At 48.0% G+C, this 70,181-nt stretch overlaps 2 protein-coding genes and 1 long non-coding RNA gene across 5 annotated transcripts; 2 read left to right on the top strand and 1 right to left on the bottom strand.

The window, feature by feature from the left end:
* Positions 1-24,047: 24,047 nt before the first annotated feature.
* Positions 24,048-32,751, top strand: MUL1 (mitochondrial E3 ubiquitin protein ligase 1). The gene is made up of 4 exons (XM_004458641.4): positions 24,048-24,289; positions 29,507-29,594; positions 29,973-30,093; positions 30,734-32,751. The coding sequence occupies exons 1-4, from the start codon at positions 24,170-24,172 to the stop codon at positions 31,461-31,463; spliced, it is 1,059 nt and encodes a 352-aa protein (XP_004458698.1). The 5' UTR covers positions 24,048-24,169; the 3' UTR covers positions 31,464-32,751.
* A 1-nt stretch (position 32,752) lies between these two features.
* LOC131279826 (uncharacterized) lies at positions 32,753-36,059 on the bottom strand. The gene is made up of 3 exons (XR_009187296.1): positions 35,867-36,059; positions 34,392-34,484; positions 32,753-33,079 (listed from the first exon to the last, which is right to left on the bottom strand). It is a non-coding gene; the product is annotated as an uncharacterized lncRNA (long non-coding RNA).
* Positions 36,060-44,360: 8,301 nt separating this feature from the next.
* CAMK2N1 (calcium/calmodulin dependent protein kinase II inhibitor 1) lies at positions 44,361-48,222 on the top strand. Of its 3 annotated transcripts, XR_011649737.1 has the most exons (4): positions 44,644-45,421; positions 46,185-46,271; positions 46,468-46,597; positions 46,889-48,222. XR_011649737.1 is itself a non-coding variant. In XM_023588823.3 (3 exons), the coding sequence occupies exons 1-2, from the start codon at positions 45,256-45,258 to the stop codon at positions 46,244-46,246; spliced, it is 228 nt and encodes a 75-aa protein (XP_023444591.1). In that variant the 5' UTR covers positions 44,644-45,255; the 3' UTR covers positions 46,247-46,271; positions 46,889-48,222. The 3 variants fall into 3 exon arrangements, 2 of the variants coding, with proteins under 2 accessions (XP_004458697.1, XP_023444591.1); XM_023588823.3 differs by lacking the exon at positions 46,468-46,597; XM_004458640.5 differs by lacking the exons at positions 46,185-46,271; positions 46,468-46,597 and having other exon boundaries at positions 44,361-45,421.
* The last annotated feature ends 21,959 nt before the right edge of the window (positions 48,223-70,181 follow it).

The raw sequence follows: 70,181 nt of genomic DNA on the forward strand, positions 1-70,181 counted from the left end.
TTCCTTAACCGTAGAGCCTATCATGATGTTTATCTCCTCTGAACTTCTGTATTATTTATTTGCCTTTCAGCCACTTCCCACTTGAGTAGCTGAGGCTGAGGTAAAGGTGGTAACAGGTGACAATGAGAGGCCTGCTGGCAGATAGCAAGCCTGAGGCTTAACTGGGCCTCAGCGCTCCCTCCCCCCACCTTAAATCTCCAGATCTTCATCCTTCCTTCATCTCTCTTTCCCAGCCCTGGTCCCTATTCCCTTCCATTGTTTGCCTTCTGCTCCATGTGCTTCTGGCGCCCCCGTGTGTCAGAAATTATCAACTGCAGCAAAGGATGCCTTCGACTTGTTCCTGGGAAAATTCCAGATGACAGCAAATGCAGATTGCAGGACTCTTAGAGAGATTATATTGCAAATAATTTCCAGTCTTTCACAGTGGGGAGACCGACCTGAGCTCTGACTAGAACCCAGGAATCCTGGCTTCTGGACCAGTTCTCCAAATAGGCTATCACTGATGAAATCTTTGAATGTGATTCACGACGTGGTTTAGGGTAGGAAATGACCCCAAGCAAACACTATTTTTTAAAACGGTTTTATTGAGATATATTCACATACCATAAAATCTATCCAAAGTGTATAATCGATGGCTTTTAGCATAATCACAATGTGGTACATTGATTACCACAAAACATTTTTTTTTTTTTAAAGATTTATTTATTTATTTAATTTCCCCCCCTCCCCTGGTTGTCTGTTCTTGGTGTCTATTTGCTGCGTCTTGTTTCTTTGTCCGCTTCTGTTGTCGTCAGCGGCACGGGAAGTGTGGGCGGCGCCATTCCTGGGCAGGCTGCTCTTTCTTTTCACGCACCACAAAACATTTTAGAGTAATTTCATTACCCCAAAAAGAAAACTTCCATATCCCTTAGCACTCACCTCTCAGTCCCTCTATCCTTCTCCAGCCCTACATAGCCATCTAATTTCATCATTATAAATTGATCTATATTTACATTTTATATAAATGAAATCATACAATATGTAGTACTTTGTATTTGGTTCCTTTCATTTAGCATAATGTATTTTTTACCTGCTGTTAACATTTTGTAACATTGATGTACATTTGTTCAGTTTCAAAGAAAAACAGTCATATATTCAATATTACTCATATTCATATTTCACTTGACGTTTTATGATGTTATACAGCCCCATGTTACATTTTTTAGCTTTCCTTCTAGTATTAATAATATACATGGACTTAGACTTTCCTTTTCAACCACTGTCATATCATATAATGGCACTGCTATTTACAAACATTATGTTTTGCTTTCACCATTTCTATTCATTTCCAGAGATTAACAAACAACCTTTTTATCAGTTCTGCACAGGTGAACCCTCAGCTCTCCCTTCTCCACTCTCATTCAATTTTCTGGTGACCCATATTCTAGTTACTAACTCCATGAGTTTACACAATATTTTTGTTCTTAATTGCACAATCATACAGTTTTGTCCTTTTGTCTCTGCCTTGCTTCACTCAACATAACGTCCTCCAGGTTCATCCATGTTCTTATATGCTTCACCACTTCATTTCTTCTTATAGCTGCATAATAGTCCATCATGTGCATACACCACAATTTCTTAATCCATTCATCAGTTGATGGATACCTGGGTTATTTCCATCTTTTGGCAGTCATGAATAATGCTGCTATGAACATTGGTTGCAGAATCTATTCACGTCACTGGTCTCAGTTCTTCTGGGTATATACCAAATAGTAGTATTGCAGGGTCACGTGGCAAGTCTATAGTCAATTTCTTTAAGAACTTCCAAACAGTCCTCCACGTGGCTGTACCATTCTGCATTCCTACCAAGAATGAATAAGTGTTCCTATCTCTCCACATCCTCTCCAACATTTGTAGTTCTCTTTTTTTTTAAGTTAGTTAAGTACTTTCCTTTTTATTTTATTATTTTTTAAAGAATTATTTCCTCCTCCCCCCTCCCCTCCCCTCCCTCTCCCCTCCCCTCCCCTCCCCCTCCCCCTCTCCTCCTCTCCCCCTCTCCCCCTCCCCCTCTCCTGCCCTGCTGTTTTTGCTGCCTGTGTCCATTTGCTGTGTGATCTTCTGCTTCTCTTTTTGTCTTCTCATCTCATTTTCTCTCCTCTAGGATTCACCAGGATTTGATCCTGGGGTGCTCTGATGTGGAGAGAGGTTCCCTGTCAGCTGCGCCACCTCAGTTTCTGGTTTCTGCTCTGCTTCACCTTGACTCTCCCCTTAGTCTCTCTTTTGTTGTGTCATCACCTTGCTGCGTGACTCACTTGCGCGGGCACTGCCTCACCACACGGGCACCCGGCTCACCGCGTGGCACTCGTGTGGGCACTTGGCTCACCGCACGTGTACTGGCTCACCTTGCAGGCATGTTTTTCTTTTCTTCTTTTTCACCAGGAGCCCCCAGGGATTGAACCCAGATCCTCCCATATGGTAGGCGGAAGCCCTATCACTTGAGCCACATCCTCTTCCTATCTCTTTTTAATAGCGGCCATTCTGATAGGTGAGAAATGATTATCTTATTGTAGTTTTGATTTGAACTTCCCTAATCATTAGTGATGTTGAACATTTTTTTCATGTTTTTTTTTTTTCCATTTGTATTTCTTTTTTGGACAAATGTCTGTTCAAGTCTTTTGCCCATTTTAAAAATTGGGTCTTTGTCTTTTTATTGCTGAGTTGTAACATCTCTATATATTGTGGATATTAAACCCTTATCGAACATGTGATTTCCAATTTTTTCTCCCATTGAGTCAGCTGTCTTTTCATCCTTTGGACAAAGTTCTGTGATGTGCAAAAGTGTTTAATTTTGAGGAGGTCCCATTTATCGATTTTTTTCTTTTGTTGCGCATGTTTTGCATATAAGGTCCAGGAAACCACCACCTATCACAAGGTCTTGAAGATGTTTCTCTAGATTTTCTCCTAGTAGTTTTATGGCCCTGGCTTTTATATTTAGGTCTTTGATCCATTTTGAGTTGATTCTTATATAGGGAGTGAGATAGGAGTCCTCTTTCATTCTTTGGTTATAGATAACCAGTTCTCCCAGCACCATTTGTTGAAGAGACTGTTTTGTCCCATTAAGATGGACTTGGTAGGTTAGTCAAAAGTGGTTGACTGTAGAGGCGAGGGTTTCTGGATTCTCAATTCTATTCCACTAATCAATGTGTCTATCTTTATGCAGTACCATGCTATTTTGACCACTGTAGCTTTGTACTATGTTTCAAGGCCAGGCAGTAAAATTCCTCCCATGTCGCTCTTCTTTTTTAGAATGCATTTGGCTATTTGGGTGCATTTCCCTTCCAAATGATTTTGGTAATTGCCTTTTCTATTTCTGTAAAGTAGGCTTCTGGAATTTTGATTGGTATTGCATTAAATCTATAAATCAGTTTGGGTAGGGTCGATATTTTCATGATATTTAGTCTTCCAATCCACAAACACGGAATGTCTTTCCATTTGTTTAGGTCTTTTTTTTTCTTTTAGCATTGTTTTGTAGTTTTCTGAATATAGGTCCTGTACTTCTGTGGTTCAACTATTTCTTAGGTATCTGAATCTTTTTGTTGTTATTGTAAATGGAGTTATCCCCCTGATTTCCTCCTCAGATTGTTCAGTACTGGTGTACAAAAACATTACTGATTTCTGCATGTGGATCTTGTATCCTGCCACTTTTCTGAACTCATTTATTAGCTCAAATAGTTTTGTCACGGTTACTTCAGGATTTTCTAAGTACAGGATCATGTTATCCACAAACAGTGAAAGTTTTACTTCCTCTTTCCCTATTTGGATGCCTTTGATTTTTTTCTTCTAATTGCTCTAGCTAAAACGTCTAGCACAATGTTGAACAACAGTGATGGCAGTGGGCATCCTTGTCTTGTTCCTGATCTTAGAGGGAAAGCTTTCAACCTTTCCCCATTGAGAACGATGTTGGCTGTGGGTTTTTCATATATGCCTTTTATCTTATTGAGGAATTTTTCTTCTATTCCTACCTTTCAAAGTGTTTTTATCAAGAAAGGATGCTAGATTTTATCAAATGCCTTTTCTGCATCCATCGAGATGACCATGCATTTTTCCCTTTAATTTATTAATATTGTATATTATGTTAATTTATTTTCTTGTGTTGAACCGCTCTTACATACCAGGAATAAATTCTACTTGGTCACGGTCTGTAATTCTTTTATTTATTTATTTATTTACTTATAAAGATTTATTTTTATTTATTTCTCTCCCCTTCCCCTACCCACCCCGGCCCAGTTGTCTGTTCTCTGTGTTCATTCGCTGCGTGTTCTTTTATCCGCTTCTGTTGTTGTCAGTGGCACCGGGAATCTGTGTCTCTTTTTGTTGTGTCATCTTGCTGTGTTAGCTCTCCGTGTGTGTGGTGCCATTCTTTGGCAGGCTGAACTTTTTTTCACGCTGGGCGGCTCTCCTTACGGGCGCACTCCTTGCGCGTGGGGCTCCCCTACGCGGGGGACACCCCTGCGTGGCACGGCATTTCCTGCGCGCATCAGCACTGTGTGTGGGCCAGCTGCACACAGGTCAAGGAGGCCCGGGGTTTGAACTGCAGACCTCCTATGTGGTAGGTGGACGCCCTATCCATTGGGCCAAGTCCGCTTCCCTGTAATTCTTTTAATATACTGTTGGATTTTATTTACAAGTATTTTGTTGAGAATTTTTGCATCTGTGTTCATTAGAAAGATTGGTCTGTAATTTTCTTTTCTTGTAGTGTCTTTATCTGGCTTTGATATTAGGGTGATGTTGGCTTCTTAAAACGTGTTCTAAGAACACGTTTCTTAGAACGTGTTCATTTTTTTCAAGGAGTTTAAACAGGATTGGTGTTAATTCTTCTTAAAATGCTTGGTAGAATTCACCTGTGAAGCCATCTAGTTCTGGACTTTTCTTTGTTGGGAGATTTTTGATAACTGATTCAACCTCTTTAAATGTGATTGGTTTGTTAAGTCCTTGTATTTCTTGTAGAGTCATTGTAAGTTGTTTTTGTGTCCATTTCGTCTAGGTTGTCTAGTTTGTTGGCATACAGGTTCTTATAATATCCTCTTATGATATGTTTTATTTATGTAGGGTCAGTCGTAACTTGCCCCTTTCATTTCTGATTTTATTTATTTGCATCTTCTCTCTTTTTTTGTTAGTTGTAGCAGTCTGATATTATTGATGAATTCCCAAAAGAAATATTGATTATGTTTGTAAACTGGTCTGTACCTGGGTGTGATTAAATTATGGTTAGGGCTTTGATTGCACCACACCTGCAGGATGTTGAGTCCCCGCCCCCTTTGTGGGTGGGGACTCACAGATAATACTACATGGCAGAGCGGAGGAGTTAGTTGGAGTTTTGACATTGGAGTTTTGATGCTGGTGTCTTGATCTGGTGCCCCAGGAAGTTAGCACACAGAGGAGTTGGGTTGTGAGGAAAGAGAAGCAAGACCCAGCAAGACAGGAACCCTGAGCCCAGAGAGGAGCAAGCCCCAGGAAGAGAGGAACACTGAACCTGGAGAAAAGCAAGTCCCGGGAAGAGAGGAACGCAGGAAGCCTGAACCCTGGCAGATGTTGGCAGGCATTTTACTCCAACACATGGCAAAATTCTTTGGCGAAGGAAGTAACTTATGCTTTCTGGCCTGGTAACTGTAGACTTCTACCCCAAATAAATATCCTTTGTAAAAGCAAACGGATTTCTGGTATTTTGCACCAGCACCCCTTTGGCTAACTAATACATTAGTCTAGCTAAGTGTTCGTCAATTTTATTGATCTTTTTCAAAGAACCAGCTTTTGGTTTTGTTAATATTCTTTATTGTTTTTTTTGTTGCTGTTGTTTTCAATTTCATTTATTTCTGCTCTGATCTTTATTACTTCTTTCTGTCTGCTTACTTTGGGAATGGTTTACTGTTTTTTTCCCTAGTTTCTTCAGTTGTTCAGTTAGATCTTTGATTTTAGCCCATCCTTTTTTAATTTTATTTTTATTTTATTTATTTCTCTCCCCTTACCCCCCACCCCAGTTGTCTGTTCTCTGTGTCTATTTGCTGCGTGTTCTTTGTCTGCTTCTGTTGTTGTCAGCAGCACAGGAATCTGTGTTTCTTTTTGTTGCATCATCTTGTTGTGTCAGCTCTCCGTGTGTGCGGTGCCATTTCTGGGCAGACTGAACTTTTCTTTCGCACTGGGCAGCTCTCCTTACGGGGCACACTCCTTGCATGTGGGGCTCCCTTATGCAGGGGACACCCCTGTATGGCAGGGCACGCATCAGCACTGCACATGGGCCAGCTCCACACGGGTCAAGGAGGCCCGGGGTTTGAACTGTGGACCTCCCATGTGGTAGATGGATGCCCTAACCACTGGGCCAAGTCTGCTTGCCCATTCTTCTTTTTTAATATAGGTGTTTAGGGCTATACATTTCCCTCTCAGCATTTCATTCACTGTGTCCCATAACTTTGATGCATTGTGTTCTTATTTTCATTTGTCTCAATATATATACTAATTTCAATTAAATTTCTTCTTTGACCCACTGATTATTTAGGAGTGTGTTGTGTAGCCTCTACACATTTGCAGACTTCCCCCTTTCCCATCTATTATTCATTTCCTGAGTTTCATTCCATTATGATCTGAGAAGGTGCTTTGTATAGTTTCAGTCTTTTTATATTTATTGAGTCCTGCCTTGTGACCCAACATGTGATCTATCCTGGTGAAAGATCCATGAGCACTTGAGAAGAATGTAGAAACCATGATTTGGGATGCAGTGTTCTGTATATGTCTGTTAGGTGTAGCTTATTTATCATACTGTTTAAGTTCTCTGTTTCCTTGTTGATCTTCTTTCTAGTTCTAGCTAATGATGTGGGTGGTGTGTTGAAGTCTCTAACTATTATTTTGGAGGTGTCTATTTCTCCCTTCTGTTTTGCCAGAGTTTGCCTTATGTATTTGGAGCACCCTTGTTAGGTGCATAAATATTTATGACTATTTCTTTCTGGTGGATTGTCCTTTTTATTAAGGCCATTATAGGCCTTCTGTATCTTTTATACATTTTTTTGCCTTTAATGTCTATTTTTCCCACTATAAGTATAGCTACCACTGCTCTTTTTTTATTACTGTTTGCATGGAATATCTTTATCCATCCTTTCACTTTTAGCTGGTTTGTATCCCTGGGTCTAAGGTGAGTCTTTTGCAGGTAGGATATAGATGGCTCATTTTAAAAAAATCCATTCAGCCAGACTATATCTTTTGATTGGGGAGTTTAATCCATTCATGTTCAATGATATTACCGTAAATGTATTATTTACTTCCACCATTTTATTCCTTGGTTTTCATATGTCATATCTTATTTTTGTTGGTCTTTTTACTCTTTTGATTATCCTTTCTACTAATCTTGCCTTCTACATTCCCCTTCAAGCCTCACTCTCCTGTCTTTTCTTTCAGGCTATAAGGCTCCCTTTAATACCTCCTGCAAAGGTGGAGTCTTTTGTACAAACTTAGTTTCTTTTCATTAGTGACTATTTTAAACTCACCTTCATATTTGAAGGACAATTTTGCCAGATAAAGAATTCTCGGCTGGCAATTTTTCTCTTTCCATATCCTAATTGTATCATACCACTGTATTCTTGCCTCCATATTTCTGATGAGAAATCTGTAGTAAATCTTATTGAACTTTTCTGGAATGTGATAGGTTACTTCTCCCTTGCTGCTTACAGAATTTTATCTTTATCTTTGATGCTTGACATTCTGTGTAGTATGTTTCTTGGAGCACTTCTATTTGGATTTATTCTGACTGGGTATGCTGAGCTTCTTGGACATGCAAATTCATTGCTTTCATTAGAGTTGGAAAATTTTTCAGCCATTATCTCCTCAAATAACCTTTCTGCCCCTTTAACCTTCTCGTCTTCTTCTGGAACTCCTATAACATGTGTCGATATGCCTCATGTTATCATTCAACTTCCTGAATTTTTCCCATACTTTTTTCTCTCTGTTCTTCTATTAATTTCAGCTGTTGTGTCTTTTTTTTTTTAAAAAAAAAGCTTTATTATTTATGTATTTCTCTCCCCTTCCCTCCCCACCCTGTTGTCTGCTCTCTGTGTCCACTCGCTGTGTGTTCTGTGTTTGCTTGCATTATCCAGAGGCACTAGGAAATTGTGTCTCTTTTGTTGCATTATCTTGTTGCATCAGCTCTCCGTGTGTGCAGCACCACTCTTGGGTGGGCTGTGCTTTTATCATGTGGGGTGGTTCTTCTTGTGGGGTTCACTCCTTGTGCATGGGGCTCCCCTACATGGGGGCTCCCCTGCATGGCATGGCACTCCTTGCGCACGGCAGTGCTGTGTGTGGGCCAGATTACCATACAGATCAGGAGGCCTTGGGTATTGAACCCTGGGCTCTCCATATGGTAGGCGGAAGCTCTATCAGTTGAGCATGTTCACTTCCCTATTGTGTCCTCTGTATCACCTATTCTTTCTTCTATCATTCCCAGTATGTATGCCTTTAAGTGTTTTTGATCTCACCTATCATGTCTTTCATTCTCATGAGCTCTGTTATTTTTCTATTCAGGTTTTCAAATTCTTCTTCATGCTCACTCAGTGTTGTATTTATTTACTTTTTAAAAGATTTATTTATTTATCTCCCTTTCCTCCCATTGTTTGCTCTCTGTGTCAATTCACAGCGTGTTCTGCATCTTCTTGCATTATCCAGTGGCTCTGGGAAACTGCGTCTCTTTTTTGTTGTGTCATCTTGCTGTGTCAGCTCTCTGTGTGCGGTGCCACTCCTGGGTGGACTGCGTTTTTTTTTTTTTTCACGTGGGGTGGCTCTCCTTATGGGGTGCACTCCTTGCACATGGGACACCCCTACGCGGGGGCTCCCAGTGTGGCACAGCACTTTTTGCATGCAGCAGCACCGCACATGGGCCAGCTCACCACACAGGTCAGGAGGTCTTGGGTTTGAACCCTGGATCCTCCATGTGGTAGACAGATGCTCTACTAGTTGAGCCACATCCACTTCCCTCAGTGTCTTGTTGATGTCCTTTATTTCTTTAGCCATATTGTCTTTAAACCCATTATTTTGATTTTGGAAATTTGTGTGACTGTCATTGATTAGTTGTCTCAAATCCTGTGTCTCATCTGGGGCTCTGATATATTCCTTTGCTTGGGCCATTTCTTCCATCTTCTTAGTATGGCTTCTACTTTGTGGTGATGTCTAGGCATCTGATTATGATGGTGAGTTTACTCTGATACTCTCTTTCTCTCTCTTTCATAGGATTTAGTGGCAGGAGGCTGTGTATTACCACATACATGGCTGTGTGTGTGATTCTTTGATTCTTGGTTCAGCCTGTTCTAGTTCTTTAGGATTGTCCCTGTTAGTTGCTCAAATCTGGGACATGGACCCAGTGATGGGTTGCAGACCTGCTTCCAAGGGCCTAGGAGAAGGGAGGCTCTAAAGGTGAAAAAGCCTCTTTCACTTATTTACTTTTTAAAAAATATATTTTTATCGAAGTATATCATTCATACATGAACATACACAAACAATAAGTGTATAGTACAATTGTAAACTTACAAAATAAACATGCATATCATACAGGGGTCCCATATAGCACGTCTCCACCAACACCTTGCATTGTTGTGAAACATTTGTTACAAACTATGCAAGAGCATCATCAAAATATTACTATTAAATATAGTTTATATCCTACATTTGGTATATTTTCCCCCAACCCCACCCTATTATTTTTTTAATATATTTTATTACAGAGGTTGTGAACTTGCAAAACAATCATACAAATGTAGAATTCCCATACAACAACCTTTCACCACCATACCACACCATGGTGAAATATTTGTTACAGATTATGAGATAATATCTTCAGACTATTACCACCAACCATTGTCCATAGGGCACATTTGGCACACTTTTTCCATACCCCTTCTTATCAACACAGTATACCTTCGGCCTTGAAGCAAGAATGTTACAGTATTGCTGTTAACCACAATCCATAGGTCACACCAATTGTCTTTTTCCCATACTTCTCCACATTCCCACCCCCCTGCAATAGTGACATACATCTGCTCTAGCTCACAGGACACTCTTCCATTTGTACCATCAACCACAATTCTAATCCACCTCTGGGTTCCCTGTGTTATTCAGTCCCTAGATTATTCTCTAGCTTTCTTTTAATTGACATTTACATCCCTAGACTATCCTTTTCAGCCACAATTCCATTTATAAACAGCTGCTGCTCACTATAATGTGTTACCATCAAGTCTGTTCATTTCCACACTTTTACAATCAAGTTAATTAAAATGGCTACATGCATTGAACATCAGTAGTTCTTTTCAACCCTCTTATCTCCTAATACCTACACTCTAGGTTTTAACTCCATGCATTTATTCTTTGTATTTAGTTTATACTAATGAGACCATGCAATATTTGTCCTTTTGTGTCTGGCTTATTCACTTAGCATAGTGTCTCCAAGATTTGTCCATGTTATCATATGTGTCCCAATTTAATTTCTTCTTATTGCAGCATAGTATTCCATCATATGTATATACCACATTTTGTTTATCCACTCATTGGTTGATGGACACTTGGGTTTTTTCCATCTTTTGGCAATTGTGAATAATGTTGCTATGGACATCAGTGTGCAGCTATCTATTTGTGTTGCAGTTTTTAGTCTTTTGGATATAGTCCTAGTAGAGGAGTTGCTAGATCATATGGCAGTTCTATGTATAGCTTCCTAAGGAACTGCCAAACTGTCTTCCACAGAGGCTGCATCATTTTACAATCCCACCAACAGTGAAGGAGTGTTCCTATTTCTCTACATCCTTGCCAGCACTTATTTTTTAAAAATGGCCATTCTGTGCAGTGTGAGATGATATCTCATTGTTGTTTTGATTTGCATTTCCCTAATACCTAGTAGTATGGAATGTTTTTTCATGTACTTTTTGGCATTTGTATTTCCTCTTTGAGAAATGTCTATTTAAATCTTTTGCCCATTTTTAAATTGGATTGCTTGCTCTTTTATTGTTGAGTTGTATGATCTCTTTATAGAGAATGAAAATCAAACCCTTATCAGATGTATGGTTTCCAAATATTTTCTCCCATTGAGTAGGCTGCCTTTTCACCTTGACAAAGTCCTTTGAATCACAAAAGTTTAAGTAGGTCCCATTTATCCATGTTTTCTTTAGTTGCTTGTTATTAACTTTTAATTTCCTCACATTCACTTCCTTGGTCTGCCAGAAGATGGCGCTCTTTGACAGCCCTCTTAATTCAAAGCCCAATCAGAGCTGCAACACAGACCTGCAACAGTGTGACAAAGGATCCCCTGGAGGCTAAGAGCCTCCCAATTCAAACTTTCTCAGAGGCTGTTCTCCAACCCTTGCTCCCAGTCCCCTCCCTTTTCCTGGGCAGGAAGTAATTCCACTCTCCTCTGCATCCTTAGCAACCAGTCTTGGTCAGTAGGGAGGGTGACTGAGAGGGTTGGATCTCTTTAGTCCCATGCCGGCTCCCCAGGCAAATGATGAACGTGGCTCCTTCTGGCCTGGAAAGTTTCATGGGACACGGCAGACCAAATTGTTGGCCAAAAGCTGAATCAGCCTTAGCCTGCATCCCTCTGTTTCCCATTTCCTGTTTAGGTGGCTCCCTGCTGTCTGTAGCAGAAGGCCCAAGGCTGGAGATTTCCAAATTGTCTGCTTGTAGAGTGGGGGAAGGGCACTGGTGGCCGCAGCTGCTGCTTCTACTCATGGTCTTTCCATCAGGATTATTTTCCTGTGCTCCTCTCTGTTTGAGTTGGTGTCCAACCTTTTCCTGGTGTCCTAAACCCTAGAACATTTTTTTTCCAGGCCATTTCTGCCTGTCCTCTAGCTATTTTTCTTTTATTGAAGAGAATCCTCGGTCTCTCTAATCCACCATCTTCTCAGAAGTCAAACACTAAGTTGTTTTTAAGGTTAACATTATAAAGTAAATAGAATTCCATAACTTAGAGCTTTAGCATACAGCTCTTGAGAAAGAAGGCCTTGGTTATATCCTGCAAGGTCACCTTGCTGAGGTCAACCAAACAGCATGGAACTATTTTGCAGGGACAGTGCAAGGTTGGCATGAGATGGTACCAGTAAAGCACAGTGCCTTGCACACCATATACAAAATTTAACTCAAAATGTATCATAGACCTGAATGTGAAACTTAAAATTATAAAATTTTGGAAGAAAATAGTGGCAATTTTTGTGCTATTAGCTTAGGCAAAGATTTTTTTTTACACATCCTCAAAAGCATGATTCATAAAAGAAAAAGTAAAAGACAGTTCAGAGAATGAGAAGTCAAGTCACAGATTGAAGAAAAATATTTACAAATCTTGTATCTAACCAGTGACTCATATCTAGAATCCATGAAGAACTCTAAATCATCATAAAATGAAATAACCCAATAAAAACATGGGCAAAGATTTGAACAGGCACTTCACCAGTGAAGACATACGGATGGAAAATAAGCACATAAAAAGATACTCAGCATCGTTAGCCATTAGAGAAATCTAATTTAAAACCACAGTGAGGGAAGTGGAGTTGGCCCAATGGATAGGGTGTCTGCCTACCACATGGGAGGTCCAAGGTTCAAACCCAGGGCCTCCTGACCCGTGTGGAGCCGGCCCATGCGCAGTGCTGATGCACGCAAGGAGTGCCGTGCCACACGCAAGTTGCGCCCCGTAAGGAAAGCTGCCCAGCGTGAAAAAAGTGCAGCCTACCTGTGAGTGGTGCTGCACACATAGAGAACTGATGCAGCAAGATGATGCAACAAAATGTGACACAGATTCTGGGTGCCACTGGCAAGAGTACAAGCGTACACAGAAGAACACACAGTGAATGGACACAGAGAGCAGACAACTGGGGTAGAGAGGGCAGGGAAGGGGAGAGAAATAAATAAAAAATAAATCTTTAAAAAAAAAACAAACCCCAAAACACCCCACAATGAGATACTGTTACCCACCTGTTATAATGTTTAAAATCAAAAGATCACACCAAGTAGGGATGAAGATGAGGGAGGGGCAGCAGGGGCAGGAGGGGGGTTTACAAAGAAGAAAACTTTCGGGGATCATGGGTATATTTGCTCTTGTGATGTTAGTTTCATGGGTGCATACATATGTCAAAACATATCAAATTGGACACTTTAGAACTGTACATCTAAAAAAAAAGTTTTATTTATTTATTTCTCCCCCATCCCTCCATTGTCTGCTCTCTGTGTCCATTCACTGTGTTCTTCTGTGTCTGCTTGTATTCTCATTGGGAAGCTCTGGGAACCAATCCTGGGATCTTCTGGAGTGGGAGAGAGGTGATCATTCTCTTGTGCCACCTCCAGCTCACTGGTCTGCTGCGTCTCTTATTATCTCTCTTCTATGTCTCTTTTTGTTGCATCATCTTGCTGCGCCAGCTCACTGCATGGGCCAGCACTCCGCATGGGCCAGCTCCCCACACAGGCCAGCGTGCCTTCACCAGGAGGCCCTGGGCATTGAACCCTGGACCTCCTGTATGGTAGATGGGAGCCCAATTGCTTGAGCCACATCCACTTCCCAGATATGTACATTTTAATTTTCATCAGTAAAACTGTTTAAAAAAAAAAGTAAAAGCACACTACCTGGCCCATAACAACAGTACCCTGGTTGTGAGAGGCCAGTTCACTGTTTTTATATCCTCAGTGTGCGCTAGCCTGCGCAACCTTCTGGAGGAGATTTGAAGTGAGGGAGTAAGTGGTCAGTCCCCGCAGAGGCTGGACCTTTCGTGGTTTGCAGTGCTGGGGAGGCCAGGACCCAGCACTCCCTCCTCACTGGCCATTTTGCTTTCCATGAGCCCTCCCATCTTTACCTGCTGCTGGAGCCTTTCACCAGTCAATGGTAAGTAGGTCCCTGGTCTAACGGAGACTGAGAGAGAAAATGACCCTACTGGATACCACCCCCACTGGGCGCAACCCCTTCTGGGAAATTCTTTGAGCCCACGTCCTTCTGTGAGCTTCTGGCAGCAGCATCCTCAGAGATGAACAGTGGACCAGTTTGCTGACCTGTGGACAACTTGAGCCTCCCTTGTCTTCAGACGTTTTCACAGACTACTTTGAAATGCATTCTTTTGGGTGCTTGCCCTATCTTCTCTACTAGATTGTATCCCAACACATTTCCTTTTTGCCATGGCTGTTGGGAAGCTCACAGTGAATGTTGGTGTCTAATTGCAACGTTTAATTCATTCTAGGAGTCTCGTACCAGGTAGTTCCCTGCTCTGTTTAGCTAATTTTTTGTTCATATTTCTGTTTTATGGCATGTTACATTTTATGAAGTCATCTCAGATTCTTTCGTTACAAATAGGTGGTCTGCAAATTCTTAAGAAATGATGTCTCCCCTGTACAAGCAGTGAGGTCAGGGAGCATGTCCTGCACATGCTCCTTGTGCCCCATGGAGCATCCAGGAGAGTTCATCGCATGGGCTCTCTCCCGTTAGAAATATGTTGAATACATTAAATATTTTAAAATAATTATTATGTTAGAGCCTGTATTAGCCTGCCAAAGGGGTACTGATGCACAGTACCATAAATCTGTTGGCTTTTATAAAGGGTATTATTTGGGGTAAAAGCTCACAGTTACAAGGCCCTAAAGAGTCCAACTCAAAGTTGATTTCTCTCCAAAGCCAATTGCCACCTGTTGAAGCAAGATGGGCGCTGATCTCTGCCTGGTCTCTCCTTCTCTTCCAGGCTTCCAGTCCCCCCTCTCTCTCCTGGCTAGTGCTCGTCTCTTAGATCTTCCTCTGTCAATCTTGGCTGTCAGCTGTAGTCTTTCAGGCAAATGGCCCATCTCTCCCCGGGGCCCCAGGATCAAGCCTAACAGAGCTCTCGCTTCCTGTGTGTCTTCTTGAGTGAGTTTCCACTTACATCATCCCACTGAGGGGGCAGGAACTCAACCTGAGTCATGCCTTATGACATGGCTGAATCAAAACCCAAATTGATTTTATCAAGTCAACTTAAGTCCTTTGAATTTAATACAATCAAAGGGTATCACACCCAGGGGAACAGATTAGTTTACAAACATAATCTTTCTCTTTTTAGGATTCATAAATAATCTCAAACCGCCACAGGGCCTATCCCAAGGGAAAGTTCCCTAAGGAAACTGAGTGGCAACCTGATGCCATCATTAACATCTTTTTTCTTTCCTGTGTCCTGTGGCACCTGTCTGGCAATGTCAGTACAGTGAGTGCTAAGATGCCCACTCTCTTATCTACCTGGTGCCTGGACCCTGCCAAGTGTCCTGCAGGCTGAACAGAGCCCAGTGCTTCCAGTGGTGGTGTTATTCTTGATAATTCCATGTCGCCCAGGTTTGCGCCCCCACTTGCTAAAAATCTCTGCCTTGTGCCTTAGGAACTTACCTCACTTTCGCAAGTCAGAGGCTCACCTATAACTTATGACTCAGTGAGGACAGCCTTTCTGAGCTGGGAATGTTTCCCTAGGGACATCTGACTGCAGCTGAAATTGCCCATCTCTCATTGCTCCTAACCAGGTCCACATGATGTAAATTTCAAACTGTTCCAATAGGACCGTGCTCAGCATGGCTAATGAAGGATTTCAGCTTTGAGCAAAATATGGCAGGGCTATTTAAAACCAAACTGTCTCATTTAAGAGTGATGGTCTTTTAATGGGTTCTGAAAGAACTCATAAAAGGGCAGAGAATGAAACCAGAGGGCCCCAAATAGATCCCATAAACAAGAACCCCTAATCTACTTACAATGGAGACACCCCACCTGTTTTCAATTATTTGGTCCCTTTTTTTATTCTTTCTCCCTCAGATCCAGGGATACAAGACTTTTGATTATTTTTTAAAAAACAGACAAACAGCTTAGATCATGGCCAGATGGTCCTCAAAAAGCTTTATTGGATCGCATTCCCCAACTAATGAAGTTTAAAATTATGGATTGACATTAACGGCCCTACAGGATCTGGCTCCAACCCATCTTTTCAGTTACTCACTCTCTGCTCTTTGTCATATCTTGGGCTTCAGCTATACGAGCCAACTACTGGTAGCTCTGCACTTTTGCTCTAATTGTTCCCTCAGCTGGAAAAGTCTTTCTCATCCCTTTGCTGGCCTGCCACTCCCCCCTCCATTGTCTGTTTTCAGAATTTTCTCTAGTAAGAATAAAGAGTGCCTTCTACACACGATCATGGCACTTTGGTCTAATTCTGTTCCAACTGGGATAATAGGAATTCTACCATGTCTGCTTCCCCAGAGCCTGGCTGTATGTCCTTATGGCTTCTAGAACCCAGCCCAGAGCCTTGGATGCAGAAGGACCTCTATAATCATTGGTTGTGGAGTGACTGGTATTCTTTCACTCTCTTTCTCTCATTCCTTCTTTCTATTCAAGTTTCATTAATTCAAAATAAACCCTATATCCATACTCAAAAGGTATTAGCTTGGTGCAAAAGCAATCGTGGTTTTGCAGTGTTGAAATGTGCCGTTTGTTATTGGCATACATTTTTTTTGGTAAGATTTATTTTTATTTATTCCCCCCCCCCCACCATTGTCTGCTCTCGTGTCCATTCACTTTGTGTTCTTCAGTGTCCGTTTGCATTCTTGGCAGCACCAGGATTCTGTCTCTTTTTTTGTTGTTGTGTCATCTTGCTGTGTCAGTTCTCTGTGTGCGGCGCCATTCCTGGGCGGGCTGTGCTTTTTTCGCATGGATGGCTCTCCATGCTTGCGCACTCCTTGTGTGTGAGGCTCCCCTATGCGGGGGACACCCTCGTGTGGCATGGCACTCCTTGCATGTAGCAGCGCTGTACACGGGCCAGCTCAGCACACAGGCCAGGAGGTCCTGGGTTTGAAGCCTAGAACTCCTATATGGGAGGCAGACGCTCTATCAGTTGAGCCACATCCACTTCCCTACATTCTTAAATAAATGTGATTATGTTATACATCATTTTAATGTGCATTTCTCATTTTTGTTTTTTGGCTAATGACTTATTACTGCTCTTTATTTTATATTTATTTTAGACTATGGAAATGATGTTATTTGAGTTCAAAATGGGTTGTAAAGCAGTGGAGAGGGCAAGGAACTGCTACCAAACATACAGTGCAGTAGTGGTTCAAGAAGTTTTACAAAGGAGACAGACTTGAAGAGGAAGAACGTTGTGGCCGGCCATCAGAAGTTGACAACAGGCAACGGACTTGGCCCAGTGGTTAGGGCGTCCGTCTACCACATGGGAGGTCTGTGGTTCAAACCCTGGGCCTCCTTGACCCGTGTGGAGCTGGCCCATGTGCAGTGCTGATGTGTGCAAGGAGTGCCATGCCATGCAGGGGTGTCCCCCGTGTAGGGGAGCCCCACGCGCAAGGAGTGCGCCCTGTAAGGAGAGCCGCCCAGCACGAAAGAAAGTGCAGCCTGCCCAGGAATGGTGCCGTACACACGGAGAGCTGACACAACAAGATGACGCAACAAAAAGAAATACAGATTCCCGTGCTGCTGACAACAACAGAAGCGGACAAAGAAGACGACGCAGCAAAATAGACACAAAGAACAGACAACTGGGGGTGGGCGGGGGGAGAGGAGGAGAGAAATAAATAAATAAATAAATAAATAAATAAATAAATAAATAAATCTTTTTTTAAAAAAAGTCAACAACAACCAATTGAGAGCAATCATCAAAGCTGATCCTCAAGACTATACGAGTTCCCGAAGAACACACCGTCGATCATTCTATGGTCATTTGGCATTTGAAGCAAATTGGAAAGGTGAAAAACCTCGATAAGTGAGCTGACTGAAAATTTTAAAAATCATTGTTTTGAAGTGCCATCTTCTCTTATTCTACGCAACAATGAACATTTTTTTTTTATTGGATTGTGATATGTGACGAAAAGTGGATTTTATACAACAACCGGCAACAACCAGCTCAGTGGTTGGACTGAGAAGAAGCTCCAAAGCACTTCCCAAAGCCAAGCTTGCACCAAAAAAAGGTCATGGTCACGACTGGGTGACCTGCTGCCGGTCTGATCCACTACAGCTTTCTGAATCCTGGCGAAACCATTACATCTGAGAAGTATGCTCAGAAAATTGATGAGATGCACCAAAAACTGCAAGGCCTGCAGTGGGCATTGGTCAATGGAAAGGGCCCAATTCTTCTCCACAACAATGCCAGATTGCACGTCGCACAACCAACAATTCAAAAGTTGAACGAATTGGGCTGTGAAATTTTGCCTCATCCACCATACTCACCTGACCTCTCACCAACCATCGACCACTTCTACAAGCATCTTGACAACTTTTTGCACGGAAAATGCTTCTACAACCAGCAGGATGCAGAAAATGCTTTCTAAGAGTTCATAGAATCCCAAAGCATGGATTTTTATGCTACAGGAATACATAAACTTGTTTCTCATAGGCAAAAATGTATTGATTGTTTTGGTTCCTATTTTGATTAATAAAGATGTGTTTGAGCCTAGTAATAATGATTTAAAATTCACCGTCTGAAACTGCAATTCCTTTTGCATCAACCTAATACAAAAAAGTTAGTCACCCTCCTGTTCTCTAGCCACCCAGTTCTCTTCCATGGAAACAACAAATACTGTCAGTTTTTCGTGAATCCTTCCAGAGGTATGAAAACAAATATATATTCTTTCCTCTCCTTTTTAAAAATTACTTTTTAAAATAAATGGTATCATATTTGAACAGTTTTGCAGTTTGGTTTTTCATTTTCCTAGACATACATACACATATTTTAAAATTTAGTTAACCAATTGACTACTGATAACATTTAGGTTGTTTTTATTCTTTTGTTATTTAAAACAACATCACAATTAATAACCTTGTACATTTGCTATTTTTTACTTGTGAGTATTTACATAGGAAGAATTTCTAGAAATTGGATGCTTTGGGCATTTTTAATCTTGCTCAATGTTGCCCAATTGTTCTCCATAAATAATGTCCAATTTCATACCCATGTACTTCCTGGGGTTCCACAGCATCAAACCCAACATCAAAACTCCAACATTAAAAACCTACAACTCTGTCCTTTGCCATGTCTTTTATCTGTGAGTCCCCACCCACCAAGGGGCAGGGACTCAACGCCCTACTGGTACAAGAGGTTTATTGATTACTTAATCGAGTAAACCTCTGAATCCAATATAATCTAATATGCCCAGAGGAAAAGACCAGTTTACAAACATAATCTAATATTTCTTTTGGAATTCATCAATAATGTCAAACTGCTATATTCCACCCTATGAATTCCAATAAGATATTACAATATTTAAAAAAAATTAAATCAGTACAATGCAAGTACTAAATCATATCACAATCGATTTAAAGAAATACAGTTTGTCTTGGGGCAAAGTCCCCTCTGCTATAGACCTCTGAAACTTACAAAACAATTAATCTGCTTCTGATACACAAATGGACAAATAAAAGATAAATATTTTCATTATAGTAAGGAGAAATTGGGAGGGAAACATGAGTCACAGTTTCTCTATAGTTCTGTAAACCTGCAGGGCATCCTCTATTCAATTTCAAAGTCTGAGAGTCATTCTTAAGATGATGGTTTCTTCTCCTTGGGGCCTTAGGGGAACCCACCCTTTCCACAGGTTTGCCCAATGGTCATTTTTTTGGTTCCATCCTCATCAAGCATCTGGGTGTTGACCAAGCTCCAGACCTCTCCCTCCAAGACTGTTGGGGTGATTGCCACAGGTTACCCAGTCTTTGGGTTAGAGTCTTAATCCCCCGAGTACAGCGATGTGAAGACAACATTCTCCCTAACCTTTGACATATAGGCACAACCCTCCCAGAGCAACGAGTTGACCACCTGGCCTTCCCTAACCCATGGGAGACAGGTCCACCCCTCCCAAACCTGTGGAGTGCTGACCTTAACCGCCCTAATCCTTGGGGAATGTGCTCCACCCTCTCTGTACTCTGGGGCAAAACTCTCCCAGAACATCAGGCAAGAACATCCACCCTCTTCAACTGCTGGGTCAAACTCACCTTCTCTGTACACATGGGTGGGATTCCTCTCTTGACCCAAAGTGATCTTAATTTCAGATCTCAGCCTCCATGGTTTTCTTCTTGAAGTTGTTTCCCCTTCAGTTTCTCCTTTCCATGTCCCTTTTATTCCAGGCTGACAGTGGTTTTGTTCATATACCTCTCTCAAGAAGTCTGTTGGTTTAGAATGCAGGAAGCAGGGATCCAAGCCATCAGACAGTAAGACTTTCCACAAGTCTTTCTGACATAACTGCATCTTCAGTCCTGCTTTACAAGTTCTAAGTTTAGTTAAGTTCTCCAGTTGGGCACTTTCATCTGGGATCTTGCCCAACAGTTCAGTCCTCAGCATCTCTCTCTCATCTGGCATTTTACTGTAAGCTGCAAGCAGAAGTCAAGCTGCATTCTCTGTGTTTACTCTGGAAATTTCTTCAGCTAAATGCCCAGGCTTGCCATTTTCAAATTCTGCCTTCCGTCAAACACCAGGAGCTAATCTTGCTAAGTTATCTGCAACGTTAAAACACAGATTGCCTTTTCTCCAGTTTCCAAAAATAGTTTCATCATTTACTTTTAAGGCATCATAAAAAGCCTCTTTAGCATTCATATTATTATCAACAGTCCCTTCAAAGTGATCTAGGCCTTTTCCATCAAGCATTTCACAATTCCTCCAAAAAATACCTCTTACCCATTTATAAAACTGCTACTGGATTTTGTCTAGGTTTTTGACTATGCCGTCGAAATGAATTTCAAGAGCACATTGGATGAGTTAGGCCAGTAATATATTCAGGTAGGGAGGGGTGAGAAATGGGAGAAAATAACAGATCAGGGGTCCCAGGTAGAGAGGAAAGGGCTGAAAAGTGATAAAGAGTTTTGATTTACAAACTACAGTTCCCTATTACAGGTTATAAATGCCCAGGTTTTACTTGCATGGCCACATGGCAGAGGAAAAACAGTGAGAGCAGTGCGCAGAGGGCAGAACAGGGGTCTACAGACAAAAGAGTGCAGGAGAGAGAGAGCGCTCGGGCCTCCCATCTGCTTTTTTTAACTGTTAACTACACCACCCCTTTGCTAATGGCAGGGGAGGAGTTCCAGCAGTTTACCACTTTGATTTTCTCTCCCACCATCTCCCATGAGGGCCCAATGATAAAATCCTTGGGGAATATCTGGGGCTTCTCCTGGCTTCCGGAGGAAGTCTTTTTCTGAGTGGCAGAATGTTGGGGAGGGTCTTCCAGCAGCCATCTTGGGGGTTACTGATGTCCACTTGGACTCTCTGCCAAGTTCCAGATCCATCTGTTGATTCCCTATCTTACTAGCTGGCTTCAAAACCATTCCAGCATTTTGGTAATTGCAAAAGCACTTCCCCACTCCTCAGTACCAAATTCTGTGTTAGTCAGCCAAAGGGGTGCTGATGCAAAATACCAGAAATCAGTCAGTTTTTATAAAGGGTATTTATTTGGGGTAGAAGCTTACAGATACCAGGCCATAAAACATAAGTTACTTCCCCTACCAAAGTCTATTTCCATTTTGTCGGAGCAAGATGGCTGTTGACGTCTGCCAGGGTTCAGGCTTCCTGGGTTCCTCTCTTCCCAGGGCTTGCTTCTCTTTCCTCTGTGTGCTTACTTCCTGGAGCTCCATCTTAAAGAGTTCAGCATCAAACTCCAACATTAAAAACCCACAACTCTGTCCTTTGCCATGTCTTTTATCTTAACCAAGTAAACTTTTGAATCCAATGTAATCTAATATGCCCAGAGGAAAAGAACAGTTTACAAACATAATCCAATGTTTCTTTTTGGAATTCATCAATAATATCAAACTGCTACAACCCACAAGCAATATAGGGGTGTTGCTGTTTCCCCATACTTTTGCCAACACATTGTGTTGTCAAACTTTATAAATTCCATTGAGAAATTAAAGGTAGACCTCATTTTAAGTTTGTGTGCATTTTAAAAAATTCATTATTTTCTTTTGGGTAGAAAATCATCAAAGATATCCTAAGGTGTTGACAATCTAGGGATTTTAACTTCATGTTCATAGAAAATAGCCCTTGTTTCACCCCAAGTATATTTAAGGAATGGAATAAAAAAATGACATGGATATCTAGCTGCTTTAATAAAGAGATTTCACTTTGGTGGAGCAGTCTACAGTTTTTAGACTTTACATAAACTGATTTTGGTCAGTGGGTACATTCTTGTACTTTCAATAATTTAAAGCATAACCTCTAAGAAGACATCTCAATGAATTGTCTTTGTGGATTTGACGTTTTGGATAGTGTTAGAGGTTTGCAATAATTAACAAGCTATACCTCAGCTTCCCCTGATATGCATTGGAAAAAAGGTAAACCCCCTTCTCCGCGTCTGAGGGCAAGCACTTTCCCACAGGTTGAACAAAGGAACCCTGTAGAGACAGGAGCACAGAAAGATAAAGATCTTCACCATCTGCATATCAGAGAGAGATGGAGATCTTTACTACCTCTACCTGCATATCAGAGGGAGATGAGACAGAAACCTTCACTATTTACAAACCTTTTAGAACCCACACAGATCAAAAGACACATTTGCTCCTGCAGCATCCCAAGAAGCCAGAAACTCCCTCAACCTCCTCCCACTACCTCACTCAGACCCTCAACTGCTCTCCCACTATCATTTTCCTGCCTAGGAAAGTTCTGTATAAATTCAAGTCTCCCCCTTCCAGGAGTGGGTTGAAGTCTTCTTCAGACCTCCTCCGTGGGGAGAGCTTCTCAATAAATTCTTTGCTTATGGCCAATCAGTCTCCGTGTCCCAGTAAGAACCATATTTTCTCCAACAGATAGGGTTTTGGGTATTTCATTATTTTGGGAAGGAGATAACACTAGAGAGGTCAGGAAAACAGTCTCTGAAGAGAGACACCTGGGTTTAAAGTCCATCCCTATCACTCTTAGCTGTGTGACCATGGGCAAGTTACTGAACCTGAGTCTCAGTTTCCTCATCTGTAATCTGTTTTACAGCAGTGTTCCTTGTGAGGATTAAATGGGATGATGACGTTAAACTTTTTGGTACAAAACCTGACACATAGGCAGCGGACTTGGCCCAGTGGTTAGGGCATCTGTCTACCACATGGGAGGCCCGCGGTTCAAACCCCAGGTCTCCTTGACTCATGTGGAGCTGGCCCATGTGCAGTGCTGATTCGTGCAAGGAGTGCCCTGCCACACAGGGGTGTCCCCCGCGTAGGGGAGCCTCACATGCAAGGAGTGCGCCCCGTAAGGAGAGCCGCCCAGCGCGAAAAGAAAGTGCAGCCTGCCCAGGAATGGCGCCACACACATGGAGAGCTGACAGCAAGCTGGCGCAACAAAAAGAAACACAGATTCCTGTGCTGCTGACAACAACAGAAGCGGACAAATAAGACAACACAGCAAACAGAGAACAGACAACCGGGGTGGGGGGGTGGGGGAGGAGAGGGGAGAGAAATAAATAATCTTTAAAAAAACCCCAAAACCTGACACATAATAGGCACTCAATAAATGCAGCTGAAATTATAATTTAATAATACATAGTTACATGTGCTGATAGCTGATTAAAGGAATAGTTTGATGATATAAATCTGCCCTCTTGGAGTAGAGATAAGGGTAGTTAAGTCTGATAAATTCTTTTAACACTCATTAGCTGTATGATCTGGAGCAAGTCACATAACCTCTCTGGCCTCGTTTTATCTGTAAAGTGGGTAGACTAAAATCCAACTTTTACGGTTTGCCCTGAGACTTAAATAAATAATACCTACCACCCCTAAGTGCTTAATACACATTAACTTTTCCGTTCCTCCCAATCTAATGGCAGCAACAGGTAAATCATCAAACAACCCAATAATCCCTGGAAACCAGAGGGACTAAGTCTAGGGTGACGCGGGTGAGTCAATTATGGCCAGTGCCCCGCAGGTCAAAGAGAAACGGCCACGGAGCAGTAGGCGATCGTTCAACTTTTCAAAACCGTCCCTTGAGATCCGGCTGGAAAGATCCGGCTCCTACCGAGGCCTCAAAACCGCAGCGGTCACGCAGGCATTCTCGCCTTCCGGTCTGTTATACCCTGCTTCCGGTTCCGGCGTTGTGCGTCATCGCCGGGCGACCGGCCGCGGGCTTCCGGGAACGGCTGGCGAGTGGGGGTGCGGCCTTGGTAGACAGAGTTGGGAGACCTGCATCGCGGGCCCGCTTCGGTGTCGCACAGCGGCCTCAGCACAGCCATGGAAGGCGGAGGGCGGCCCTCGCTGGGCCAGTTCTTCTTCCTGGGCACCAGCTCTGTGGTTACCGCCGTCCTGTTCTCTGTATACCGGCAGAAGGCCCAGGTCTCCCGCGAGCTCAAGGTCAGTGCTCCGCCGCCTGGCCTCAGCTGGGTCATCTCTCTCCCGGTTATGGTGAGCTCGCGGTTTACCTTGGACCGCTTCATAGCCAGAAACTCTCCGAAAGAGGAAACCGATTCTGAAATGAGTGTCGCCCAGCCAGTAAATAAGGAGATAGGATCAGAATTCGGGTCTAGTGATAACGAGTTCTCCGAAGTTCCTCTCATTACTCAGAATGAATTTTGACCACTAATTTATTCAACAAATATTTATTGAGCATCTACTATGCGCCAGACAGTAAGGATATAGCAATACACGGAACAGACAAAAGACCCTGCCCTCATGGATGTTCCTTTCTGGTACAAGAAGACAGTCTATAAATAAGTAAATCATATGGTAGAACAATGGGTGATAAATGCTATAGAGTAATACAGGGAAGAAGGGAAAAGCAATGCTAGAGAAAGGGGTTACTATTTTAAATAAAGTGATTTTTAAGCAGAGTCTAGAAGAGATGAGGGAGTGGGTCTTGCAGATAGCTAGGGGAAGAGCAGTTCAGACAGAGAAAACTGCAAGTGCAGACGCCCTGCTCTTCACCCACTTAACCCTCCAATTGCTTGTTTCAACGTCTTTTTTTATATGATAGTTATTTGGAAACTAATGCTCTTTTTGAACAGTACTTGCAGTTTACAGAACATTTCCATCTTGATTTTATTTTTCTTCGCAATAATTCTTTGAGGTAGATAAAATGACAGTTACCTCCAGATTGCAAATCGGGAAATTGAGACTCAGAGGAAGGTCTTACAGATAATTCAGCCTGGAACTTAGACTTCCTTTTTTTGATTCCGAGTGTAGAATTTTTTTTCTGACTGAGCACATTGTTTTATACTGAATGTCTGACTAGACTGTGAGAGATGAACTTCTTTTGGTCAGGGAAAGATTCTTATTTATCCTCTTTCTTTCTAGGTTCCAACTCAGTGCTTGACAAGTGGTCAGTAAATGTTTGTGGGTTTGTTCAGGCTGAAACTTCCAATATGACAGTTAAGGGTTTAATTTATATATGAAAGATGGATTCCTAAACCTGACTGGTTTCATTATCTTCAGATTGTTTTCAGAAAGGGTTTAGAAACAAATATATGAAATCCTTGCTGTGAGAGGAGTTTTGGAATCTACTTGGAATGACCCAAGTTACCAGGCAATTGGATTTGTGGTACAAATGACATCCTACTAAGAGTCCAGTGGCCCTATCATTTGCCTAATTAAATAACCAAATTATTTCTGAAGTGGCCATGAGTGTAACTTCATTTTCTGGCTCCGAAATCAATGTGGCATCAAGTTATCTGGATGTGGGATTCTCTTAAGTAGTGAACTCTCCAGGACCCATCTTTGGGCGACCTTTAAAATTGTCAGTTAATTCCTAACTGAGGACAGACTAGCCCCTGCCTGGAAGAAGAGTTGGGACTCCTAATACTTTAAATTCTATTTTCTTCACAGATTATAAAATTCCAGAGTAGGGTCTTATCCTGTGTATCTCTCTTAGTGATAGGGTGCATATTTATTGCATGTGTACTATGTGTCAGTCTCTTGGCTGAATTTTTCATACTTTAAAGCTCATTTAATCTGTATAAAATTCAGTGAGATTGTTTCCCCCTTCCTTTACAGTTTTGAGCAGTCTGAATGGATGCATTGAAGGTTGGTTCAACCCCAGGTCTTTCTGACAATATCATCATCTGCATTAAAAAAAAATTCTAATCAACCATCCTGTGATGGATACTTTACTTGCTGTGTGACTTTGGGCAAATCACTTCACCTCTCTGAGCCCCAGTTTCCTTATCTGTAATTAAAGATAATAGTGATGCCTACTATATAGAGATGTTATGAGTGTAAGTAGATTTGTACATTTAAAGTACCTAGCATAGTACTATGTATATAGTATACTAAGTGCTTAGTTCATTTGTTTATTCATCAAATAGGTATTGAGAAACTGCAATTTGCAGGTACTGTTATTGGCACTGTGGGTCCAGCAGTTAACAAGACAAGCACAGTCCTAGCCCTCCTAGAGTTTAATAGTACAGTGGAGGGAGGCGGATTTGGCTCAACTGATAGAGCATCTACCTACCACATGGGAGGTCCAGGGTTCAAATCCAGGGCCTCCTGGCCTGTGTGGTGAGCTGGCCCACGTGCAGTACTAATGCACGCAAGGAGTGCTGTGCCATGCAGAGGTGTCCCCTGCATAGGGGAGCCCCACACACAAGGAATGTGTTCCGTAAGGAGAGCTGCCTGGTACGAAAAAAAAAGTGCAGCCTGCCTAGGAGTGATGCTGCACACACAGAGAGCTCACGCAGCAAGATGATGCAACAAAAAAGAGACACAGATTCTCCATGCCGCTGACAAGAATACAAGCGGACACAGAAGAACACACAGTGAATGGACACCGAGAGCAGACAACGGGGGTGGATGGGAGAGAAATAAATAAATAAATCTTTTTTTTAAAAAAGCAAAACCTATAAAAAAAATAGTACAGTGGAGGGAGACAGATAATATAAATGAGCAAGTGAATTGTGTTAGTAGTAGTTGCTGTTGTTATTTTTATTATCTTCACAGTGTAGTTATTTTCATTTCCTTGGCTGTACAAGCAAATACCGTGCAATGCGTTGACCTAAACAATGGGAATTTATCTGAGGTTAGGAAAGAGTCCAAATCAAAGCACAAGGCATCATCAAGGCAATACTTTCTTCCTGAAGACTGTTGTTCTGGGGCAGGCTGCCGGTGATCCTTGGTTTTAGGCTCCTCTGTCACATACATGGTGATACACCTGGTGGCCTCTCCTGGCCTCTCCTTTCTCTTCTGGGTTCTCTTAATGTTCTGCTTCTTGCTTCCCATGACTTACTTTCTTCTGTCTGAATTTCATTCTGCTGATAAAGGGCTCCAGTAATAGGATTAAGACCTATCCTGATGGGGCTGGGCTCTACCTTAACTGAAGTAACTTCATCAAAAGGTCCTACTTACAATGGATTCACACCATAGCAATGGAGTAGATTTAAGAACATGTTTTTCTGAGGTACATTGCACCTCAATGTACAACTCAGTGGTTGTGCTTGTTTGAGTTTTTTGTGGATCCCTGAAAATTAAGTACTTAAGCTAACCCATTCCTGTACATGTAAACCTATATATGAGACCTTTTGGTTAGATTCAGTGAAGAGACCTTATGATTAGATCACTTTTGATTGGATTGAATTCAGTTGGGGTCTCTGATTGGAGTATTCAGTAAGGTGTGACCTGGAATGGGCCTAGGTCTTATGCAGAGACACACAGAAAAAGAGAGCTGCCATTTTACCCAGCCATGTGCCATGTGAGAGAGGACTCCAGGATTGCCTGCAGGTGCAGAAAGACAGGAGGCTGGAATTAGCAGAGCAGCCAAAATAGAAGCAACAAGGGAGAGATGAGCCATATGCCTGATCACCCATGGCTGAGCTCAGGGAGAAAGTGAGCCTGGAGGGGAAGGCAGAGTCTGGTTGCCATTTTGCCTTGCCACATGGCAGGGGTCCAGGACTGCCAACAGCTGACTTTTGGTGAGACAGGATCTCTTGATGATGCCTTGATTTTCACAGACTTGGGACTGTAAGATTTTCCCCTAGTAAATTCCCATTATAAAAGCCAACCCATTTTGATATTTTGTAATGGCAGCTCTTAGCAAACTAAAACAGTGGTTAATAATGTTTTTATTGGGAAGCAGAAGTGACTCAACTGATAGAGCATCCACCTACCATGTGGAGGTCCAGGGTTCGGTACCCAGGGCCTCCTGACCAGTGTGGTGAGCTGGCCCACGTGCAGTGCTGCTGTGCGCAAGGAGTGCCGTGCCACATGGGGTATCCCCCGCATAGGGAAGCCCCACGCACTAGGAGTGCGTCCCACAAGAAGAGCTGCCCCGCGTGAAAAAAGTGCAAACCACCCAGGAGTGGCAACGCACACTGAATGCTGACGTAGCAAGATGAACCAACAACAACAAAAAAGAGACACAGATTCCCGGTGCCGCTAACAAGAATGCAGGTGGACACAGAACACACAGTGAATGGACACAGAGAGCAGACAACTGGGGGTGGGGGTGGGGGGTGGAGGGTAGGGAGAGAAATAAATAAAAATAAATCTTTAAAAAAAACATGTTTTTATTGCTTTTGCTCCTGTCATTTGTATAGAATAGCTTAAACTTAGACTAACTTTAGTTATGTGTTCAGTGCTCTTTAGATCATGGGCTCTTAGCAAGGGGTCCATGATCCTGAATTAAAATTAAAAAAACCATTGGTGCGGGTGTGATATATTTATTAAATAATACACAGTATAGTGTGGACTTAGTAAGGGGTCTGTGGTTTTCACTTGACTGGCAAAGGGGTCTGTGGAACAAAAAAGGTTAAGAACCCCTGCTTTCGATGTTACTTATTTGGCATCCTTAAGAATTGTTGATGGGAATACCCCGAAAGCAGGGACTGTCTTTATTCACCTCTGAATCCTTAGGTCCCAGCAAAGTGCCTGGTGCATAGATGCTCAGGAATGTTTGTTGATTTTATTGATTACTGACTTGGGCAGTCTGTTTTCCCAAGCACAGCAGGTTGGAAACTGTGAATTAGAAGAGGTGGGAGAGCTAGGGATTATAAGAGAAAGATGGCAGCAGGAGTAACTGCTTATTTGATTATGAGGGGGAAGAAAGACAAACTAAAAAGTAGAAGAGTAGTGTCTGGCACCAGTTAACAGACTTGCCCTCATAAAGCAAAGGTGTCCTTTTTTTTTTTACAGTGCAGAGCATTAATTAATTGAGATGGTGATAATATCTACATTTCTTGAACCCCTACCATGTGCTCGGTGCTACTGTAGGTGCTTTGTACATAAATCTTTGGAATCATGGCTCTGCATTATCAATAAGATTAAATTATATTCATTCAGTGATACGAATACAGCAAATTGATTATATCTTTTATATTTTCAATAAATGGAGAAAGAATGTATATGGCACCCTTATTCTTCAGTGATGGCAGAGAGCTGAGGCACTGTGCCGTGCCTGTTTTATGCATTAAAACTTTTAGGACATAGCTTTGGAAACCGATTCTCGGTAGTTTTCCTCCTGCTCAGTTTCCCCATTCTCTCAATATGAAAAAAGTGAACAGTCTTTTTCTTTTTTGTACTCTCTGTTTCAGCATGCCAGTATTCAGCAGTCAGTTTAATTTTTTAATTTTAATTTTTTACATTCAGGGAGCTAAAAAAATCAACTTGGGTGAAGATTTAAAGAGCATTCTTTCAGAAGCTCCAGGAAAATGTGTGCCTTATGCTGTTATTGAAGGTATGTTTGTTTATTGGTAAAATGGAAACAACTCCCTTCTTCCAAAAGTTTGATAAGATCTTGACTGACATTAGGGCATTTTATGGTATTGGGGCCACTGTCCAGAAAGATCTGAGTTATTGCTGTCTTGTTCTGTGTGACCAAACATTTCTGAACCTCTGTTGCTCCATCTCTAAAATGATATCTGCCTTATGGGGTTGTTGTAAGACTTGAATGATGTAATCCACGTGAAGTGCTTAGCAGAGTGCCCCCCAGATATAAACTGGGGTAACAAAAATGCCATCATTTTGATTATTTAACTCAAATTCAAATTTTAAATTACCTTAAAGGAGAGATCAGAGCAATTCTTCAGAAGTAAAATAATTTGTTTCTACTTAGGAGCGGTGAGATCTGTTAAAGAAACACTTAATAGCCAGTTTATAGAAAATTGCAAGGGGGTGATTCAGCGGCTGACGCTTCAGGAGCACAAGATGGTGTGGAATCGAACAACCCACCTTTGGTACGTATTCTTTTTCCACTGGCCCAAAACCTTACCATTCAAATGCTGTTTTCTCCTAAGACAGGTTGTAGACCAGTCTCTTAATGCTGATAATAGTTTGTGGTCTGTGGACCTGACTTCACAATCACCTTGGCATCTTGTTAAAATGCAGAGTCCTAGGCTCCATACCAGTCCTACTGAATCAGACTTTCTAGAATAGGAGACCCAGAGTCTCTTTTTTTTTCTCTATTTTTAAAAAAATGTTACATTGAAAAAACATGAGGTCCACATATACTAGAATCTTGATTCTTATACACCACTGATTTATGGCATGGATTAATGATTTCAGTATTTGTTAAAATAATTTCGTGCCATTACATTAAGTACCGTTTTTCCAAATGATCCTAGTGAGTTATTGTAGATATTTATTTTACTGGGCAAAGGGAGATAAATGGTTCAGGTGATCTGTGATGGTGTTTGTTGTCCCACTGATGCTGCCTCAGGATCTCAAAAATGGAGATTTTTCTATTCTGAGGCAGTTGGATAGTCATTATTTCTGTTGTATTCTTCCACTTATTCCTGACTTTATCCTGTCCTCCTGGGGTTTGGGTGGTTCCATTTCTCCTTGGGTATTTGGTGTTTGATTCTCTTTTTCTTTCAGGAATGACTATTCGAAGATCATTCACCAGAGGACCAACACGGTGCCCTTTGATCTGGTTCCCCATGAGGATGGTGCGGGCATGGCAGTCCGAGTGCTGAAGCCCCTGGACTCGGTGGAGCTGGGCCTCGAGACTGTGTATGAGAAGTTCCACCCCTCAGTCCAGTCCTTCACGGATGTCATCGGCCACTATATCAGCGGTGAGCGGCCCAAAGGCATCCAGGAGACAGAGGAGATGCTGAAGGTGGGGGCCACCCTCACAGGCATAGGTGAACTGGTCCTAGACAACAACTCCGTCCGCCTCCAGCCCCCCAAACAAGGCATGCAGTACTACCTCAGCAGCCAGGACTTCGACAGCCTGCTGCATAGGCAGGAGTCTAGCGTCAGACTCTGGAAGTTCCTGACACTGGTTTTTGGCTTTGCCACATGTGCTGCCCTCCTCTTCATCCTCCGAAAGCAGTATCTGCAGCGGCAAGAGCGGCTGCGCCTCAAGCAGATGCAGGAGGAATTCCAGGAGCACGAGGCCCAGCTGCTGAGCCGAGCCAAGCCAGAGGACAGGGAGAGTCTGAAGAGCGCCTGTGTTGTGTGTATGAGCAGCTTCAAGTCTTGCGTCTTTCTGGAGTGTGGGCATGTCTGTTCATGCACTGAGTGCTACCGCGCCTTGCCAGAGCCCAAGAGATGCCCCATCTGCAGGCAGGAGATCACCCGGGTGGTTCCCTTGTACAATAGCTAACTGTCTTCAAGCTGCTCAGGTAGACATGAAAGACCCACACCCAGCCCCCCTTTCGGGGAGTTTTATCTTGAGGCCTTTAGAAGAGCAGTGGTGGGGGTGGCTGCTAATCTCTACTGAGGGAGGCTGTGTTGATCCCACACATTGAACGGCAGGATGCTGCCCTTCCAGCCTGAGGGAAGAACCTTTCCAGCACAGAGCCTGAAATCCAAAGACCCACTCTTGAGTGGGCGTAGTGGCCTGTGGCCCCTTCCCAAGAGCCAGATACATGTCGGCGTGACTGAAAACCTCTGGTCTCTTAAGGGCTGAAGCCACAGAGCCTCAGACCTTCAGTTCCTGTGTGTCTGGTCCTGCTGAGCCTTTGCTTCCTGTGGACTTGTAGTTGGACTCAGACTAGACTCAGGCTGGAGTGACTCAGGCCTTCGGGGAAAAAAAATGGGTTCCAAGGGCTGTGCGTGCCTTGCAGAGCTGCCTCTGAAGAGACTCTGTCTTAGTTTTCTTCCTTTTGCTTATATCCTATAAGAAAAGGCCTTTCCTCAGGATGGTCAGTCTAGACCTATTAACTGCACTCCTTTTCCCTCACCTGCTTGTTTCCTAAGTGCGTGCACATGTATGCAGAGGACAAAAGAAAGTGAGCTTCAGCACATCCGCCTTCTCCCTGAACGGATGTAACACCTGTCAGCGGAAGGAAGAGCGGTCACTTGAAGGGGCGGTTGGAGTCGTGGTCAGTTTACAACAGTCCCTGGCAGCGTGACGCTAGAGGTCGTCTTGGCTGCAGCCCCCTGCAGTCTCCACTGACTTTGAGGTCAGTGAGCAGCTTGAGTGGGCCCAGGGTGGCTGCTGGTTTGCCTGGCTCTGGATGAGCTGCAAAGGCCTTGCCACCCATGGGAGGCGCTGCGGACGCGCTGCTCTGGCCTCCCCGCTCCTGCAGCTTCTTCCCTAGGCTCTCACCGGGGAGAAGTACCCAGCCAGCTTCCTGAGCACAGAGCCTTTTCTTGGCTCCTCCCCTGCCCCTGCCCTGTGAGAGGTAACATCCCTGGATGTAATCACATCGGCCCTGCCCATGTCACCCTTCACCTCACCTGCCCTTGAACTTGTGAGGGGGAACCTCTTGTGTCACCAAAGTGGTCAAAGGTCATACAGCTCTTTTTTTATTTCCCTTCCCTGTCCTTGCATATTCAGTCCCCTGATCCTCCTTTGTGTGGGGGAGGAGGGGGCACTTTCAGGGGGCTGGCACGAGTACTATGCAGTGTTCAGTGTGGACAGCAGAAATTAAACACATTGAAACGAAGTGTTTCCTGTTGCTTTATTAATAAGAGTCACGTGTCTAGGCCCGAGATTTCCCTGGGATGGAATTGAATCCCTGCTGCGACAGAGTTGAAACTATGGACTTGGAGAACTCTTGTGTCCTCTTCCTTGGCCATGAGGTACTTCAGTCTCCCCCAGAGGGTGTGCAGACTTGGCAGTGCTGAGGCCAGATGCTCAGCCTTGGGGGAGCCTCCGGCCAGCCTGAGAAAGGGCTGTCCTTGAGAGCCAGGCCGTGGTCAGACCAGGCCTTTCTACCGCAGCCATCTTGGAAGAGGTCTGTCCTGACAGCTTGAACAGCAGTGAGATTTCACCTAAGAGTGGGATGGGAGGGGATGTGGGGGGGGGAGGGGCAGCAGAGGGGAAACACATTCAGCAAGTACTCAGACTCGGTGAGTTACTCCTCCAGGAACTTCCGGGGTTATGCAATCTCCATTTACAGGGGACGGGGTAAGTCCAGGGAGGTGCTCACTGGGTTGGGATCGCATAGCACGTAAGTGGTGGGCTCAGAATTTAAACCCCAAGCCTTTTAAAGCTCGTCACCTGTCTCCCCACCCAACAGGACCCTCATTTCCCAAGGGAGTGGGAGGAACAAGCAAAACAGGAGCCCCTCGCCAGGATCCAGTGCTATCCTGCGAGGTGTTCTGACCCTGGTTTTACATGTAGCTGCCTGGAGGTGGGTGGGGTGAGAGGGTGGCGCTCTCTCTGAGCACCTTGAAAACATCTGCCCTTTTTCCCCAATCCCATTAGCAGTTATTTTATAAGAGGGCCAAGCCTTTTGATGAGGGAAGAACATCAGAGTTCAGCCCTTGGCATAGATTTAATAAGTAAATCTGACCAAAGGGATTGAAAAGGTGGGAGGGTGGCCTGAGCCTGCTGTACTGCAGCCCCACTCAGTTCTGGGCACATTGGGCTTCTTCCTGCCTGAGAGCTTCCTCTGAGCTGAGCTGAGTCAGCTGCCGCGGGCCACAGGAACAGCTGCAGTCCCTGCCTCAGGAAGCGACACGGACACTCCTGCTTTGACTGGGTTTGAGGCCTACGCATGGTCCTCCTTGCTCATCTGGGGCCAAGGCTGCCTTGTGCTTGTACCTGTGGCAGCAGCCCCACTGCCCAGGGTAGGATAGGAGCCGCATGTCCAGGGTTGAAGGGACTAGACTGCTATGTGGGATGGCGGCTGAAAGTGGGTGGGCAGGGGGACAGGAGGTGTCAGGGAGAGGGGGTAGGAGTCTAGTTCTGAACTGACTGTGGGATTGCTGTGGATTGTGATTCTTTATCAGGTCAGTCTTTGGGCTAATTCTCACTCAACCCTAGGCAGGGATCATTTTGAAGACTTGCTACTGGTTTTTTGTGTGCTATGCACTTCATGTGGCCCTGCAAAGTGACAAAAGTGAGGCTCAGGGGGGTTACACTTTGCCTCTGGTTGCATGTCAGCATGAGCCAGGGAGTTTGGGCCTTACCCCCTTACAGGTTAGGCTATTTGCCCAAGGCTACCAGGGCCTAAGGGAAGCCTGCACCCTCTACCTTTTACCACACGCAGCTTGAGTGGTTAGAAAGGGAAAGTGTCCAAGAGGCAAGTGAAATACTAAAGGCAGCATTTTCCAAGCCAGTCAGGACCTTGAAAGTTACCTTCACAGGCCCTGGCTTCATTGCATGGCGAGGCTTTGAGGGTCCCCAGCTCATCCTGATGGAGTAGGGGCTAGAAGGCAGGTCTCCAGAAACCTAATTCATCGAGGACACCATATAGAACAATTAAAAGGCAAACAGCACAGCAAATCAGGCTACTCTGACCCTTCACAGTCTCGGTCCCCGCCTGTGAAAACCCCAGTTGAGGGTCTTTGGGGTGTGCAAAGCAAGAGATGGCAGGTTTGGTTTCATCGATGGGCAGTCACTTAACAAACAAAGCTGCATGTGTGTTTCCTTCCTGCAGATGCAAAAATGAATAAGATACAGTCCCTGCCCTCAAAGAGCTCAGTTATGTTTTAATGTATCCTAAGTGTCTGAAAAGGAGTAAAAGGAGTATTTGATGGATGTGGCCACTCCCAGTTATTGGAAATATTTCTGGTTTACAGAATATTGTGGCTGGAAGGGGTCTTTGAGCTTGACCTAGTTAGAGCAGATTTCCTGGCCATTCAAAATAAATCAATTAAGGACAATATATCATTGCTGAAGGGGAGCCACCTGGAAAAAACATATCCCACAGAGCCTAGAATGATCTATTAAAAACGCCAACCTGACCGATGTCTCTCCTTTGCTTAAAGCCCTTTCTTGGCAGTATCAAGCTCTGGCTCCTCTGCGGCATATGCTGTCTGCACAGCCCATACCTGGCCACCTCTCCAAGCTCACTGAATCCCTTTCTCTGTCTCCCTCACTTGTGGCTCCAGCAACACCACGCCAGGCTGTTCCCTGCCCATCAGCCTTTGCACATGCTGATTCCTGCCCCTGGGATGCTGGCCTTTCTCTCTCCCTCTTGCAAATGGCTATTCACCCTCTCCCAGGAAACCTCCTGACCTTCCCCACCTAGGCCAGGTCAGGTGCTCCTCCTCTGAGCTTCCATAGACATTACACATTTCTCTATTCTTGCTCTTATCCATATTGTCTATATTTTGGGCAGGAGCTGTATCTTTTTTCTTGTCCAGGAAATTTTTAGGTAGTCAATTTACGCCTAATTTCAGGCTTACTTTTTACTAGGTACCGTTCTAAGTGCTTTACATGATTGATCTTATAATCCTCATTATGAATTGGGTGCTTACTTTAAAGAAAAGGCAACTGAGGCTCAGAGAGATTGAATGTCATGCTCCAGGTCATGAGCTACCACATGAAAGGGACAGAATTTAAGCCCATGCAGCCTGACTCCAGAGCCCAGTCCTTTAGCCACTGAGTGTATATGGAGGAATGAGTAAGTGAGTGAATGAAATAGATGTGGGGGAAACAATCCTGGAAGGCTGCCTGGGGGAGTTAGCTTTCGGGCCAGAGACGTAGGCCGTTACTTCATTGTGAAGGGTCGAGGAAAGGGCCTCTCTTAATGCCTGGGAACCAAGATGGATGAACTGTGCAGGAGGAACATCCCATCCAGTGGCCTGGCCAGAGCTTGGAGGACTCACCCAGGGAGGTCCAGGCAGTGTCATCGCGTGGTGGTAAACGGTTTGGACTGGGAGCCCACAGGCTGGCACTCTCTGGTCCTGGCTTGGCTGCTGGGTGATCTTGACTGAGCACTTTTAGCCTCTCTGTGCCACGGATCTTCCTGTGAAAGGAGCGGGTTGTATTAGAAGCTCTCCAAGGCTCTCTCCAGTTTTGGCAACTTGATGCCTTGGAGCTAGAGAGCAGAAACGACCGGGAGGACAGTTTTGAGGCTAGCCGCCTGCCACAGGCTTAGGATTACATTTTCAGAAAGCTGGGAGAGCTCAGCACATTTTCTCTCTAATTAGATAGCGGTAGCTTATCAATTTTGAATGAGATACGTTTCCATGTATGATGTCCCGAATTGCTCCCCGAAGTGCTCATTAGTCACTTCCCCTGCAGCTGCCTCATTGTTTTCTAGAGGCCAGCGCAGGGAACTGGCATTTCCTTTTCCTGAGGCTGAGGTCGGGGCACATGAGGCTGAGCTGGGCAGCAGCTGGTATGGGTGAGAGGGGGCTGACCAGGCCTGGGTTCGGGCCTGTTGGGTCTTAACACAGCCCCTTCCTCTCTTGCCTTTTTTTTTTTTCTTTTTAATTCTCTCCCTCCCCCAAATGGTTCTCTCACTTCTCTGCTCATTGTTTGCTCACCCTTTCCAGGAGGCACTGGGAAACGAACCCAGGACGTGGGAGGCGAGTGCCCAACAGCCTGAGCTACACCCGCTCCCCAAGGGCTGTGGCAGCTGCTGGCTTGTGGCATCTGCTGTTTTAGGTGTCTAGCTCGTCTTTAGGGGGCCCTGGGACCTCCCGTGTGGTGGATGGGCACCCAACGAGTGGAGCCACATCTGCTTCTCCCTCTCTTGCCTTTTACCCTCAGTTCCTGCAGGAGCCATCTGCATCCCATTTGGCCCTCAAACTCAGCATCTCTGGAGTTTGGGACATTGCCCTAGAGGGGACAACTGAGCTCAACATATATGAAGCACTTACTGTGTCAGGTACTTGGGTCTGTAAATGAACGTGCCCTACGCCTGGGAGGCACAAATGAGGTCATGCTAATATTAATGTCCAAATTTTCATAACTGCAGGCCCCTGCCCTGAAGAGTCCCCCCTAGTTACTCGAGGAGCTCCACAGGGTGGGACTTCATGCACAGCCGCGTTAGGTTGGCTCACGTTCTTCACATCTTCCCACCCTTCTCCAGCCTCAGGACTCCCACGCAGCCCCTGCGATGGGAGCGCTCTTAGCTATGCAATCTTCGCTGTGACCTCAAGGTGGTACTGTGTCCCTACGGTTGAGATGCACTGAGGCCTTGGAGGAGAAACTGAGGTGCTTTTAAAGAGCACAGAGTTTTCTCTTTTCTGAGGGAGGGGAAGCGACTGAGGAGGACTCCAGGCTGCGGATCCCAGGACCAGCTGGGCACAGTCCAGAAAGGGGGAGAAGCAGGAATTCTCTCTCCCGTTCTCATTTTTTTCTGTCCAAATCTCCAGGAAGCTGGCTGCAGAAGTGAAACTTGTGAGAAACCCAGAAGAACTGAAAGGGAAACAAATCCTACATTTCTCTCCCGCCATAATTTCCTAGGCATTCATATCTCTAAGTATACTAACCCTGATATCTGCAAACAAAACAAGATACGCATCATGCATCGCATGTTCTTAAAATACCCAAATGACTTCACGCTGGCAAAGGATGCTTGAAAAAAAACTGTATGGTGTAGATTTTGTTCTCTCCCTGCAAGGTTTGCCTCAGTGGAGGATTTTGCTTCTTGGAGCTGGCCTGCTTCCCGTGCTCATCTCTTTTAGGCTTGCCTTTGCCTTCTCCTCTTTCTTTCGAGCTTCACGCCTCCTCGTTCCTCGGACTCCTCACTTCCTCTTGGGCCCTGTCTCCTACATTTACTTGTCACTTCTGGCCCTTGGCTGCCCTGCTTGCCACTGAGTGTGTGTGTGAGTTTCTCCTGTGTGCGACTCTGCCTTCCTCTCTGAGGTGTTTGGAGCTTCTCTTATTCTGTCTTTTATTTTTTTTTTCTGTGAGAACTCTCTCCTCACATCTTTCTCAATTGTACCCAGGATGCAGCTTCCCGGGTCAGATCACCCTCTTTCCTACCCTCTCCTTAGCCTCAAGCATGGTAGGGGCAGAGAGAAGAGGGTCTCTGTGACCCCAAACTGGCTGTTCCTCAATTCCACTCTCTCTCCTACACAGGAGAAAAGACCCTCTGTCTACTCCTGGGTTTTTCTGGGGGGGGGGGGGGGGGGGACTCACTGCAAGCAGCGGTCCCCTGCTCTTATCTTAATGACCCAGGCAGCACCTCATGGAATCCTCACAACACCCTTCGGAGGCTGATCTTGTTACCCCATTTCATAGGTGAAAGGAATTTTGGCTCAGAGAAGAGGTGATTGCCTTGAGGTCCCCCAAGGAGGAAGCAGTGGAGGCTGAGCCAGGTCCTCTGATTCACTCTCATTTAACTTGCTCTTCGCCAGGGCAAGTGAAAGAGCACCAGGCTGGGAAACCCGGGTCTCAGGCCTGCCTCTGTCTCCAGCTGGGACTCCAGTTGGAACTCCCTCTGTCTTCCTTGCCTGGGACCTGAGTTTCCCCACCGTCCAAGGGGAGAGTATCCCTTCTCTGCCCTGCCAACCTCAGGTCAAAGGACATCACCTCCATGGGGTGGGAAAGCACTTGAATGGCAGTACCTGGAGCAGAAGGGTCCACAGCTGTACACCACCCCCTCACTGGGACCTGGGCTCAGCACACAGCAGCCACGTGCCTGCACTCGGGGTTGAGCCCCCACAGGACAGGCCCCAGGCTTGGGGGACAGTTGGGGTGAGGCCTCCTCAATGGATTCTGTGGCCTCTGGGCTGTAGCCATAAAAAGCCCTTCTGTGGACACGGGGCACTGGTGGGGAATGTCACTTGTAGGCTCCAGCCCTGGTTCTTATCTGGGAGTGGGGGACCTTCAGGGTCTGTGGATCCCTGGGAACTGTATTCACAGGGATCTGCCTGGGAGAGAGACTCCATCTCTTTCACCAGATTCCCAAAGGAGTCCTTGGCCCACAAGAGGTGTGGACTCACGAAACTAACCCCCTCAAGGTCTGGGTGAGCTGAGGACAGAGGGCAGGGGCTTGTCCTCCCAGGTGAGCTTAGGGAGGCAGGGCCCCCCACTCTTAAGAGCTGGGCCTCTGGAGTTGGACCTGCTGTGCAGCTTTGGCCTCAACTTCTCCGGCCTCGGAGTCCCCATCCGTACAATAGAGATGCGAGTGAAAGCTGCCTTCTAGGGTTATTGTCAGCATAAATCTGAATACAGGGCTTGGCATGGTCAGGGGCATGGCAGGACCCCCATGAATGATTGGGAGTGGGCAGTGGGACCAGAGCCAGGGTCGGCTCCCCATCAGTCCCCTTGAGCGGGTGTGGTTTGGTTTGGCTTAGTTCATTGCTCAGGTGAGTAAGGGGTCCTTTAGCTGAGGGGGTGGGGGGGGCTCCAGGTCTCTTGGGGGCCCTGGACAGGAGAAACCCAATGTGCTGTGTGCCGTGTGTCCATCCAGACTAAAGTCATCCCTGCTGCGTCTGTCTCCCAAGGTCATGAGGACCATGCCATGGTGCCAGCCCTGTCTGCCTGCTCAGCCGCTGTCGAAGCCTGAAAAACAATGGGAGTTCCCCAGGGTCACCCCAAACCCCAGTGCCTCCCCACCTGCCCAGTCTGAGGGTTTGCAGATGGAGCTTCTGTGTCAGAGTTCCCAAACCCAGAGTTCCGGGACCCTCCCCCACCTCCATTGTCACATACTGTTGACATGGAGTGGAGGTGGGAGACATGGGCAGGTGGCACCTTTGGATGGGGACCTTAACCCCCTTTCATGTCCTGTGAGGGTTGGCTCCTAAACTCTCTCCCAACTCTCCTTACTGTTTCTTAGATTTTCTGAAGAGCTCGTGGGACTCTTACTCTGTGTGTTGTTGGCACAATAAAAACAGGAAAATCAATTATGCTGTGAACTTTTTTCTTTTTTTGCATTTTAAAGAAGTGCACCAAGCTGCCTTTCATTTGATGCCTAAGTGGGCACTGCCGGAACCCCCCCCCCCCCCATCCAGTTCTGAGCGTGAAGTGCGATGGCAGGGGCAGGAGTGTGACACCAGCAGCTGGGAGCCCCGCGCCCTGGTCCTGACTCTTCCTAACGAGCTGTGTGATCTCGGGCAAATCCGTTTGCTGCCTGGGCCTCAGTTTCCCTGCCTCACTTTGCAGGCAGGGACTAGAAGAATTCTAGGTCTCTTGGGAATGCTTTTCAAACTGTGCCCTCCAGGGCTATGGGCATTCTTTGAAGGCCCTTTGGGATGGGAGCCTAAAAGGGTGGGATCCAGAGTCTGTCTCCTCTTCTTCCCCAGCTTGTCGCCCTTTATCAATGTTTTTAATCGTAAGATTTTATATGAGGACAGAGTCTTGGTGATTAATCAAACAAAGAAAAGAAGCTAACATCCCTTGAGTTGTACGGGGAGAAGGAATGGCCCTGCCACAAAAGTTCTCAACAAAAACATTTGCTGCATGAATGAAAGATTAGGCAAAGGAATCCTTCTCTAAATGCCCGGTGCTCGGTCGAGGCCTCTTCCAGCCAGTTCACGAGCCTTCCTCTCCCAGAGTGTTTGTGCAGGTGTCGCATGTGGTGGGAGGTGGGGGGTGGGAGGATGCCTGCTCAGGGACGGTGGGGAACTGGCTGCACCCGGGCTCCAGCCCCGGACCCAGGGGTGGGGGTGCCGTGGGATTTTATCTGGGCTTGTCTCAGAGTGGTGATCACCTGCTAGGAAGCCACTTGGCCTCCTGGAAGTGACCATCTGGCCACGGACACGGCACTGGACCCGCCACTCCAGGCCCTCCCTGCTGACTGTCTAGGCTCGGCCTTCCCAGGGCTCCAGGTCCATGGGCACCTGAGCCTGGACAGCAGCCCAGGCCCCACACCTGGGGCTGGGACGTCCAACAGCCATGTTCTTCTTTAAGTCTTGCCATCAGTGTCTGATGCTGCAGCCTGTGCCTCAGTTTCCCTATCTGAACAGGAAAGAGGGACTGAAAACAAAGGGAGTTAACATGTGCATAGCAAAAGCACTGCTGGGGTTGACTCATTAGTGTAGGGTTCAGGGCACAGGAGGGGCTTTCCAGTATGACCCTAGAAAGTGCTGGAAGGGCCCATGGAGATGGTCTAGTCCTGTGGTTTTCAGTTATCGTGTCCTAGGGTTCAGTGAAGGAGTTTTCTGGTGAGGTGTGAGGGCGAAGCTGAGCAGTAAGGTGTCTGGGACCCCCATTTACCTTGAGTGGGCAGCTCCGCTTTTATCTACTTTAGATTTGGGAGAACTGGTTTTGCAGCCAAAAAAAAAAAGAAGTGATCTCCAAGTCTCCCATTTTATGATGCACAGTCAAAGGCCTAGAAGGGAGAAGTGGCACAAAGGACACAGAGAAGCAATTGCTAATAATAACTACATTTATTGAGGACTTGTTACGGGTCAGGCATTTGATACATGTATGATCTTCCCCACAACAAACCATGTAGTGGGAATGATTATCCCCATTTGATTGGTGAGGAAACTAAGGCAGAGAGAGGAGAATTGATCAAAGAGCTAGGAAATGGTAGAGCAGGGATTTGAACTTGGCTTCCCAGACTCCAGAGCCTGTGAGCTGCCCCAGTGAGCTCCTCACCCTGGGCTACTGTACCAGACTGCACTGCTAGGCTTCCTTGCTGCATGCCTGGGAGGGCCTCACTCCTGCCTTTCTCTGTCCATTCGCCACCTGGACCTGGCACTTTCAACACAGCCCTGGGCATCTGGCTCAGAGCCAGTCCTTTGTCTTGGGGCTCAAGGGCAGGAATGGAGCCCCAGGGCCTGTATTTGCTTCCAGGTCTGGGGCTCCAGGAAAAAGTGATGGAAGAAATGGGCGGACCAAGTGAGGCCTTTGTAATAGGGGCAGTTGGGAGGGCTAGGGGTGGAGGGAATGTTCTCCTGAGTCACACTTTCCCTCGGAGAACCTGTGTGTGACCCTGGAGACATCACGCAAACTTCAGGTACCTCACCTGTAAAATGGGCCTGACTGGTCCAGTCCTGCCTGCTTCTGAAGGTCGATGGGAGGCTTGCTCTCCAGAGACAATGGCCATGGAAATGCTTTTCCCAGTGTAAGGCGCCCTGTGCCTAGGAGGGGTGTGTAGTTCAGGAAGGAGCAGGTGCTGCATTGGGAACGTGGGATGCTGCCACCTCCAAGCTCACTGGGACAGGCAAAGTCAACATCAAAACAGATGAGCTGTATAACCTGGCATCTCTTCCCACTCCCCTTTGCTGCGGGTGCAGGGACTTGCTGGCCCTCTCTGTGCTTTTCCATTTGCCTTCTGCACAGCAGGATTGTGCTCAACCCGTAAACTGCTAAATAACTCTCAGCAGCAAGGCAGGAGTGTGAGATGAGTAGGGTGGTCCCTGCCGGTAGTCCCCTACAGGGACTTGGCTTCACGGCTGATTTCTCCTGACCCCATCACTAACCCTGTGACCTTGGGCAAGTCACTTATCCTCTTTCTGCTACATGATTTAAATAGGGATGCAGTGTCTCCTTTTTGTAACTCAAGAGGTATTTATTTTGAGATGCAAGGTCAATCATAGATGTGAAGATGCTTTGGGGGAAAAATAGCACGATACAAATGTAAGAGCTTCTTGTTGTTGTAACTTTATCATCTTTCTTGTTAGGCTTTTGTTTTCTCTCCTGGCACTTGGCCTGGTGCTAAGCTCACAGCCGGCTCAGTAAAGCCTCAGTGAATGGGGACGGGAGGTTTGGGGAGTAGAGCAAAGGGAATCTGGAGACCTGCTGCTTCTGCCATTGACAAGCTATGGGATTTGGGGCAAGACCCTGACCCTCTCTCTCTGCTTCAGTTTCCTTATCTGTAAAGGGGAAGGTTGGCTTAGATCATCTCTAAGGATTCTTCGAGCTCTGAGCACTCTGAAATGTGAATGAAGTGTTACTGCTCTCTTTCATTCATGAAATCACTTTCTCAAATGCTTATTGAACATCCACTCGGAGCCAGGCACCGCGAGCCTGATTCCGTTTTGTTCTCCTAATAGTCCTGTAAGGCACACAGGCAGCTAGCTAGTCGTATACCCTATTTTATAGCTGAGATTATGGATGTTCAGAGAGGGAAGGTGACTTCCCCAAAGTCACACAGTGAACAAATGACAAGGCTGGATTCAAACCCAGGCCTGAATCCAAAGGTCATGTTCATTCTAGCTCCCACATTGCCTCAGACTCTTGTCTCTCAGACCTCTTCCTACCTGCACACCCTTTCCCGAAAAGGTTTAGCAAGTCTGGAGGCCAGGCAACCCGTTTACACAGTTTGGACGTGGTGGTGGGGGCGGGGCTGGGCAGGCTCCTCTCAGGCAGCCCCTCTACCAGATGTTATGCCACTGAAAGCCCACCCCCTTCTCCCTCCAGCCCCTCCCAAGCCTGAAGGTGCTAGTTCACTGCTGACGGGACCCCTTGCAGGTCCCAGGCTGAGCCGGGGTGGCCTGGATGTGTCCCGGCCCTGCCTCCAGCAGTTACCTGACCTTGGCAGGACGGTTGCCCTTTCCGTGGCCAGGCGGGGTTCCGCCGCGCTGGCGGCCCTAGGCGAGGCTAACGAGCCCTCCTCCTGCACTTGCCCCTTCGGAGTTACCATCTGCTCGGCAGACGCACCTTCCGGGCCTCTGGGGCGGCCCCAGTCTCCCTCCGGGGACCGGGCAGCCCGTTCCTGGGCTCGGAGGCTGCGCTCGCTCCCCGGGGCTCAGGGCTGTTGCTGGGAGGCCGCGTCCTGAAGGGACCGGGCGGCGGCCCCGGACGTCCCCGGCCGAGGCGGCGGGCGCTGGGCGCCGGGCATCCCGGGCGAGCCCGTCTTAATGAGGCGCTCCCTTCTCCTCCGGGAGGCGGGGCTGCCCTTCCCTGCCCCCTCCCCCTCCCCCGCCCCGAGGTCCCGCAGGAACCCGGGGCCAGCGCCGCGGGAGGGAGCGGGGCCTTCCCGGGCGGCTGAGGGCGGGGGAGGGACAGAGGCCCAGGAGGCCGGGCCCTGAGGCCCCGAAGTGGGGCGCATGGGGGGGGGGGCGGTGGCGGAGAGGGCTGCCCCGTGGGTGGGGGAGGCCGTGCCCGCGCGTCGCTCTGGTGCCTTTTGACCTTGTGCCCTGGCCTCTGGCCTCTGGGGTGGTCCGAGTCCGTCTGTCCTCGGCGTGTGCGCGGGCGGCCTGCTGCCCCCTCCCGCCCCACCCCCCGCCTCTTCAGCGCCCCACGCGAGGGAGCGCAGGCGTCGGGGCCCGCGCGGGGACCCCGGCTCCGGTCAACACCCGCGGGAGGGGCGGGGCGAGGAGGCGCCGGGCCGGGGCGGGGCGCACGGGGGGCCCCTGGGCGCGGGCGGGGCTCAGGGTGCTGGGGGCGGGGGCAGGAAGCGAGCCGCGGCCGGGGCGGGCAGGCGCGGCCCCGTGACGTCGCTCGGCTTCCAGGGATCTCTCGCGGCGGCCCGCGGGTCCCCTCCTCCCCGCCCTCCTCCCGCCCTCCTCCCCGCGCCTCGCCTCCGCGCCGCGCCGGGCATTTCTCGCTCCCAGCTCGCCCGCTCGCCGGCTCCTCTGTCCCTGCCACCTTCTCCCCTCTCTCTTTCTCTCCTTCCCTCTCCGACCCTCTTTCTCTCGCCCTCCGGACTTTCCCTTCTGCTCCCATCTTCCCCGCCTCCCTGCGGCTCTGGTCTCCCCCCGCACCCCGGCTCCTTTCTCCCGCTCCTTCCGCTCTCCCCCTCTTCTCTTTCTAGCGTCCCCTAGTCTGCCTCTCTCTGTCCGCCTCTGTTTTTCTCCTGGTCTCCCTCTTGGTTTCTCTCTCCCCCTCCCTCCCTCTCGGCTCCCCCCTCCCTCCCTCCAGGTCCCCCCTCCGCCCTCCCCTCCCCCTCCGCCCCTCGCAGCCCAGCGGCTCGCAGCTCCCCAGTCGCCTCCCCGAACCCGCGCCGCCGCCGCCCGCACCCGGCTCCCCGGGGTGCGCCGCCCTCGGTCCCGCGCCCTCCGGGCTTGCAGGGACCCCCTCCTCCCTCCCAGCTCGCGGCCCCTCCCGACCCGGCCCCCGCCCAGCGCCCGAACGCGCCGAGGATGTGAGTCCTGCCCGCGTCTGCCGGAGCTGCAGCCTCTCGCGCCGAGCCCGAGCCCGAGCGCAGCGCAGCGCAGCGCAGCCGCGGGCGCTCGCCGGGTCGCTCGGGCGGGCGGCGCGCTCCGGTCCCGGCCGTTCCCTCCCGGCCCCCCGCCGGCTCCACCGTCGCCGCAGCCCGTGGGCCGTCCCCGGCCGGCCGCCCCCGGCCCCAGCGCCGCTGACCCTGTCCGCCGCGGGCGGGGACGCGGGAGGAGGAGGCGCCGCCGCGGAGCCCCCGGACGCGACCATGTCGGAGGTGCTGCCCTACGGCGACGAGAAGCTGAGCCCCTACGGCGACGGCGGCGACGTGGGCCAGATCTTCTCGTGCCGCCTGCAGGACACCAACAACTTCTTCGGCGCCGGGCAGAACAAGCGGCCGCCCAAGCTGGGCCAGATCGGCCGGAGCAAGCGGGGTGAGTTCACGGCTCTCTCCCTCGGCGCTGCGGCCTGGCCTGGGTTTGAGGGGGGCTCCCACTCCCGGGCGCCGGGACCGGCGCGTTGGAATCCCATCCTGTAGAACTGGGGTATCCCGCACTGCGGGTCGGGTTCCGGCGAGCGGCTGGAACCCCTCCCCCCAGGCAGGGGCTGGTGGCGATCCCCGGTGGGGTCGGCGCGGGGGCGTGGCGACTTCTAGCGCGCCCGGGGTTCGGGGGTTCTACCGGGGTCACCTCCCGAGCCCGAGTTTGCGTTTTAATTTTGGCCCCCACCCCGTTTTGCGCACTGTGGTCGCAGCTACACTTGTTCTACAAATCCTGGGGGTGGGATCCCAGGCTGCCCAAGGGACGGCGAGGGGAATGCGGGGAGAAGACCCCATTCGTGCGGGAAAGACCGGGGGCGCTCGGGTCGCGGCGGCTCTTCATTGTTACCTGGCAGGGGTGGGGGGTTGCCAATCCCAGGCACTCGGCGCGCGAGCTGGAAAAACCCCGGAGGGACCGAGACGCGGCGAGGCTCGGAGAGGAGCTCCAGAGGCGCGGGGACAATGAGGGAGACCGATAGCTACCCGGAGAGACCGAGATGCCGCGGTGGAGGGCGGGGGTGGGGTGGCGAGAGCCAGAGAGAGGCAGAGGGACTGAGACAATTCCAGCGGGAGCCCGAGGTGCAGAGACGGAGAGCTGGGGAGATGTCTGGGGAGGAGAGAGTGGCAGCTGGAACACTGAGGGCGACCGACACCCTCAGACAGAGATACCCAGAGATCTCGACAGGAGATCGTCGCCCAGAGAGACGGATGGAAGGACTGAGAAAGACGAGGCCAAGTAGAGATGGGTGAGAGGCGGAGAGACGGCGAGGGGCAGACGCCGAGATGCGGGCTTAGGCCTCCGGAGCAGCGGGGTGGGCGGCGCCGGGGAGGGCGCGCAGGAGGGGGTCGCTGGCCGCCCGCGAGGCCCGAACTCTGGACGGGCTGCGCGCGGTGGAACCGGCCCTGGCGTCCCCTCCTCGCTTCCCGCACCTCCGCACGCAGCCTCGGTCACCCGCAACAAGCTCGGGATACCCCCAGGGATCCCAGACCGCGAGGCCTCGGCCCCTCCTCGGGTGGCTTTTCTGCGGCGGAGCCGTCTTTCCACCTCAATGCGCCCTGCGGCAAAGACGCGGTCAGTGCGCGCTGGTTGCGGCCCGGGCTGCGGGGTTGGCGAGCTGGCTGCCTGCTTTTCTCAGAATCGCGCTGGGACGCAGGCGGGAGCTTGGGGGTTGGGGTGGATTGGGGGGTTCAGAGAAGCGAAGCCCTGGCAGGGCTAGAGGAAGCGGGAGTTGTTTCAGGGCTCGGGGAGCCCTGCTTCCCCACCCTCCACGCCCCGCGAATGGGCGTAACGCGAAGTGTGGGGCACCGCTGGTGAGGCCCAAGCGCGCTTACCTTTCTCTTTTTTCTCCCCATTTTTTTACAGTTGTTATTGAAGATGATAGGATTGATGACGTGCTGAAAAATATGACAGACAAGGCACCTCCTGGTGTCTAACTCCCCCCAAAGACAATGAGTTAAGGGCGAGAATAAGAGTAAGAGCGGCGATAACGGAGCATGGGAAGAGAAAACACTTTGAAATGTATTAATAGCTTGTTACCCACGATGAAACCAACAACCTGTATGTCGTGTTAGGCCGGGAGACAGATGAGGCCGTGGGAAAGGAGGAGGAGAAGGTGGTCCTGGGCTCCTCTGCAAAAATAGAAATAAATTAAAAAAAAAATCACTATATACACACATATAAATAAATGGGAAAAAAAAACCAAGTCTCAATTGCAGCTATTTGTTGAGATTAATATCCATTTCTTTTTATATACAGTGAATATTGCGCAATGATAGATTTGGATTTTGAACCACTTTAACAGTAAGCGGCAACCCTGGGGTTTTGAGGTGTTGTCATTCTTCGCTGATTTGGCTGTTCCCAATGTTTACATTATTTAATCTTGCAAAAATGATTCTGTGCACTTGGATGTGAAATGCTGTCCAGTTTTATTTTTTATGTTATCCTTGGATGTACAAAAACTTCAGAATATGATCTCTATATATAGATATTTTATTTCGGTCATCTTTTGAGGTTATCGAGAATGTGCTTAAAGCGAGTAGGGAACTTTTCTAAGGAATGACACATAGAAAGGACCCTTGTTTTTTATTTTAAAGTGGAATTGTAAAGCTTGTGTTTCTTTGTTGCTGCAAGCTATTTCCCCAAGTTAATGCAAATGGACACATTTTGTATGTCAAAAAGAAAAAAAAACAAAAAAACAAAACAAAGAAAAAAAAATGCTTGAGCTTTTCCCACCCACCCCCTGCAGTCTGTTTGTGTGAGCAGCCTATTTTTTCCCCCTTCTAATATTGTGTCAGTTTATTCTCTTTTATGGACTGTACAAAAAAAAATGTAATCACAAGAGTGCCAAATATCTTGAAATGCCAAGAGGCATCTTGGTTTCTTTCCTTTTCGCTGTGCTCTGAGTCCACGTAAAGGAATGCTTGGAGTGTCTTTTCTGTTATTTTTAGGGATTCTCTTAAGGCACACCAGCTGCCTATTTTGCATGGTATTTGCAAAAATGCCTCTTGCGTGAGGAAATCTTTTACTGTTTTTTTTTTGTTTGTTTGTTTGTTTGCAACTTTGGACCTCAAGAGGTTTCCTTCCCTTCTGACCCCTTTCCCTTCTTTTCTTAATTCGATATTCTGTATGTTGCACCTTTAACCAGCACACAGGGCTATTTCTCCAATGTATAATAAAAGAACTCTTCCTGTGTCTCACTCCTCTCTTCTCTGCTTTGGGCTCAGAACTTGGTGTTTGCCTGCTGATTGCATTCAGGAAAGAGGGAAGGGATGGCTTTGGTCTGGGAGGCAAAGAGGCAACATGGAGGGCACTGTGGGGTGGGCTCAGATGGCAGGAAAGACCAGCTGGACTGGCCGGAGCATCCCCGGAGAGCCGTTTCATTCAATTTAGCACTTGCTTTGGGGTCTCACTGCTTCCCTGAGGTTCCTGCCATCCCCTGGTGGGAAGGGAGAAAAAGAGGGACTTCACCTGTTGGGAGGCAGCGAGCCTTGTTAAGGGCAGCGTTTGGTGGCTGAAGGACTTGGGTTCACATCTCAGCCCTTTCACTACCCAGGGCAAGTCCCTTCTTTAGGCCCCAGTTTCCAGATCTGTCAAGTGGGGGATAGTACAGCTGCCCCCCACCTAGGGCTGTTGGGAAGATGAACACAACGCCCACCAGATAGGACACAGTCTCGGGTCACTGTGTCGCTATAGAACCCCTCACCAAGGGCTGCCAGTCCTCGAAGGCAGGGCCGAGGAGGAGTCATACTGTCCCCCCCAGTACCCTCACCTTCCAGAGTTCCGGGGTCCTGGGTGTCTCTGGGACCCACAGTCCGGGAAGTCTCAGGCATTCTCACTCAGCAGCCTTTCTCTTAGAAAGCTGCGTTAGGAAAACATCTCAGCCCTTGTTAGGCTCGGGGCAGCTAGTGGTGGTGGAACAGACTCCTTGGGGAGGGGTATTGAGAAGAGGTCGTCACAAGGTGAGAGGCCAAGAGGGCTTTTTCTTCTCGGCTGTTGTGCACCCAGGAGCCCCAGAGCCAGGAGCTTTTAATGTGTTTGTTGTAAATCTGTCAGCCGGGGAGTCACAACACAGCTCACAGTGACAGGAGGCGGATTGTGACTCAGACATCAGGTAAGACGGGCCCCAGGAAGGAGTGGGAGTAAGAGGGGCTCCCGAGAGAGCCCCTGGAGTAGGGGGTGACATCTCGGCCCCCTTCCCAGGCAGTCACCCTATGGGTCATCATTAGGAACGGCAGGCACCAGGAGCTGGCAGCACCCACGGTGTCGTTAGGGATGCTTGATTGCCCCAGACGTGGGACCTGCCCTCCCCCGACTCTGCCCTGCTGACCCCAGGGAGTCCCCGGGCTTCAGAGTCCATGGCCCGTTAGGCACTGTGGAGCCAGCTCCCCCTGTCATTTTCCTGTGAGACAGTTGAGCCCAGGGAGCCGTGCCATTTGGGGTTAGGGGTAGGGCCCACCGGCTGTTCACCAACCTGCCGAGAGGGGCGGCAGCCATGTGGAAAGCTCCCTCAAGGACTCAAGGTTTCTGTGCGCACCCAGCGTAATTGCTACGTCCGGCATGAAAGCACTGTGCAATTACAACGTGTTTTCCCTTCCATTCTCTCACGTAATCGTTCCAGCAATCCTGGAAACCCGCAGCAATTAGCTCTCTTTAGTAGGTAAGGAAATTGAGGCCCCAGGGGGCTAAAGGGACCACAGAGCATCCACATTAATTGAGTTCTTACTGTATGCCAGGCTCACCCAATCAGTGCTCACAGCAGCTCTAGGAAGTTAGTGCCAGAGTTACTCTGACTATACAGGAGAAACAGGGTCCCCAGAGGTTACATAACTTGTGGGTCCCTCAACTTGCAGGTCACTCAGCTAGTAGGTCACTGAGGTAGGACTCGAACCCCGAGCTCAAGCTCCAGGATGATGGGATGCAGGGTCATCTGACATCCGACTTAGGCCCAGTCTTTGCTGTAGCCATTGTCTTTCAGCCTTAAATTCCTTTTTTTTTTTTTTTTTTTTGTCGAGGCTCTGCCTGCCTCTGGGTGTTCTGTACAATAGATACCTGAATAAAGGGTCAGACCAGAGGCAGGGCAGGAGCTGCCCTCTGCTGGGAAGGAGGGAAGCAGGAGCCCTCGGCCAAGGCTCCGGGCCCATTTTATTGTGGGATACAGACAAACGTTCCTGCTGGAGGCTACCGCATCAGAGAAAGCAGGGTCCCCTGCTTGGGAAGAGGGACTCTGCCTTTCCTGAGGACTCCATTCAGCGAAAGGTAACATAAATCTTTTAAATATACTCTACCACCGGGGAAACATTTGTCAGGAAGGCGCTTTGGGGCTGGGCAGATATCAAATTATACCAAGTGCAGGATATGTTTGAAGTATCTGGATACTTCAATAAATATGGAAAAGGCTCTTAAATGTCCGAGGTGGGGGAGGGTGTCTAGGAGCCTCCAAGCATGATCTGGAGTGTCAGGAGCCACATTATTCAAACCCAACTAATTGAGGGCTGCAGGAAGCACGCAGCAACCTGGATTCTGCTGGCGTGGCCTGTCCAGGTGACAGCCTGAAGGAATAGCAGAAAGCACCTCCAAGGGGGAAACTGGCAAATTAAGTTTTAAAAGAAAGGGACTTGAAAATTACTGCCATCTGAAGACCACAGATGAAAGAGTGAAGACCACAGATGAAAGAGTGAATCGGGGCAGACATTAGGGTGGCTAGTACAAACAAAGAGCTTAAGTTGGGATGCAGATGACTTGGATTTGAAAACTCCCTTATCCTTTCTAGTTGTGATTTGGGGCCAGTTTCTCAAGCTCTTGAGTCGCCATTTTCTCGTCTATAAAATGGGGGTGATGATAAACCCCTCCTACCCCCACAAATGATTAAATGGGACTCCCTCCTCACCAGCACAGGGTCTGGTGCATAATAAATGGTAACCATCAATATGGACATATGTGAAGTGCCTACTATGTGTCAGGCAATGGACTTTCAAGATCTTGCAAACTGGGGAAACGGACTTTGGCCCAGTGGTTAGGGCGTCCGTCTACCATATGGGAGGTCCGCGGTTCAAACCCCGGGCCTCCTTGACCCGTGTGGAGCTGGCCATGCGCAGAGCTGATGCGCGCAAGGAGTGCCGTGCCACGCAAGGGTGTCCCCCGCGTGGGGGAGCCCCACGCGCAAGGAGTGCGCCCATGAGGAAAGCCGCCCAGCGTGAAAAGAAAGAGCAGCCTGCCCAGGAATGGCGCCGCCCACACTTCCCGTGCCGCTGATGACAACAGAAGCGGACAAAGAAACAAGACGCAGCAAATAGACACCAAGAACAGACAACCAGGGGAGGGGGGGAAATTAAATAAATAAATAAATCTTAAAAAAAAAAAAAAAAAAAAAAGATCTTGCAAACTGTTCTTGTTGCACAAAGCTTCTTTGTATATGTTTTTGGCAGCCAAGAGCTGACAACCCGAGGGACCTCAGCAGCATTGGAGGCTTAGGAGGTGATGTTTTTGGGGAAATCAGCCTCCTTTTCTTCTCTATATACTCTCCAAAGCTCCCCTACCCAAGTAAATCCATGTACTTCTCTCCAAAGCAGCATAGAGAGAAGTCTCCTAACCCCTTCTCACCAGATTGCCCAGAGCCCTCTCTAGATGGAAATAATGGATCTACCATGCACAGGGAGGTTCTGACCTTGCCCTGCGAAGTTCTCTGCTGGCCTCACCTCCCAGGAGACCTCCTGGAGTTTCATTCATTTGACAAATATGTTAGCCCTACTGTGTGCCAGATACTGTGCTAGGCTAACTGTGTATACAGTGGTGAGTGAAATGGGAGTTTGTCCAGGCCTTAAAAATGATGATTGTTCCTCTAGGAATGAGGTTGGGAGCTTAGGGCTTGGACACCTCAAAAGTTAGCAACTCAGATCCTCATTGCTGGCAAAAAGTAGAGATCCGAGGCACTTGGGAACTAACTGCCTGAAACCCAATGTGTGACCCATTTGTTTTTATAAATAACTTTTTATTTTATAAGAGTTACAGATATACAGAAAATTTGCAAAGATAGTACAGTTGCCATATGCCCCTTACCCAGTTTCTCCTATTATGAACATCGTGTCTTACTTTTTCACAGTTAGAGAGACAATGTTGGTAAACTCCACAGTTTATTCAGATTTTGTTAAGTTTTAATCTAATGTCCTCTTTCAGTTTCAGGGTGCCATCCGGGATACTATATTATATACAGTCATCATGCCTTCTTGTGTTAGTTTCTCAGATATCCTTGTTTTTGATGGAGTACCAGTCAGGTATTTTGTAGGGGTTTGTCTGATGTTTTGCTTATGGTTCAACTGGGATTATGGGTTTTGGGAAGAAGATTACAGAGGTGAGGTGCCATTCTTGTCCCATCATGTCACATGCTATCAACGTGATTTATCATTGCGATACTGACCTTGATTACTTGGCTGAGGGACCATCCGGGAGGTTTATCCACTGTTAAGCTGCTTTTTTCCTGCTCTTTCCATACTGTCCTCTTTGGAAGGAGGTCACTCTGTGCAGCCCACACTTAAGGGGCAGGGAATTATGCTCCACCTCCTTGGGGCCGGGGGAGGCGGGGAGAAGCTCCATAAATTTCTTGGAATTCTTCTGCACAGGCGATTTCAGTGACCCACTTTCCAGTAGCTCCACCTTTGCCCTTGTGTTGGGCAAGCCCACTGTGGTTTAGATGCAATCATGAATTCCAGAGAAACTGTGGAAAAACAAAAAATGCCCATAATGCCCCAGGTGCTGCTTGATGCTGATAGATGGAGCCTTACAAAAAAAAAAAAAAAGAGAGAGAGAGAGAGATTTAAAAAAAACAACAACAAAAACAAAACTTAATCAAAGCAACTTCCTGTGGAGGGGAACTGTCACCCTGGTTAGAAACTGCAGGATTCTTCTTTGGAAACCTTCAGGCAGCTGCTCTGGTTTATAAAATCTGCCTTTGGGAGGAAAGGAGAAGGGAAAAAAAGGTTGTTATTCCAGCAACAGAGATTCTCCCAAACCATATGCAAAAATAAATCCACAGGGACTGGGCCGTATCCGAGGAAACCTGGCAGCTGGGCTGGAGCTCGTGGGGTGGCCCCGGGGGACAGAGAGCCTATGTCTGCAGGCCCAGCTGCCTCTCCAGGGGGAATGACAGCCGTGGGTCCCTCCCACACCCACCCCGTCAGCATCAGCCCCCATCCATTTGCCTCCATTTTGGGCTGAGGATCCAGCTCAACTTGTGGGCAGTGCCCACCCATTGGCCTGAGGGAGGGTCTCGTACCCAGAAACAGCTCTTTTGAGGACAAAGGTTCACTAAAGGGGCCTAGGGAAGTCAAGAAGAGCAGGCTGATGGGAGAAGGAGGACCCGGGAAATGTGCCACGGGAAATCCTAACAGAAGGACGATGGGAGGGAGTGGGGTGGGATGGGTGGGGGCAAGCACTGCTGATAGGAAGTTGTCAGGGTAAGAAGTATCACTTGTGGCAGAGACCTGGGTAGCTTAGGCCTTCAAGAGCTTGTTGGGGGGAGGGTTTTGGGGTAGAGAAAATTAATGATTTAATTAAATCCATATTCATTCAACAACTTGAGGCCTCTCGCGGCCTTCAGTGGACTCACTGCCTGTGTCAGTGTAGCCTCCAGAAGCGGGGCGGCGGGGGGGGGGCGGGGCGCCGACGGGAAGTACCATGTGGCCAGCAACATTCCAACCCCAAATCTGCCACTTGTTGTCTGTGTGACTGTAGCTTGGGCGAGCAGTTAGCCTCTTGGGGACTCTTTTTCCCCATATGGAAAATAATATTTACACGGTGCTCACTCTTGGTCGGTAACTGTTGCACACTTTGCATTAATTCAGGTCATTTCCACAGCAATCCTATGAGGTAGTTACTGTTAGTTATTATCATCCCCATTTTACAGAGAAGGGAAGCTGAGGCACAGAGAGGTGAAGTCACCTGCTTACGGTTCCACAGCTAGAAAATGGTGGAGCTGGGACCTAAATCCGGGCAGGCCGGCTCCAGAGTCCATGGCCTCAGCTGCTCCAGTATAAGGAGGGGTCGGACAAGACCACTTTCTACCACTCCTGGCAGCTCGGAGAGCGCAGCTCTGCGCAGACCTCAGCGGGGGAGGGGAGGCCCAGGATCCGGCTGGCCGTGAACCCTGTACCAGGCCAGCCGGTTGCCATGGGGACGGCTGGGCGGAGGCGGCTGGGCTGAGAGGCTGGGTGCCCCGTGGGGTGGTTCCGGGGAGCTCCCGCCGCCCGCGGGGAGTGGCACGGCGCCCGCACCTGGGCCCTGTTGTCCAGGGGAGGGAGTCGGGTAATTCTCCCCTCTCAGAGAGGGGGGACCACAGGTCCCTCCCGCCGTCTGGGCCTCCTCCGACCTGAACTCAATCCCCCAGGAAGCCGCTGTTATCTCCAGTTCATCTGTGTGAATTATTTACTGCTTGTCTGGCGGCCTCCCCAGCGGCCTCCCCCGCCTGCCTCCACCCTCCCGGCCCTGGCTGCTTTTCACATCCTGATATTCAGCAGCCCCTCTTCTCCGTCTCCCAGAAGTTCAAATATTAGGGTCCAGGCGGACTTGGGGGAAGGAGCTTCCCATCTCCTCCCGCCTTAACCCTGGGAAAAGGAGTCCTGTAGTCTGAGAGAGCACTGAGTTAGGAGTCCGGGACCTGCCGCCCTCCTTGCTGTCCCCTGGGAGCCTCGCTGTCCTCAGCTGTAACACTGGTGTGGTCATTCCTGCGCTATGTAAACCCAGGGCTGCTAATCAAGGTCATGGGAAGGAATGACCTTTGAAACTGTAATGCATTATGTGTACGCAGTTATCATTATCAGTGTTTTTTAAAATTATCTTTATTTTAATTATGGGCTCACCACCTGCCACAGTGCTGTGTTCTGCGTATATTTTCTTATTTAACTTTCACAGTAGTTGCATGGCTCAGGGACAATCTATATTGTCCCTGTTTCGTAGATGAAGAAATTGAGTACTGGAGAATGTGAGCACCCTGTTCTTAGCTTGGAAGTAGCCCGAGCAGGAAACAGCCTGGGTGACTGAACAAAGCATGACGGTGGTGCCGGGGTTGGGGGAAAGGGGCATAGGGTCAAATCCTGGCGGTTCTTGAAATATGAGCTCGAGGGACAGTTTAGAGGCATGGTTTTCAACCAGGGGCAAGCCCCGTCCCCTACACCCAGGGTTCTTTTGGCCGCACCTGGAGATACTGATTGTCATCATGCGGTGGTGGTGCGGGGCTGTGACTGGCATCTGGACGTAGAGGGGTGCTGCTGAACGTCCTCCAGGGTGCAGGGCAGGCCCCCCAACAAGCACTGTTCAGCTCCTGACGGCGAGGTGGTGAGGCTGAGAGCGCTGCTACCGGCCTTCACCACGAAGCCAAGTGTGATTTTGGGCTCCTCACTTAGCTTCCATACTGAGTTCCCTCATCTCTAAAATGGGCTGATTATAACTGCTACCATGGAGGGAAAGAATTGCCTTCTCTTTCATGCTTCATGTGTGCTGTTCACACTCCAAGAGCTTTCATATATTACCTCATCTGGTCTTTAGAACCCAGTAAAGAATACCTGCTACTACAACTAATAAACATTTGTGGGGTGCTCAAGTTCCGGGCCCTGTTCTAAGCTCTTTACATCCATTACTTTGCTTAATCCTCGCAACAACTCTAAGAGGTTGATGCTAGTATAATCTCCTTTTGACAGATGGGGAAACAGAGGCACAGAGGATGGAAGTTTCCAGGGCCAGCATCCATCTGTCTCAATCATTGCTATTTCCTTGGCATCTAGAACAGGGTCTAAATACATATTTGCTAAAGGAGGAAATGAGTACACCCTCATGGGTTTCAGTGGGCCCACTCACCTCCTGAAATTGGCAGGAAATGGAGGTGCAGCAAGGTTGAGGTCTTGTCTGGAGACTCCCTTGCTTGTCTACCCCTTGCTTTGCCACTGAGGCCTTGGGAAGGGCCCTGGACGATTTTTCTGGGCTGCTGAAGCCTGATTCTGCTCCTTCTGCTGGCACAGAGGGCTGACGTGTATAAACTGGAGCACCTCAGCGAGGGTGACAGGGGCTGGGGTCTCCCTGGAATCCCAGCTGACCTGGAGAGGATTAGCATCTTGGAGTCTGACCCCAGTAGGAAGCTTGGTCAGCACAAGAATGTGTCCTGTGCTTGGGATGAGACTTGTTCACTCTCCAAACAATGGGGAGAGCTTTCCAATTTAACCCACCCTAGTCCCACCTTGGGAAATGGCTATCTGGGACTATGTGGGAGGGTTGGACATGGCATAAGATGATGATGGCACTTGCTGTGCTGTGGGTCTGTGTGTTACATGCTTCAAGCACAGTTCTCAGGGTGACTTTTTTATATTATTATTATTTTATTTATTTCTCTTATCCTCCCCCCGGTTGTCTCTGTGTCCATTTGCTGTGTGTTCTTCTGTGTCCGCTTGGATTCTTGTCAGCGGCACCTGGAATCTGTGTCTCTTTTTGTTACGTCATCTTGCTGCGTCAGCTCTCCGTGTGTGTGGTGTCACTGCTGGGCAGGCTGCACTTTTTTCACGCAGGGTGGCTCTCCTTACGGGGTGCACTCCTTGCGCGTGGAGCTCCCTTACGCGGGGGGCACCTCTGCGTGGCACAGCACTCCTTGCACGCATCAGCACTGTGCATGGACCAGCTCACCACGAAGTTAGGAGGCCCGGGGTTTGAACCTTGGGCCTCCCATGTGGTAGGTGGATGCTCTATCAGTTATGCCAAATCCACTTCCCTCAGGGTGAGCTTACAGCACGCAGCACACAGAGTTAGTGGCTCCATCATTTCTCCATCTACAAAATGGCGGCGCCCAGGCTTAGAGAAGTGATAACTGGCCCAGGGATGCCAGTGGCAGCTGCAGACCTGGAATTAAAGCCTGGCCTCTCTGGTGCCTATGTTAACCCCACAGTGACCTGGGACATCTGGCTTTACTTCTTTGACCTTCAGCTGCAAAATGAGAATATGAATCCCAACCTCAGAGGATTGTTGTAAAGTTTTAAAGGCAATAACAATGACAAAATACCCAGCACGTAGTAGGAGCTCAGTAAATAGCAGGCTCTTTCCCTGTGTTTCCTGGGGTCCATTCTTAAATCTAAGCTTCGGGGTCACCTTGGTGGGGGGATTGCAATGGCCCAGGTTAGGCAGAGGCTTGGTGGGAGGCGTCCAAAGACGGCCCTGTGTGCTCTATGAGGCATGACCCTAACCATCTCTGGGTGTCCCTTCCCGTAATGCTGTGCTGCCCTTAGCCTGTACAGGTGAAGTCATCTTCCTGGGGATTGGGGTACCCAGCACTCTCCCCATTCCTTAAGCAGATTCAGGGATCACTGGCAGTTAAAAGAACAGACAGGGCTGTGGTCTATACTGCAAGACTGGGCACTTTTCCATAAGCTTACTATGTCCTGGCCACACTGTTCTTTCCAGAATGTCATACAATTTATGCCTCTGCACTTTTGCATATGTCATTCCCTCAGCCTCCCACTCGTTTTCAACCTCCAGGTTTTGGCTGAGATGCCACCTCCTCCTAGAAGTCTTCCCTGAGATTCCTCCACCTGAGCTAGATTTCCCGCTTAGGCTCCGGCAGTGCTGGTGCTTCCCTCTGCCAAGCCCTTGTCCCCCCATCCCCCATCAGCCTGGGCTGGCCCCTAGGCTGGCTCTGGGTCTCTCTTGCTGGCCGTCACTCGCCCAGGACTTCCCACAAATGCCTGGCGCGGAGCAGCTCCTGAGGGAGTGTTGTTGAACTAATGTTAGAATAACAACAATCTCTTGCATATGTAGAGCTCTTTTCCAGTTTCAAAAGCCTTTTTGTGGCTTATGATGTCATCTGATTCTCGCAGAAACCTTGTCGTTGGAGGTAGGCAACGTTTGTGCTGGTGCTTCTGGTTGACAGGGCAGGAAACAAGGCTGGAGGAGGTGAGGCAAGCATGGCCCAGGAGGTGGGACAGGCCCGCAGCCACTTGTCGTGCCTGAGCCGGGTGTCGATCTGTTTGTGATGTGCTTGGTCCAGAGTGGGAGCCTTCTTAGAACCGGTTCCAGCTTTCTGCTGGGGCTGGGGGTGGGCGGGAAGAGGAGGCTAGGACTATTGCTTGCAGGCTTTGGTGGGCAGCTGGGCCCAGCTTTGGGTGGTGATGGCAGCAGGATGGCTGTGTCTGAACCTGCTCTCTGGAGAGGGGACTGTGCTAGGCAGTGGCTTTCGTCTATGAGGGTTCATTCACCACTGTGCTGTTGATGACATATAATACCCCAGAATCAGGAAAAAAATATAAAAATTAGGGAAGGACTAAGTAAACTGCAGTCCATCCACTTGGTTGAATATCTGGCCATTATTAAAAATGTGAATTTTAAAGGAGAATACAAGTAATATATATGACATGAGAGGTAGTGTCATGGGATGGCTTGAATCCCGGCTTTGCCACTTCTTGACTTTGAACTCAGGTAAGTTCACCTCTGTGTGCCTCAATTTCCTTGTCTGTAAAACAGGCATAGAAATAATCCTACCTCATAGAGATGGTGCAAGATAAATGAGCTGATACATACAAAGTACTTAAAACAAAGCCTAGCACATACCAAGTGTTAAGTTTTAGTTCTTATTGTTAATTATTATTATTTCAGCTATGTCAAATATTTATAAGGAAAAAAGCCAGAAAGAAATATTAATAATGTTTTCTTTGGGATATGTGTTAATAAATGGTGTTTTCTTTGTTTTCTTTTCTACTTCTCTAAGTATTTTACAGTGGGCATGTACTACTTTTATTGTCATGAGAAAATGAACTTGATTTTCACCCAAATGATCATAGTGGGGAGACGGGCTCAGGAACGTTTTCCTCTTGGACACATGAGTGTTGACTTCAGGGAGGTACCTTCATAATTAACATCTGGAATGCCCTGAGAACACACCCGGGTCAATATTTTTCTTTAGCCTGAATCAGCAGCTCTAGATAATCTTCCCCAAACAGACCAGACTGTCCCTTTTCTTTTTTCATCTGCTTGTTTAATAATTTCATATGATGCCTATGGAAACAAATAGGCGAGCTGTTTAAATATCGACAACAATAAACTGTCTCCACTTGATGACAATGAGAATTCCCCGGATAGGATGCACCGGAAATGAAACTAAATCCTTTGGACTTCCCCCCTCTCCCCCACCTCCTGTCATCATACTCTTCCTCTGTCCAGTGAGACAAGGGCATTGACAGTGAAGGAAATACCAACTGCGGTGTAAGCTGCTGTGGGCTCTGCCAGCCAGCTGGCCAGCTGGTGCACGACCCGACTGTGTTGAGCACATACTGGGTGTTCAACTGGACTTCTTTTAGATCTGACCAATGTGCACGACGCCATTCTGTGTGTGTCCTGGAGAGGGAGGAGGATGCCAAAGGATGGTCCTTACCTTTTAGGAGGAAAGCTGATGGCTCCTTTAAGGCCTTCACTGACAGGGTCCTGACTTCTATGCATTTGGGAGGGTGGTCCCTGAGCAAGAGGTCTAGACTAGCCCTTTATTTGATTTTTTTCTCTTAATTTGTTTTGGGATATGGGTTTAAATGACCATAATAACCACTGTTGTCAACATCTTACCACCCCTTCACCTCCCCATCCACTTATTTTTTTTTAAATTATGTATTTTTTGTTAGAGAAGTTGTAGGTTTACAGAAAAACCATTCAGGAAATACAGTGTTCCTATATAGCCCCCCTCACACGCAGTTTTCCCTATTGTTAACACTTTGCAATAGTGTTGTAGCTTTGTTACAATTGATGAAACAATATCATTATAATTAGACCACTAACTGTAGTCCATAGTTTACATTAGTGTTCACTGTTTGTGTTGTTCTGTCTTATGGCTTATGGAGTGATGGAAAGTGTACATTTATCATGTATTTTGAGCACTGACTCCATGCATTGACTTCATGATTGAACACCTAATTTTCACCTTTGTAGTGAATGTCTTCAAGAGACAACAAGCTGGCATGTGGAGGGGAAGATCCCAGTCAGACAGATCTGGGTTTAAATCTCACAAACCTCTTGAGAGCTCTACTCCTTTGGGCAGTCATTTAACATCTCTGAATCTCAGTCTCCTTATCTGTTAGATCCTTGTCTCAGTTTCCTTATCAGGCAGGGTGAATGAGAGAATTAAATGGTGTTCGTGCAAAGGGTCCTTGCAAATTGTCAAGCATTGTGTTAGGGCAAGCATCATTCTAAGACTTTAAGAGTTCAGCGGATTCACCTCTGTCAAAGGTAGAGGCTCAGGTGATGGGGATGCAGAGGCCATTGGGAGTGGGCTGGGGTCCCTGGGGCTGAAGCCCTGAGCTGACTGTGACTTGCTGTCAGGGGCATAGCATGTCACCACAAAGAGCCTTAAGACTGTTGTGGGAAGCAGATGTGGCTCAAGCGATTGAGCTCTCGCCTACCACATGGGAGGTTCTGGGTTCAGTTCCTGGTGCCTCCTAGAGAAGACCAGCAAGACAGCAAGCTGACCCAATGGGCAGGTGTAGTAAGCTGATGCAATACATAGACACAAAGAGGAAAGACAATGAGAGACACAACAAAAGCAGGGAGCTGAGGTGGCTCAAACAATTGAGTGCCTCCCTCCCACATCGGAGGTCCCAGGATCAGTTCCTGGTGCCTCCTAAAGAGAAGACGAGCAGACACAGAGAGCACACAGCAAATGGACACAGAGAGCAGACAGTGAGAGCAGACAGAAAGTGCAAACAACGAGGGGGAATAAATAAATAAATAAAATAAAATCTTAAAAAAAAAAAGACGGATTGGATTGTTCTCCCCTGGGTCTAATTACCGAGGGCCCTGCAGGGAATCTTTCTAGCTGCAGGTGAAGATTTCACCCAGGCCAGTTTCCCCCAGGGTCTTAGTCACCATCACTGGACACCCCCCTTATGCTGTCCCTGAAGGATTCATGTCATCCACCCCCAGAATCTTTGTGTTCTTTGCCTGAAGGAGCGCTTTGCCTCCTACTGAGTACCCCGTCCTCCTCCTTGGGTTCTGAATCAGAAAAAAGGAAGACACTTCTCCTATCCTGTGATCTCTCTGGAAAGGTCTCATTCTCCCATGCATTAATTCATTCATGCATTAATTCAATAAACATTTATTAAGTATTGTCATGTGCTGAACCGAAGGAGAAGTCTGTGATCTGTGAAACAGGATGTCCTAGAGAAGTGCGATGCGATCTGGATGCCTCCGATAGGGGGTTTTAGGTACTTCCCGAGGGTCTATTCACAAGCCTCACAGGCCAGGGTCAGCGAGGTGGGCTGGAATTGGGACTTGAAAATTAAGAGCATAAATATACAATGGGACACACATACTTTTATGCTTCTGGGTCCAAAAACTGAGTCAAAATGTCCTGACTCTCATATACCATTGTAGGTGGGCAATCAGGAGACTTATTGGAGCTAAAAATACAGATTCGAGACGATCAACTTAGAAATAATGAATCAGATGATAAGGATGAGCGTTATTACCTGGGCTAGTGGCTGGAGGATAGAGAGAGAGAAAAGTGAGAAAAAGCAGAGAAATGAGCAGGGGACCTAGGAGAGAACTCTGGAAGCTCACAGGTTCAGGAGAGGCCAGAGGGCCAGAGGAGCTGGAGGAGCATGTCTGAGAGATGGGAGCAGAACCGGATGGGACAAGAGCTTGAAGAAAGGGTGGTGACCAACAGTCAGGATCTCCTTTGTGCTGTGCATTCACTAGGTGTATACACAGTATTTGTTGATTGGTCATATTTTTCTGTCTACAGTGGCTGCTTCTTATTCACTAAATTCTGCCAGCTAATAGTCAGTCCCTCAAAAAACTATTGAGCATTTACTGTGTATGGGGGAAGCAGTGAAAATGGGGGCAAGATCCTTGCCTTCAAGGAGCCTCCCGTGTAGTGTGGTGAGAAAGATGTTATACGTTGTACTATGATAAACTAAGATAACTTTGGGCTCTGATGGGTGCTAAAATGGGGACCATATCCACCAGGTTTCGGTCAGAGAAGGAGAGTCGTTAGGAGTGATGTAGGTAACAGGCTTGGTCAAAGGGGTGAGACCTTACTCAAGGTGGGAACTCGTGGCGCTGTCTGCATCTGGAGTAGGACCTGAGGCACCATAGGTCAACCAGACTGGACTCAGGAAGGAAAGCTGGACGCAGATGAGAGCAAGGAGCACCTGGATCCCACTGGAAGACCTGGAACCACATCTGTTTCTTACCACCTCCAACCTCAAAGCCCAGGTGACCTATGGAGAAGGCGATGCCCTTCACAATGGAGCTGCACACACTTGGCCCCAGACTTGGAAAAGTCGAGGGAGGACGTCTGGTGGAGCTGGAGGGCTTGCAGGTCCAGGGGTTGCCTCTCACCAACCAGTTGAGCCAGCAGGTCAGCGATAAGGTGCATGGGCTGCTGCACCCTGCGCCAACCTTCAGAGCATAATGAAAGTACACAGTTGCTGCTCTACTTCAACCTTTCAAATCTCATGCAAAATACCTTGCACCCCATGCCATCCCAGAACCATCAAGAGAAGGGAATTTTGGGAGACATTATTCCAGTTTGGTTAAGTTGACAGGGTGCAAAGCTAGCCCAGAGATGAGGCAGGATAATGTGGTAGAGAGTGAGAAGGGTGGGGTGGGGCTTTAGCTCAGATGACTGGGGAGAGCCGTTGGAGGAAGACCTGGTGTGGGAGCTTGGTATGCTCCGTGCATAAGACTGGGTGGAGCATGGAGATGAGGCAGAGAAAGTGGCAGGAGCCATGTTGGGGGAAGGTTTGCAGGCCACCGTGGGGTCTTCGGAATTGCTTCTGGCCACGATGGGAAGAGTTTTAAGCAGGGCAGTGATAGCGCATGGTGTAAGCTTCAGCTCACTTGTGCTGCTGGGTGGATTGGGGACTGTGAGGGGCAGGGTGGGAAAGGGCAGAAGCAGGGAGTCCAGTTAGGGGGCTGTTATAGTCATCTAAAGAAGAGACGCTGACAGCTGGAGCTGGGGTGGCAGCTGTGAGGGGAGAGAGAGAAGTGCTGGATTCTGGATATATTCAAGGATAGACATTGGATTGAGGTGGGTTTGTGTTTTGTGTTGAAGGATAGAGCGATATCGGGGTCCTCAAAAATACCAATGACCCTCCTGAGCTGTTTTGGCCCTCGCTTCTGGGAAAGGCTGTCCTTTCCCCAGTGACTTCTCTTGCTCCTCAATGACTAGGAGGGTCCACGCTCTACCTCCTCCTGTCCCCTCACTCCTCCATACAGTGCTGGCCCCGCTACCGCCTTGGCAGTCCCCTGCTTCTGAGTTCCAGTCAGCCCAGCGCCCTGTGCCTTTAAGATGGGGAGAGAAGGGCCAAAAGAAATCCATCTCCTCAAAGCCCGGCCTTAATGAGAGGCAGAGGGAGAAGATAATAAAAGCAAGAACCAGCCTGGGGGAGAAAAGGGAAAGATTGTTATCCTCCCAACCCTGCAAGTTCCCCTCTGGCTCTGAGAAGCCTCAGAAGAGTTCTCTCCGAACATATGAGTAATACCCGGAGCAGAGGGGGAAGACGGAATGATTCTGCGTTTGATTAGAATTTATTTCCAACCTGCAGCCTCCCTGATGCCAGCCTCCCACCCTGGCCACCCCTGCAGAGCTTGGCGGCCGGGGAAGCAAGGCGAGGAGAAGGAGAGGAGGGAGGGGATGAGCTTCAGGCTCCCGAGAACTTCTAAGTACCCCCCTGCTAGCAGGGATGGGGACAAGAGATGTGTCCTCCACTTGCTGCCTCCAGACAGAAGGGCCAACACGGCTGCCCTTCCATCCAAACCCTGAAAAAACAGCTGGTAGGATTTGCCGGGGTCGGCTCACAATGGTCAACTAGGGCAGCGAGTCAGGCCCCGACAGTACATCGCTGTGTGACCTTGGGGGGCGGCGGTGCTCATGTACTCTGTTCAGGTCTCAGTTTCCTTATCTGGATTCAACAAGCTTTCAGGACCCTTAGAGGGTCTTTAGTATGGACCTAGGTTTCAGTGGGTGAGCGCTTTGGAGGAACAGATTCTGGCTCCATAACCGAATCTCTCAGAGACTGGTCTGGCTGCCCTGGGGGTGGTGAGCTCTCTGTCCATGGAGTAGCTGGATGTCCATCAGTCTAGGCTGGGAGGGAAGGACGATTGGGATGGACAGCCTTTCCCCTGGGAGTCAAGATGCATGAGCACTGGTTAGACACATCTGGGTTTTCCCTGACGCTGGTTCTGCCATGCCCAAGCTGTGTGCCCTTGGGTAAGTCAGTTAACCTCTCTGAGCCTCAGCTTCCTCACCTGTAAAATGACATCAATGGCATCTATCCCCCAGGGTAGGTTTTGAGGGTTAAACAAGAGGATGATGACAATGATGGTACTAACAGCACAATATTTATCGAGTCCTAAGCCCTTTTAGTGGCTGCTGTGCTGTGCTGGCAAGGTCCTGCCTTCGGGACCAAGGCCCTTCAGTTGCCAGGAGTGTTGCCTGCTGAAAGCTCCCTGCAGAGCCAAGGTCAGATGCCTTCCCTGGACACAGCCCCCTGGCCTCCGTGTGGGACAACAGCGCCGTGTGCCCAGTCCTTCCCTCAGCCCCTCACAGGTGCATTGCCAGGAGGGCTCCTTGGTAAACCTCCTTTGTGCATTTCTTCATCTTAGAGGCCCATTCCCAGGAAATCCCACTAGAATAGCCCCTTGCTCGGATTATCTCACTTAATGCCCCCGACCGCCCTTTGCGGGAGACCTATGATGAAACCACGCTTACACACAAGGACAGTATGCAAAGAGAGTAAACCTCTGCCTGAAGTCACAGGAGTGGCAAGCGGCAGAACTTGGCTTTGAACGTAGAGCCCCTGTCTCCAGTGCCCCAGCGCTTCACCACCACCTGAGCTTGGCAGTCACAGGCAGCCAGCACCGGGCAGTAAGTAGTTAACACTCCTTCCTGCCCTGAGAGGTGGGTAGAGGACGACTCTGGACCACTGCGCTGGGCCCTGGGGCCCCACAGTCCCTGCTGTCCCCATCTTGCTGGCAGCCGCAGCCTTCCCGAGCCTCCCCTGAGCCGGCGTCGCACAGTGGAAAACAGCACCTCCCCCGGCCGCCCACTCCTCAGCTGCCCAGGGAGCACCATTGCCGCTGCCTGCAGGGTGGGTGTTTCCACCCGGGCTCGGCCTCACGTGTGGGCAGTGCAGCTGGGGAAACTGTGCGGAGAGGTTTGGAATCTGGCCTCACCTTCCCCTAAGGTCTGAGACCCAGGAAGGACCAAGACTCCTGGAGGACCAGGGCGGGGCCCTGGCTGTGAGGAGACCTGGCATCCAGTCCCAGCACTGCCACTGACCCAGGAGGGGCCCCGTGCTTCCCTGGGCCACAGATGGGCCGCTGGCCACCCCGGGGTCCCTGCGGAGCTGGTGTGGTGTAGTCACATCCGCCTGGATGCCCCTCAGGACTTTTGCTTCTTCCCTCATGCATTTGCTGTTGAGTTGTGTCCCCCAAAAGACAGCTTCACATCGAATCCCCGATCCTGTGATTGTGGCCCTATTTGGAAAAAGGGTCTTTGAAGATGTGATTAGTTAAGATGAGGCCCCACTGGATTTGGGTGGGCACTGCTCCAATGGGACTGATGCTCTCCTAAGAGGGGAAAGGAGAAACAGCCGGAGACATCTGGGAGAAGCCACATGAAGATGGAGGCGAGCAAGACGGCCGCGTGGAGAGGGAGGGGCGCCTAGAAGCCAAGGATGCCTCGACGCTGGTAACCCCAGAGCCCTTACTGGCTTCAGAGGGGACGGGGTGCTGCTGATGCCTTGATGTTGGACTTCGGCCTCTGGAACTAAGACAGAACAGATTCCTGGGGCTCTAAGCCACCCCATTTGTGGCCTGTGTTTGCAGCGGCCCAAGAAGACTCAGAGACCATCTCGTTATTCACTGGTGCAAGACCCCACAGTTTACAAGGCCTCTTCACAAACATGGTCTTGTTTAAACCTCTAACAATGCTGTAAGGCTGGGGCCAGATGGTAAATCGAGGCCCAGAGAGGGCAAGGAATTGCCTCAGGCTATTCAGTATTCCAAAAACTTGAAATCACTTCCTTTTTAACCTACAGTAAAAAAAGATAGATGCTGTTGAATGTTAAAATTGAGAGAGAGCTTAGAAATCATTCAGTCTGTTCCTTTTGTTTGACAGATGAAGAAACTGAGGCCCAGAGAGCCTCCACCCTCCCAGGTTGCTCAGTAATCAGAGGCAGAACTGAAGCCAGGGCTAAGTTTGGGGCTCATTCAATTACTGTTGGTTGGATGTTTTTCAGATTTCGTGAATGATTCCCCATTTAAGAATTTGGGAAGCAAAATGCTGCCCAGCTTATGGACCTTTGGCCTCCCCTGTTTCTGATGGCCTGTTTTGAGGGTGTTGGAGCTTGAACACAGATGGTTAGGCCTGTTCCACCCTGTAATGCACCAGCTGTGAGTGCACAGTGGAGATGGTTTCGTGTATTTATTTTCTTATTACTGTAGCACAGGCAGCCCAGGAAGGCGATGAGGCTGAGAAGCAGGGACAAAGAAATGTGTGTGTCCTGGCAAATTTGGGGAATTAACTCTGAGGTTGTTCCAAGAAGAAAATGATGTTTTGAATCAGGAGTTATTATACATCTGTGTTCACTGCCTTTTAAAGAACACCTTGTTTACTCAAAGGTTCTGTTTACAGATTTACTTAAACCTGGCTCAGTTTCTAAAAGAATCTAAAGTGGCTAAGTATTTAGTGAGATTGTGAGCTCTTTGAGGGCAGGAACTGTCTTCATTGTATCTCCTCTTCTGTCAGATTAACTCCTGCCTGCCCCTACCCTCTGTCTTCCTCTAGCTGGATTCTCTACCTCTCTCGGTTGTAATAATCTGTTTCTGTGTCTTTGTTCTCTACTGAACTCTGAGTTCAGTGAAGACAGAGACTATGTATTACACATCTCAATATCTCACACGTCCAGGAGCAAATCATCAATCCATTTAACCATCCATATAACCAACAAACCCCAGACATCCATCCAACTATCCATCTATACTATAACCCATTTGTGTAGCAATCTGTTTATCCATCATCCATCCATCCATCCATCCATCCATCCATCCATCCATCCATCCATCCACCCATCCATCTATCCATTTAGCCTATCATCCATTCAACTATCCATCTATACAGTCAACCATTAGTGCAATAATCCATCCTCCACTCATCCATCCATCATCCATCCATCCATCCATCCATGCAACCATCCTAGGCAAAAACCCATCCCTCCTTTAAAAATCCCAGCAAGTTGCACAGATGAAACCAAATGGCTGGACCTGTTACCCATTATTAACTGCACACTTCATTCCAAGAACTATGCCTAGGGAAGCAAATGCATTAACTAATGGATTAAATGGCATGAAAATCTCCCAAAGACTCCATGAAGTAGGATTATTATCCCCATATTTCAGATGAGGAAAGTAAAGCTGAAACAGTTTCAGTCACTTTCCTGGGTCACATGGTTGGTAAATGGCAGCATGAACTTTAGAGCCAACATATGACTCCAGAACCCATGCACTTTTGCTTCACAGTGGTGGGAAGTATTTCTGAGGGAATGATTTAAACTGCACAGCCCCCTCCCAACAATTTAACGTCCCCCTCCCATTCTCTCTTAATCCTGGGAATAGAGTGAGAAGATGCGGAGGGGTCCGTCTTGGTTCAGTTGGCATGAGGTGTGCAGCTCTGTGGTGGGCAGGCAGTGATGACTCAGTGGGGAAGGGGGCGGGGGGGGGGAACAGGGCCAATCGATGCTGACAGCATCAGGCCCCAGAAGACCGTGGGGCTTCCGGAAAAGGAAGTTTGGCTGTTTCCAGCTCACAGGAAGCCGAGTGGCATTCACTGAGAGGACCCTGCCTGAGCCGTGAGCCCCCCCACCTGCAGTCCTCCACCACCTTAAATTCCTTGTGTTCAGAACTAAGCCCGCTTCCTTTCTGCTCCCCTCCTTCACCGACCTCATCCATGCTCTTCTTTTTCGGGAAGTGGGGCCACCATCCATCCTTTCGCTTGTCTTGCTTCCCTTTTGGGTTCAGGTAACAGCACCCTCTTTCTTGGGATAATTGTTCCTCCCCATTCAGGTCCCAACGGGACATACCCATCAGAGTTCTACCGCTGGCCATGGGGGTGGGAAACTGATCCAAACTGGGCCAACCACAGTGCTACGGAGAGGCACGCACGGTCCAGCCTGACGAATCAGGCCTCTTCCTTGGGGTTTTTCTAACCGAGCTGAAAGACAAAATATCTTTTCCTGGATGGTTATAAGGCTTTAAAGATAAGAGTCTTGAGCTCTTTGCAGTGGGACAGAAAGAATGACCCCAAGACAGAGAGGAGAGAGGGCACCCTGCAGGGGACTGAGGCTCAGGTTCCCACTGTCCCTGAAGCCAGCTCCACCTCTGAGTCTCCAGTTTGTTTTCAGGCGGGGAGTGGGTGGATGGGTAATACATTTGCCCTTTTTCCTCAGGCTGCTCTGATTTGGCTTTCTGTCACTTGTGATCAGAGAACTCTGGCAATCACACTATCCAAACCAGCAACTTCGTATCTTTCTCGGCATAGCCCTCTCCTTTACTTTCTCATCCAATCAAAACCAGACGTCTTAAAGTCTCCCTCCTGATGAGCTCTCAAGTCTGCCCACATCTCTCCATCCCCAAAGCCTCTTGGCTCGTGGGGACTCTCTTTCTGGTCGGGTTTGCCTCCTCCAACCTCTCACTTCAGCCAGAGTAACCTACCCAGTACACAAATCTGACCTGGTTACTCCATGGCTATAAACCCTTCAATAACTCCCCATTACCCTCAAGAGAAAGTCCTAGCTTTAAAAAAAAAAAACACTGTTAATTTTGATATGATTTTAGATTTATAGAAGAGTTATAAAGATATTACAGAGACTTCCTATATACCCTTCCCCCAGCTTCCCCCTAACGACAGTGTCTTACATAACCACAGAATGTTTATCAAAACCAAGAAGTTGATGTTAGTACACTATTAACTATACTACAGACTTTATTGCTATTTCACTGGTTTTTCTTTTTCTGTCAAAGATTCAGACCATGATACAGAGTTGCATTTAGACGAAGTTCTCATATTTCCTTAACAGGGCATTGAAAGCCTGTTTATGTCCCTAGCTTGTCTCCAGACCCTCTCCTTATCCCTTTCTGCTCTGGCCACACAGAATTACTGGCAGTTCTCAAAGGAGCCCCTTCTTGCCCCGGGGCCTTTGCACCTGCTTTGCCCTCTATCTGAGGAGCACCTGCTCCCTTTCTTGACTTGTCTAGCACTTACTCATCCTTGAAGACTCAGGACAGGTCCTTTCTTGGAAGCCTTCGTTGACCAAGCATAGTTACCTTGGGGCTCCCCCAGTCCCCCATGCTCCTTCCTTCCTCACACTCTTACCCTGGATTTTCCCCCTCTTGTGGCTTTTTGCTTTGCTGTCTGTTTTCTGTGTCCATTTGCTGTGTGTTCTTCTGTGTCTGTATTTAATTTTTATCCCCCCCTCTTGTGGTGTGCTTGCTGTCTGCTCTCTGTGTCCATTCGCTGCTCGTTCTTCTGCCTTTTTTTTTTCCTTGTCTCCCTTTCCTGTTGTGTCACCTTGCTGAGTCAGCTCTCCACGGCGCTTGTGGGCCAGGCGTCACTCTGTGGCGCTTGCAGGCTGGGCAGCACTCTGCCGCAGGCTGGAGGCTCTCTGCAGCATGAGGCGAGCCTGCCTTCACAAGGAGGCCCCGGGAAGTGAACCCAGGGCCTCCCATATGGTAGACGGGAGCCCAACTGATTGAGCCACAGCCGCTTTCCCTACCCTGGATTTTGATGATGTTTCTTTGTCCTCCCCACTGGGCTGGGGCTCCTTGGAGGTAGTTCCCTGTTTTATTTATCTCTGTGGGAGCTCAATGAATACTTGCAAAATGGATGAAGTTAGGAAAAAGTCAATACCCACACAAGTGGTATTATAGCCCAGAGGAAGGAATGGGCTGGCGAGGGAATGAACTTGCTTCTTGACTTGAGTCTTGCAGAATGGAGACTTGAGTTTCAAATCTAAATATTTACACATGCTAAGTCATTGAATGCTCCCGACAACTCTAAGAGGTAGGTACTGTTGTTTTCCCAATTTACAGATGGAGGAATAGATGTGAAAGAACCTGCCAAGAGGCACAGTTATTAAGAGGTGAA

The sequence above is a fragment of the Dasypus novemcinctus genome, chromosome 9 (assembly GCF_030445035.2).
Source record: "Dasypus novemcinctus isolate mDasNov1 chromosome 9, mDasNov1.1.hap2, whole genome shotgun sequence".
Taxonomy (NCBI): domain Eukaryota; kingdom Metazoa; phylum Chordata; class Mammalia; order Cingulata; family Dasypodidae; genus Dasypus; species Dasypus novemcinctus.

Coding starts and splice junctions, on each gene's coding strand:
- MUL1 (XM_004458641.4), top strand. CDS start 24,170: ATGGAAGGCGGAGGGCGGCCCTCGCTGGGCCAGTTCTTCTTCCTGGGC. Junction 24,290..29,506: donor AGGTCTCCCGCGAGCTCAAG/GTCAGTGCTCCG, acceptor TTTTACATTCAG/GGAGCTAAAAAAATCAACTT. Junction 30,094..30,733: donor AATCGAACAACCCACCTTTG/GTACGTATTCTT, acceptor TTTTTCTTTCAG/GAATGACTATTCGAAGATCA.
- CAMK2N1 (XM_004458640.5), top strand. CDS start 45,256: ATGTCGGAGGTGCTGCCCTACGGCGACGAGAAGCTGAGCCCCTACGGC. Junction 45,422..46,888: donor GATCGGCCGGAGCAAGCGGG/GTGAGTTCACGG, acceptor ATTTTTTTACAG/TTGTTATTGAAGATGATAGG.